Source organism: Sander lucioperca, chromosome 20 (genome assembly GCF_008315115.2).
Source record: "Sander lucioperca isolate FBNREF2018 chromosome 20, SLUC_FBN_1.2, whole genome shotgun sequence".
Lineage (NCBI taxonomy): Eukaryota > Metazoa > Chordata > Actinopteri > Perciformes > Percidae > Sander > Sander lucioperca.
This window is the reverse complement of record NC_050192.1, coordinates 169,703-241,480: the sequence shown is the minus strand read 5'-3', so window position 1 is coordinate 241,480 and position 71,778 is coordinate 169,703. Positions and strand designations below refer to the sequence as shown.

Below are 71,778 nucleotides of genomic sequence, written 5' to 3'. Positions count from 1 at the left end.
TGAGTATGGAGAGAGGGGGGGGGGGGGGGGGGACATGCAGCAAAGGGTAGCAGGTCGAATTCGAACCCGCGCCGCTGCAAAGGACTCAGCCTGCATGGGGCACACACTCTTACTGGGTGAGCTAGAGGCTGCCCCGAAACACTCTTATTTAACACTACAGAAACACTTTCAGAGTAGCCTGGCTCCGCCCTCCTACTTACTTCTGCTCAATTTTCATTTCCCTTCAGTACTCCGTCTGGGTTTGCGGTATAGTCTTGGGTTTTCTCCAGCCATCTCTTTACCGGTCCAATCAGCGAACAGAGGGAGTGGCTGAGAACGATGACGTTGAGGCCGAGCGCTAGAGTTGCGGCGGAGAAAGATGCGAGCGAAGCCATTCAGTCCGTTGTGGCAACGCTGCTGAATATCCAGAAGTTAAAGCCCGAGGAAGAATAATCTTTGCTGAGTTTTGTTGGTGGCCATGATGTTGTGGCCCTCCTCCCCACGGGGTTCGGGAAAAGTTAGATTTTCCAGCTCGCTCTGTTAGTGGTGAAGGAGTTGGCTTAGGCTAATGCTAGGTGCTAAGGCTAATAGACTTGACAGTCTCCCCTCTTGTTGCACATGCGCATGACATACGTCACGACCAAACGTTAGCGATTGGTTATGGCAGATCCAGAGTGGCTCTGGGCAGATCCAATAGTTTTAAACTTCAACAGAGTACCCGCCTTCAAGGAAGTTAACACTTGTTAATGGAGAGAGGCCAGACTCTCTGGACAAATGAAATGGACCAGAGTCTGGTAGGACCAGGCTACTTTCAGAGAGCATTTCACTTGTATGTGTGTGAGGTAATTGTGAATAATGTCCCAGATGGCCCCTCATTTAAAGAACACCATACGGACATGTTACCAAAGTTAAAAACTAGATGTCATTGGAGGGGGGGGGATCTGTTAAGGGAATGGTTTTGTGTAATAATTTTGGAGCAGATATCTGAAAACCTGGCCACATGAAACATAAATTATATGGATGGGCATATGCCACCAGATATAAAGGACTTATTTATTTATTTATGCATTCATTTATTTGCACTATAAATCGAGGCAACAGAAACACAAGAATAAAATTAAGTAAAAAAAAAAAAAAAGATTATTATTAAAACCCCTAGGTGCTTATAGAAGGAATCTCATCTAAGGAAGAGACGAAAGAAAAAGTATAATGAGCAATTACAAAAGGCCAAAAATCTACAAATTGAACACAAGTAAGCACTGAATAAAAAAAATAATAATAATGTTGGCTACATGAAACAACAAAGGTATAAAATAGATTACAAGAATATAGATAAAAATAGGATGTGTGGTCTTATGTGTGTATGTGTGACTAGTTCTGAGAGACAGGAAGGCCAAACACTATCAGATATGAACAGTTGAGATCAATACAGACAGTTATTGGGCTGAACTGAGCCTTTATAATAAGCTGTCTACAATGCTCCTGCTCATGTCAGAATGTTATTCATGTGTCTTTTCCAACAAATGATTCTAGATATATTATAGAAGTGGTTTAGTAGCAGCAGTGGAACGACAGATGGATGAACGGTACTATGGAAAGCAGTGTGCCTCCAGTTCCTTCATCTGTATTTGTCTTGACTGTCTGTACAACATGTTCTGGAGGTTTCTAAATCTGTTCTAAATGATCACTGAGGGCCCTTCATGACCCGCGGCCACTTCCAGGAAGCAGGTTTAATGACTTATCTGCTTGGCTTTAGTGAATAAAACCCAGAGCAACCCTCAAAATCTGGAACACGAATGGATCTGACCTGCATGTGTTCATCAGCAAAGCTACCCAGATAACTCAGTAAGCCTGCAACGTTTCACTGCTCTTTGCTCCTTTTGACCTGCTTGTCCCCCTCCGGCACACCTGTCTCACCTTTTAGATGTGCAACGTGTTTTTTTCTGGACTTAGTTTCTTGTAACAAAACACAAGCTGTTAGAGTAGCAGGAGATTTGCCTCAAAACCAATCTCAGTATCTCTCTAAGTATGCCTGAGTGACTGATGGCACTAACATTGGAATAATGACAAATGCCAAAGACTTTCCTAATGTCCCCTCTGTCTGCACAGATGGGCAGTGACACGTGTCCTCCATGTCAGTCAGGGTCCAGGGGACATGTATCACAGAGGCTGACTGATTCTTTGTCATCACTTACAGAAGGCCCCCAAAGCAACCCAAATGCATCTTACTGACATACACTGTACTTCTACTTCAGAGGAAATCATTCTACTTCTTCATTTACCTGACAGAGAATTGTTCCTGGTTCTGTTGCAGATTTAAATTTGCTCACAAAATACAACAATTGGTCAACGTTTCTGGGTCTCCTGCACCTGTGCTCTCCGAGTCTCTACAGCCGTCATCGCAGCCGGGGAATGACTGTAGCGGCACGTTCTACCTATATATAGTTTAGTTGTGACATCACACTCTACACACTCAGTTATTTTTTTAAGTGGGGAGTTTTGCTAAATGAAACACATCACATTCATTATTAATTTCATTTGCTTATGTTTTCAACCAATAGTGTATCCAAATAGAATACACATTTTCTATGGACTCTTAAGGCAAAAATGTGGATAGTCATCATGGAAACATTCATTGGTCATGTGTCAAGGGCTGGGAAGATTTTTTTTGTTCACTAAACTGTATAAAAATAAAGTGCAATACACTTACAATAAACTTGCCTCAAGATGGTTTCTGGTTCTTCCATTTCGAAACAAACTAACAAAGCTCAAGTGTTCTCAATGCAGGCAGCAGTGGCGGATCTAGAAAATGTTACATGGGGTGGCAAAGGGGTAGCGAGAGATCTTGGCAGGGTGGCAGGGGAAGAGCGTACATGGGAACACCCTAACTATTATTTCTAGTCATAGTTCCATTATCTTTATTGTTACTATAATTGCCACCGTTCATCACACCAACTGCTATAATAATTATGAATCATATTTCTCCATATCTGTATATCTGTATCAGTGTCTCTGTGTCCGACCGGCAGCATCAGATGCCCGCCCACCAAGATCCTGGTTCTGTCTGAGGTTTTTCCCTAAAAGGCCGTTTTTCCTCGCCACTGTCGCACCAAATGCTTGCTGACGGGGGAGTTGTTGGGTCTTTGTAAATTATAGAGTGTGGTCTAGACCTGCTCTATCTGTAAAGTGTCCTGAGATAACTCTTGTTATGATTTGATGCTATAAATAAAATGGAATTGAATTTTATTACGATTTGATACTATAAATACAATTGAATTTAGCTGAAATTGAATTAAATGGCTGATACAGACAAATAGAACAGAAAATAGAACAGAATGTGTCTTATTTAATCAGTAATTATGATCAAACAAAAGGTCAAACTAATGCTATGATAGATAAACTGTAAAACATCATTAGATAATCTATGGATATATGTAAATCTTTAATATCTAACCCTATAACATATACAACCGAATGGAAATAGCCAAAAACTGAAAACATGTCATGTCACTGAGTGACATGACATGTTTTCACCGTCTGGGGCCAACCAGCCCTCAGACTCGGCCTCCACCTCTCCTCCACTCACACGCTGAGCACCAGCTCCCCACAGGGCTGTGTGCTGAGCCCCCTCCTGTACTGTCTCTACACCCACGACTGCAGTCCGGCCCACAACAACAACCTCAATGTCAAGTTTACTGACTACACCACAGTGGTCGGACTCATCTCAAAGGGAGACGAGGCAGAGAGGAGGTCCTGAACCTGGCAGCCTGGTGTTCAGAGAACAACCTGGCTCTGAACACCAAGAAAACCAGGGAGATCACTGTCGACTTCAGGAAGCACAGCACCGACCTAGCCCCCGTTTACATCAACGGTGAGTGTGTGGAGAGGGTCCACACCTTCCGGTTTCTCGCCGTCCTTATCTCCTGGACAGCGGTCATCAAGAAGGCTCAACAGTGGCTACACTTCCTGAGGGTCCTCAGGAAGCACAACCTGGACTCCAACCTGCTGCTGACCTTCTACCACGCGTCCATCGAGAGCCTGCTGTCGTACTGTATCACAGTATGGTACGAACGGTTTGCGTTTAGGAAAAGAACAACAGGACAGTTGGGTTTAGGAATCCTGACATGCGGGACACGATCCCCAGTCTCCTGGGTGAAAGTCCTGTGTTGTTTGACCCATCCACCCCCCCAACCAACCTCCTTACACAAATTTTTGGCCTGTAATACTACTCACTACCGTTGTCGTTCTTAATGCTACATCATCTTCTCATTGACTTTACTTTGGCATTGTTTTCCGTGGTGGCCACACGGAAATTTCACACATTCCGTGCTACCACCACATAATGCGCTGTTAACAGTTCATGAACATTTCACGGAATTCTGTGAGACCAGGCTGTCTGCTTTCAAGGGATAGTTCAACGGATCTGTTTGCATAAGAAGTCTGGAATGATTCGTAACATTTTTATAATTGTACGAGTATATAACAAGTAACGATGCAGCACATAAAAAATGTATCGGAGTAAAATTATTAAACTCATCGAAAATATGTACTGAAGTAAAAGTGGAAGTAGGAGAAAAAAATAATACTCCAGTAGAGTACAGATACAGCCTTTTAAGTACTTAAGTACAGTAGTGAAGTAGTTCTACTTCGTTACTATACATCTCTGCTCTAGCCCAATGGATTGGGGGGGCACAAGTGGGGATAATCATATTTAGGGGGGGGCAGTTGCCTCCCCGGGCCCCCCCACTAGACCCGCCCCAGGGCTGATCCCTCTTGAGTCAGCTGAGACAGCTTACAAGCCATTTGTCTGTCTTGGATTGAATGTCACCAGACATTTCTCATTTTCACACTAACACCTCTTTATACATGAAGACGTCAGTTTAATCAACAGCAACAGCGAAGACATATTCAGAAATACAAAGCTAAGCCAGAGGGTTGCGTGTTGGGTCCCGACAGCTGTCCTGGTATGGGACACTTCACACTGATTTCCTCCTCTTGCCGAAGACATTGTTGATGAGTTTGGCCATGGACCTGGAGCCGCTGGGGCGTCTCCTGCGCTCCTTGGCCTTGCTGCCCAGGCTAGCGTTTTGTACCATCTTGGAGAATATGAGCGCCAGCTCCTGGTGGTGCTCGGCTGCTGACAGCTCGTAGAACTGGCACTGACACTGGGCAGCCAGACACTGAGCTTCTTCACGCTGCACCTCTCTCCTGTGGCACAGGTCCTGTTTGTTGCCCACCAGAAATATGAGTGAGTCTACGTTCCTGTAGGTCAGAAAGCAATCAGCTGATTCTTCACTGCTGCTGTTTCCATGCACATAATGGCCATTGTTATATTACAGTCAGGGTGCGATTTCCCCCTTTCTGGTCTACATATCCCAGCCTCTGCGAAATTATTTTTATCCCCGGTGAGGACAAAATGTACCCCCCCCCCTCAAAGTGATCAATGCTACTTCACCAATAGACCATATATTATATACCTAAAATATAAGTATTTCAAACTAAGTAAAGGGCTGCAACGTGAACAGTCTAGCCGCTACAGAGCTCCAGGACGCCGGCTACCAGCCGGCTGCTGTTGTGCATGATCAACCCCCCCCTGCTTTTTTCACAAATCGCACCCTGGTTCCAGTGATCTTAGTCCATACCTTAGCTCTCTGATCAGCTGCATGATGGCTTTGGCAGTGAGGAAGGAGGAGCGGTCACTGATATCATAGACCACAATGAAGCCATCAGCCCAACTGATCTGCTCCTTTACAGTAGACTTACCATCACAGGCCTGGAAAACAGACAGGTTAATGACATTACATAAACACATAAATGTTAAATGTTGTGGTCAGAATAACTTCCAATTCAAACAGTCATATTTTAGCAAGTTGCTCTCCTGTGGAACCAGCTCCCAGGTTGTTCTTGTTCTCTCCTCTCTGATAAAGCTTATAGTTAGGGCTGGCTCAGGTTTGCCTTGGACCCAGCTCTTATTTATGCTGCTATAGTTCTAGACCAGGGGTCTTCAACGTTTTTTAAGCCAAGGACCCCTTAACTGATAGAGAGATGGAGCAGAGACCCCCTACTACAGATACTGTATAAAATAAAGTTGTATATTAAACTGGGCCTACAATTAGGTGTAGGGTGGCCTAAAGCCTTTATACATATAGTACCTTTTATTGCATAGAATACTAAGCTTTTAAAATAGCATTATAATTGTTGGCATGTAAGCCTATCATCAGTGGGGATTTATATTTGATAATAACAGGTTGGCTTCAATCTTAAGACTTTTAAATTTGTTTTAAAACTTTCAAAAATTCACAATAATTTGGAGGCCCCCCAGCATTGACTCTGAGGACCCCCTAGGGCAGGGGTGGCGAACCTGTGGCTCTTGAGCCGTATGCGGCTCTTTGCCTGCTCCTGTGAGGCTCTTACTGTGTGGCTGGGGGCTGTGTCATTTGTTGATTGTTGTTTTTAACTTTTCTGAAACATACGGTATTTCAGATAAGTAAAAAAAAAAAACACATTTGAATGCATCTGCCAATACTGCCAATACATTTGCCAATTGTTTTAAAATGGAAAATAATGCAGCAGAGTTTTGAGGACAGATTCTGCAACCTGAGGAAAAACAGCGGCCACAGATCACCTTCCTCGTTAACCCTTTCACTGCTGAATCCGACTGTTTGAAAGCCCCTTTAGTGACAAATAAGTGAGAGAGTTGCTTCGAGTGGCCACAACCGAGTTCAAGCAAGACCTGAAAAGGATTGTGGATAACAAAGACTGTCAGGTTTCAGAGTCAATCTAAGTGAGGAAAAAAAACTATGAAAACTGCTATGTATTATGACATTAGATCTGGAAGACACTGTTGCTGTTGTAGTGTGGACGTGCATGTGTTGTGTGGCTTTTTGCTATGGTGCGTTTTTTTTTGTGGCTCTTTATACCTAACTGGTTGGCCACCCCTGCCCTAGGGGTCCCGGACCCCCTGTTGAAGATCCCTGTTCTAGACTAATGGGGGACTTCCTTAGACTCACCAAGCTCCTACACCCCCATGCCACCTCTTTTCTGTTAAAAGATGAAATAATAATCCTAGCATGTTGTTATTCTTGCTCCATCCATCTGTAAACTCACCTGAGAGCATGGCTCATAGAGCTGGAGATTGGTCTGTTTCCCATCCACAGACAGACGCTTCCTGTACATGCACTCTGTGGGAGGAGAGCAGCAGGAAAACCACAAATAAGTCATGATGACACCCATCATCTCTTTTTTTGTGCTGCGCCGGGTGCAAGATAAGGCTCGATATGTTTTTGTCAGTCTATCAGTCTGGCCTATCACAAACTATTTGGTACGTTTCCTACTCCAGTCACACACTTTGAAAAGTTGTGTTTAGTTTAGTTCAAGTTACGTTATGTATTGCTAGCAACCATCTAGTCGTCATTGCTGCAATGCTACTGTTACTACAATGCTACTACTACTAAAACAAATATATATAAAAACTCAGCAGGTATACAAACTGCCTGGGCAACCCTCTGCTAAGCTAGCTGTTAGCATCCCTGTAGTCACACAGAGACGTATCATAATGAAAATCACGATCTTTTCATTTGCTCGTAATTTTAAAAATAGCATGCGTGGAGACATGGGAGAATATATTGGAGGCACGTTCGCGAGTCTGCCCTCTCATTGGTTACCGCACTGCAAAAGTTGACTCTGAACTTTCACCACCGTCAGCGAAATTGGCTCCTACCACTGTTATCATAAGGAGTGAAATGAATCGCTCCACTCTGCCGTTATTTCAGCTGCCTGTGGAAAGCCAGCGTGACACGGTGCTGTCTGACTATCGGGAGCAGATTGAGGTTCAGTGTCTTGTCTAAGGACATCAATGTGGACAATGACATATGTCAGCTTTCTCAAAAGCAAACGTTGAACCGTTAAATGTGGACTTATGGTTGGAAACATATATGTAAAATACTGATATTTATTCCAGTTGGGGTGAATTGTTTTGTTAACTGGTTTTATAGTTGTTTCAATTGGTTGGTATTGTTTATGGATAGGACAATCACAAATTGTTATACTCATATGTAAATCTTGCTGTTATTTGTAGATCATGAAGGACACATTTGCCACTAATATTGAGACTAATGTCTCTCCATAAGCGTGCTCCTGTTCCGTTCACACCTCCCACAGTATCTTTGCTTCACTCTGTCAGAGTGCGGGGAGAGAACAAGCTCAGATGAAACTAGGTTATTCTCGGGGAAACAATGGCCTATTGAGCCACTATCAGAGACTAACGTGAGTCATTCTCCTCGCAGGCCTGCTAGCTTTTCATGGAGGTTGCAGAATGGTATCACACAGCATGGCTCTTCAGACCACATGCTGACCAACAACATCTTCAAAATGAACACTAAATGGATCAAATATTTAGCCCATGCTGTGATATTAGGCTGCATGCATTTGACAGAGGCTGCACCACCTGTAGTTAAACGCTTGGCAGTTGTCTTGACCTACAAAGTACATAACATAGAAGAGTGTATACAAGAAGATGAGATAAGGGGCCTTGGATAGAAAGTACTGCTAGACAAACAGTGTATAGAAACTATGAAAGCTGCCAAACGAAATCAGACATAATGCAGGTGATTGTGGCTTTCTACAGCCCAGGGAGAAACTGGCAAACATATGCAGATAGACATTTAATGCCAAGGTTTTCTACAGACTCCTTTTGGTTGGGAGAAAAAAACAATTTAAGATTCAGTACCCATCAGACTTAATAATATTAAAAAGTCAAATATAGTGCAATACATATGCACATGTACATATGGGACATTTGCAGTTGCAGGTAGACCTTGTGAGCCTGGCAATGAGTTAGAATGTGTGGAAAGGTTGAGGACATATTGGTGTGGAATAGTACAAATATGATGAACTGTGGCTCTGTGTACATGTGCTGCCAAACTCTGGTGAAACTCACAGAACTTCATTAAACATTCTAATGGAGGTCCCAAATATTACACATGTTCTCGGTTTGAATATTTAGTGTAAATGTATAATATTTCATGTAAACATCACAGTGCATGCTTCATTGAAAAGCCATGAGTCAGATGGATGCTTTTTCAGGTTAATAGGTGTAATGAAATTAGTAGTTACTAGTCCGAATTTCATTTACATGTTTCAATTCTTTTGAATCATGTATAATAAAGTCAGGTTTTATCAGTGAGTCCACCACAGAGACAGAGACAGATACTCACCTGAAGAGGAAGAGTACTCGCCAATAAAGCGCCTGGTGAGGAACCGGACGATCAGAGCTGCACACACACACACACACACACACACACACACACACACACACACACACACACACACACACAAACACACATCACACACATACACACACACACACACACACACACACACATCACACACACACACACACACATCACATACACACACACATACACACACACACACACACACACACACGCACACACACACACACACACACACACACACACACACACACACACACACACACATAGAAAGAAAGAGACACACACACACACACACAGACAAAGACAGAGAGAGAGACAGACACACACACATACAAACACCCACACACACACACATACACACACAGACACATACACACGGACAAAGACAGAGAGAGAGACACACACACACACACACACACACACACTCACACACTCACACACACACACACACACACACACACACACACACACACACAGAGAGAGAGAGAGTCAGAAACACAGAGTCAGACAGACAGTTGAACTGGTCAGAAGACAATTTGTTTTGTAGAAACCTGCCCCCCCCCCAGCTCTCCTACCTGACTTCCCGACCCCCCCACTGCCCAGCACAGCCATCTTGATCTCATTCATGTTCCGCGGTATAAACCACAGTAGTCTCCGGTAGCTACAGAAATATCCCTCACATATCATTGCTTTAAAGAGCTAAGGAGGGAAACAGCTGGGTCAAAGTAAGCACGGCTGATAGGCTGCCTGGAGCCAGCGGTGCAGGGGGCGTGTCTACCAGCCAGCCAGTGCACGTGTCTTTACAGCCACATACAATATATAATAATACTTCATTCACAAATCACTCTCTACAGGATGTTTGAAAATGCAGGTGAACTGGTGAAACAGTGGTAATGAAGGCAGACTTGACATTCACAGCTGCTTCTCTAATACAAGTAGATGAGACTGACTCTGTCTGAGGGGGCCCATATGGAGGATGAAGGAGTGCATTATCACTGCCATGTACACTGACTATTACACATCTTATCACAGAATGTAAATCAGCATGGGGACATGAATAACTCTGTCAAAGTAATGTGCTCTGTTCAATGTAAGAGATACGCTCACTGCTCCCAAAGACCATGTAGGGCCAACATCCCACTCAAGACTTCCACTGCGCTTGGTCTTTTTTTAGAAGAAGTTTCCTGAAATCCATGGCTCCATCACCTGCAGTTGGTCACATTTATGGCAGCTTCTGAAATATTGTTTTCTGTGACATTTTACTGAATGGGAGCACATAGGCAGTGCACAGAAATGAGTCTGTTTCTATCTAATATCCTCCCTGTTTCCCTTGACTCTGTCAGATTATAAATGGTAACAGCAAACGTGTTTTTCATGGAAGCGGATGATGTTTGATTTTAACGCTGGCCTCCTTCAGTGTGAATGGGAGCTGAAATAATTTAAAAAATGCAGTATTCAATGGCATTTAGTTACATTTAAAGGTAAAACGAACAGGTTTTTATAATCAGTCAGCTGTTGAGTTATGTAATGAGGACATAAATACCTAAATCAACATTGTACCTCTTAGTAGAAGACTGGCTGGCCTGCTCCATCCTAACAACTCAAAACCTTTTAGTCCATCAAAAGTCATCACATTTCAGTTAAAACGTTTTCTCTCTGAATTGTGTTTTTTAATTTAGGCTTATTCTTGTTTCAAATATCCTTTCAGATTATATTCAACATTTCAGTTCATCTCGCCAAAATCAGTTGTCATTCCAGTCAAACTGATTTCACATTAGATTTGATTTTTTTGATTTTTGATTTATTTGATTAGGACAATGCACATTAATCAACATTTCTGTAAATGCGTCAGTGTTAGCCAGTCGGCTAATTTTCAACTGTAGTCCTAGTTACCTTGAATGCATGTCTTTATGGTGGGAGGAAACCGGATCACCTGGAGGAAACCCACGCAAACACGGTGAGAACATGCAAACTCCACACAGATAGGCCCTGCCTGGACTGGGGATCCAACTCTGCAGTGCCAACTTGCTGTGAGGCAGAAGTGCTAACACTGAGCCACCGTGCTGCTGTGATGCCATATATGTCATCATTATCTGATGAAAAACACACTTTACCTGTTCTACTGACTTTAGCAGTTTAGATACCAGACACTCACCTGTCCTACTGTGATTACAGACGTGTGAACTAAACAGATTTTGTTTCTGGACTGGTGGGGGGTGTGCTGCTGCAGAATGTATCAAACTGACAATCACATTCATTCACTGATTTAGAACAATCTCTTGGAAGCAAATTATTTTGTGCATTATCTGTGCACTTTGAAGATCACATGGATCATAACACTTTAAAGCATGTAAGTTAATACTTAATGTGTTTGGTTGGTCTGTTTATAATTTTGAAATGGTTATATTTTTACATTATTTGCGTGTGATTTTCAGGAAAATGTATGGTCAATTATCGCTGCCAGAAATGTATTTTCATACACTCTCTTGCAACATTTTTTCATAATTTTTCAACATTATTGTTTGCGTTTCAGCAAATACAGCAATGCACACACACACACACACACACACACACACACACGCACCCACACACACACACACACCCACCCACACATGCACACACACACTCATGCATGCACACATGCGCGCACACACATGTGCACACACACACACACACACACACACACACACACACACGCACACATGCACACACACACACACACACACACACACACACACACACACACACACACACACACACACAGCAGCAGTGTTTCCTATTATTCCTACATTACACCTGCAGCCTATGGCCGACCCAGGACCCACTCTACTCAAGGGAGCACACCCTACTTTCATTTTCTTCCTACAAATTGAATTATACCATTCTTCTTTTTTTTTTTTTTTTTTACAGATTTGAAATAATGCAGTGGTCTATGCATCTGCCATCTTTTTACCTCTCTATTCTGTTGGTGTGGTGTTCCTGTCTGGGACCCTTTCATGGCCTTCCCTTTTGCTTTACTCTTTTGGTGAGCTTGCTAACCCTACCATTTAAATACATGTTTAAAACACTGAGTGAAAAGATGCAATTCATTTTGTAATTCATTTAGTTTGGTATCAATGAGTCAGTTATATTTGTTATTATATATAATATTTTATTTAACCAGGTAGGCCGTCGGCGACCTGGCCAAGACAAGCGTAGGCGTGCAAGACAACAAAAAGTTTCACATTCAATACAAGAATATAGAATACAATATGCTACATAAAGTACAGATTAAGTGGACACATAGTGAGGTGTAAGTAAGTCGATGGATATGAAATATACATGAACAGAGAGTCTATATCACTGCTGAGATGGTGTAAAGAGTCAATAAACAGTTAGTCTAGTGGTCTAGTTAGTGAGGTAGATCAGTTATAACACAATGGATATGAATAGACAGTCTAGATAAATGCTGAGGTGTAGTGAAGAGTCAATATACAGTTAGTGCAAGTTGCGGTCTATTAAGTGAGTTTAGGATTATATACGGATTATATACGGTGCAAAATACATTTGACATAGATCTGTGCATCTTACAGGGCTTAACATGAAATAGTGAAATACTGTGAAATATTTTGATTACGATTCAGTAGGCTTACTTTTGGCAGTGTACATACAGTATATACTATGTTATTACTAACGCTATTATTCAGCGACTGGGGAAGAGAGCCCACAAACAAAGCTTCTGCACTAGACCTGTAACCCCTTCTGCATTAGGAATTCAACTTATTGATGTAGGCCTACATGAAATATGACAGACAAGATCATACTGTTCTGGGACTCCAATGCACAGCCCCTATGCGTCCACAACATATCCAAGTGCTGCAGTTCAGTCTGGGTGTGCCATCTGGTGGTGAATATGTGGAAAGGCAACATGTCCTACCGCCCCGGCCCCCCCTTCTTCCTCCACTGTTCACTTGGTACTTTGGGATGTTCCTTCTGGAGGGCTGCCCACAGAGTATGCATCTCTACATGTGATCATGTCTTTTCTGTTATCAAGATTAAGAAAGAAGATCAAACACAAATGGGTTACTTTGAAGTGGTGTGAAATGAACATGTTCCTCTGAGTCAGTCACCCTAGTAATGTTGCATTCATGTTCTATAGGAAAAATGTGGTGCTAGAAATTACCGGGGATATTCTATGTCCCCCCCCAATATTTACAGTAGAAGAGGTAGATTTGATATGAAAGACAACCCACTAAAAAGAACCGTTCAGGTGGCTCAAACATGTTTATATCCTTCTTTGGGCTGCTGCGTTTCTCCAAAAGTTGAATGTGTCTCAACTTTATTACAGTATTGAAGGAAAAACAAAACAAAAAAAACGAATATTAGAATCCCAAAATTTAATATCGAACACCTTCCCAACAAATCAATATCTGGATAGTCGGATATTGGGATGCAGCCGTACTTCGTACCAATAAATATATGTTTGCCAACGATTTCATACACAGGAAAATAAGTGTTTGACGCTCAAAAGCTTTTGGGGGAGGAGGAGCCCAAATCTGCAGAATAGTGCTCTGTATTCCTACGCGCCGTTAAGGCAGCATTGTAACTTACTGTAAATAGAGCAGGTGATTTCCATAGAAAGAAAGCAGGAAGTTTTTCATAAAACATCAGCGTCCGTCCCGCTCTCTCGTTGTGTTTGCGCGTTAGTTTAGCGGTTGAAACGGTCTGAAATGGGTTTTAATGACTGACAGGGACCTGGACTGACAGAATTCTTCCTTCACAATGATTCTCTTCCGACTAGTTTTGGTGTTAATTTGTGTGTCGCTGTCGTCCGCGGTGAGGGTTTTATCACGGCCGCGTCTCAGCTGCTCTCGACAGGTAAGGTTAAGCTAGCTCGGCCCGGGGCCCGGGTATACTACCAATATTAGCCTATACAGGATTTAGCTTTCAATACATACAGAAAGTTATGTCTGTCTGAGTGCCTAACACAACACATACTTACTGTTAGCTTTCAGGTTATGGGATGTTAGTGTAATTGCGATGTAGTGTTTATTTTTGGCCAATATTCACTGAATTATGTCTGATTTATTATCCCTTGTGTTGTCTTCGGGTCACATTTGACTCGTTTTTCAAAATGTCTGTATCAGAAATATTGTTTTCTTTTTAACTACCTAATTTTATAGAGATAGGATAGGATCTCTACTTTCATTGACTGTTGGGTGTTTTATAAAAATAAAAAAATTAGCATTTGAAAAAAAACAGACTAGCCTAAACATTGACATTTACCCTTCTGTAATTATCCTTCCTTTAATATGAGTCTAAATAATTCATAATTTCTGTTTTTTTTTAAGTCAAGAATTAGGTATAATTTCCTATAAATGAGGTGTACTGACCATGAATTCCAAAAATGAGTGTAAAACTGATAATAAGTTGGTGTTGGTGGTGTTTATACATGGTAGTGAACAGAAACGTTAAACGTCAAAAAAAGAGCCAAAAACATTGAAAAAAGAGACAAAAGTGTCGATAAAATAGAGGAAAACGTGAGAAAAAGGGATGATTTTCAGGACGATGGAAGATGGCTAGGCCTAATCTACGTTACCTCCTCTTATGTTCTGTATGTTGTGTCATATCTAAATCATAAGTGTAATCATTATAACTGTCTTGATAGGTGAGGTCAATGTTGAATATGCTGTCATCCTGTTGGGTCAGGGTGTTTTTACACCTGTAGTTCATTTGCTTTGGTCCGAATCAGTTGGTGAGTTAGTAAACTTGGAGCGATTTGCCCTCGGTTGGTTTGGTTTGGTCACACACACACAGCCCCCCCCCCTCCACAAATTGCTTTTGAATCTGTGGGAAACACTGTAAGGGGTTCTGTTCTGTAAAGCAAATCAGTAAAGTTTATATTTGTAATATTGATCTCCTCTTTGTTCTTTTCCCCTGGCACAGGACTTGAGTTGTACAGCCACCGAAAGTGAGTGAATTTGAGTCTTCCCTATGGCTGCTATACTGTAATGTCTTTGTTAGTATTCTGGAACCGAACGTTCACGCATTTCTGGGTTTAATTCTGAAGGGTTGTAATACAGTTTTTGCCTATTGCTTTACACACTTTTTGCAGAATTTGACTCATTACGTCAGAACTCTAGACACAAGCCAATCAGACATAACACTGGAGATTAATAACTCATATCTATGACAACATGAAACACTGCAATCAAAACTTAACACAATTTCATTTTCTAAAAATGAAATTCTTGCAACAAAACCATACACACAAGCACCATTTGAATTACTCTTTCATATCACCAGCAACACACTGATGGGCTTTATAGAAAACACTGCAGTCTTTGGGTTTCTATTTTTATTGTCATTTTTCTCAGACTCAGTCTTCTGTAAAACTCAAAAGTAGAATTTCTGCAGTAATCAAACAAGAGTTTTTACAACAAACAACCATTCTTACAGAAATAAAGAAAAAATAGAATCACAAATCATCAAATTTAGCAACAAAACAAAAGTAAAAAAACCTATTACTGGATACTGTAAATTGCTATTGGGGAAAAAAAACATATACTTGTTTTGTGTGTGTGTGTGTGTGTGTGTGTGTGTGTTTGTGTGTGTGTGTGTGTGTGTGTGTGTGTGTGTGTGTGTGTGTGTGTGTGTGTGTGTGTGTGCGCGTGTGTGGTGGGGATCTGGCCACAAGACCTCGTCAACATCACAGGCGATGTCTCTTCCACGTCCGACTCCTCTCTCTCTCTCTCTCTCTCTCTCTCTTTGTCCTCCTCTTACTCTGACTCTCATTGCCTCCATGCTTGCAAAGTTCTCAGAATGGCTTACCTGAGGCCTGTTTGTAGTGCTAAGGCTCAAACCGATTGGTGTTCTGTTTTCTGTGCAAGTGTTTTCAGGTCTGTATATAAGTGCCAGATGAGTTTTGCATTTTGAACAGAGAGTTTTCCCAATGACGACAGGAGATTTCGTTTTTGAACAAAGTGTCTAATGTAAGAAAACGTGTGTAGTGTTTCGCAATAAGTGGGTTACAGAATTGCAAACAAAGTGCAAATTTGACAATGTGTTTAAGCTATGGTTACACTGTGTTTAAGGTATGCTACAAGAAGTTTAGGTATTGAGGCTTTGGTCTAAGCATTCGTTTTTAGTGTGTAAGCAATGGGCAAAAACTTTATACCTAACATTATACCTAACATTGAGTCAATATTGGGTATAAATATCTCTATCTTAAAATCTGAACATTGATATTCTACAAAGTTCCACCCCAATCTAACTCAGAGGGGACTACTTTCTGGCATTTCAACGAATGTAGATGATAGAATGTGATGTCGGGACCTTCATTGTGTGTGTGTGTGTGTGTGTGTGTGTGTGTGTGTGTGTGTGTGTGTGTGTGTGTGTGTGTGTGTGTGTGTGTGTGTGTGTGTGTGTGCATTGCTGTATCTGCTTACATACAAACATTAATGTTGAAAAATGATGTTCAAATAGAAAAAGAAATAAATTTCTGGCAGTGATAACTGATCATACAAATAATGAAAAAATACAACTGTCTAAAAGCATTCCAACTTACGTGTGTGTGTGTGTGTGTGTGTGTGTGTGTGCAGGGAACTGTATGGACCCGTCCTGGCTGAATGTGTATGAGTACACTCCCAGCAGTCCCGAGGGGCTGCAGGTGTCTGTGGACATCAGGGAGGACGAGACAGGCGACCTGCAGCCATTCCTGCTCGCTCGCTGGAAGATTAAGGATGAGGGTGAGTCACTGGTACTTAAAAACGATGAAGTAGACCAGTGTTTCTCAAATGGGGGTCCGTGTCCCCCTAGGGGTACTCTGGAGGACTGCAGGGGGTCCGTGTCCCCCTAGGGGTACTCTGTAGGACTGCAGGGGGAACGTGAGATTTTTTGCTAAATGTTTTTCAGTTCCAATGCTGTAGTTACTTCTACTGGCTTTTTTTTCTCCAAGTTTGTCACGTTTTTCAAAGTTTGTCCCTTATTTGAATTTCTCGTTGCCTTCCTTCTTTCTACTGTGTTTTTTTTCGAAGTTATTATTACTATTTTCGACCTATTCTTGCCTTACTTCCTTCTTTCTACCGTCTTTTTCCATCATCATTTAAATATTTTGCAGGTCCAAGGCTGTTGTTTAGTAAATCTATCGCTGACATCGCTGTATTCTTCCTCTTTATAGAGACTTTTTTTTCTACCAAAAATGATTCGCACTGGTTAGAGGGTACATGGCAACAACACAAAAAAGCTTGAGAACCACTGAAGTAGACCATGAAAATGGACAGGAAGTGACCTGTGCTGTGTTTGTCCTCAGGCAGTATCTGTTACCTGAACGCCACCGAGCTCCATGTTCTGGTAGTGTCCACCAACCAGAACCTGTGTGTCCGATATACTTTCACAGAGAAACTGCCAATGAGAAGTCCATCAGGGGAGCAGGTGGGCGGCTCACAATAGATAATAGTCACATTATCACACATCATGGCCGTTAGAATATTTGTATGTACATATATGTTAGTATTATTATATGTTTTTTCAGTGTTTCTATTAATGCTGGTATTATCACAGTTCAGAACCTTTTCATTGCTCAGTATTAGCATGTTGTTTCTATGGCAACAGCTGCCATCAGGATGAAGCCGTTTCTATGATACTCTATATATATAATAAAACTCTGAAAGGAAAGCTGAGATGCACACTGTTGTCTCTTAATACAGACCCATTCAATTCTCAAGCATACTTTCCCTGAGCTGGATCCATCTGGCTGATTTTAATGTAGAGGACATGTGCATCTGTATTATACCAGAAACTATAGATATGAGATCTGAAACACATACTCAATATGAATTGCAACAGATGAAGATGAGAGGAAAAGAACTGTTGCATATCTTTATGAAAGGCCAGCAACACTGTTGTCTGTGGTAACGGTTTGTAAATGGTGTTCAAAACAGTCATCGAGGTTGAATTTTTCCGACTGTTTTCAGTGGTCGTTCTCAGCTGACATGGTGGTGTTGGAGCCGGGTCAGATGTACCGGGTCTCTGTCTTCAACATCCCCAAACCAGAGCTGGGCCACAGCAACTATGACGTCAGCGCTGATGTCATCGTTCCCGGTGAGTCGAAGTCAAAACCAGCTGCTGGTTGTTGTTGTTGTTGTTGTTGTTGTTGATTTTGAGCAGATGTACCAGGAAGCGTTTCTATTTCTGCTCTGGCTACTCCTGTCACTGTTTGGTTGAACGTATGAGTGATTCTGGGATAGGAGAAAAAATAAACTCTCAGGGTTGGTTGCATCTCTTTAAACCAATCCCAATGGTCTTGGGCGGCGCTGAGCTCCGGACACAGCGACGGTGGCTCTGCTAAATAGTCTCGGGAAGGAACTTGTTTTGGTGGAACATTTGCACCCCGCAAAAGAAAACACCACATAAAATATTAAATGAAGTTAACTGTTGACACAATACAGTAACTTGAGCTATTTAAAGGTCCCATGGCATGACAATTTCACTTTATGAGGTTTTTTAACATTAATATGAGTTCCCCCAGCCTGCCTATGGTCCCCCCCCCCCCTATATAAAAGAGACTTCAGATACAGTATTAGGGGTCCACTAAGGTCTATATAAAAGAGACTTCAGAAACAGTATTAGGGGACCTCTAAGGTCTATATAAAAGAGACTTCAGATACAGTATTAGGGGTCCACTAAGGTCTATATAAAAGAGACTTCAGATACAGTATTAGGGGACCACTAAGGTCTATATAAAAGAGACTTCAGATACAGTATTAGGGGACCACTAAGGTCTATATAAAAGAGACTTCAGATACAGTATTAGGGGACCTCTAAGGTCTATATAAAAGAGACTTCAGATACAGTATTAGGGGACCTCTAAGGTCTATATAAAAGAGACTTCAGATACAGTATTAGGGGACCTCTAAGGCCTATATAAAAGAGACTTCAGATACAGTATTAGGGGACCACTAAGGTCTATATAAAAGAGACTTCAGATACAGTATTAGGGGTCCACTAAGGTCTATATAAAAGAGACTTCAGATACAGTATTAGGGGACCTCTAAGGTCTATATAAAAGAGACTTCAGATACAGTATTAGGGGACCACTAAGGCCTATATAAAAGCATCCAAAAAGCAGCATATCATAGGACCTTTAAATTAGCTGGATACATGGTTAAACCTCATTGGCTCTTACCAGTGTATCTCCGTGTCCCACCAATCAGTCCCAAAACGTCCCAGTTAGAGAGGAAATGCCCTAAACATATTCTTTGTAAATCTTTACAATCATTCCCTAAAAGAACCAAGCAGACCTGCCTTGTTGCACCATCCAAACTTTCTTCTAAACTTGACATTTTCAGTGTGTAACTTGCTAGCTCGAAGGTTTTTGTTGTTTCCTGAAGAGAACTGAGTTTGAGAACGGCAACACACACAGAGAGAGAGGAAGGAGAGCGACATTGTGCTGGATGTCAGGCTTTATCTTGGAAATGTACTTCCTCAGTTAAAACTATCTCATTCCAGGTTTCTTATTATTATTCTTATATTTCTGTGTAAGTAGAGCCTAAATAAAATGGTTGACTGGAATATACAGGGTTATGCACAGTATGTCTACTGAAATATGAAGTATCTGAAAGGTCACCATAGCAGCTTTAGGAAGCGTAGGCAGCATACAGATCTGACATCTGCAGCCAGATGAACAGTGTGAGATAATTCATACCACTCTTACGCAATATCCTGAACTTAAAACAACTATTTCTTAGGTGAAATTAACAGACTGGGGCGATTCTGTGCATCCGGTGTCATCGTCACTTTGCTGATGAAATTCTCTGGTTTTTGCAGATTGTCAAGATCCCAAAATGCAGAGGACCCATTATTGCATAGCGAGAGGTGAGTCCCTGCTATTCCAAAGTCCAGTAAGGGTGAGTGAGTCATATCAAGTCCACTAAGAATTTGTCTTGTTGCTGTACCGTAGGCAGTCAGTGGCGGCCCTCCATCGGCCTGGCTCAGATCACTGCAGCCAATGGCAGATCGGCGCTGGCCATCAGCTTCACTCCTGACCCACTGTGTGACCAGTACATGGTCATTGTTCGCTGCTCCACAATCCAACTTAGCCACTGGGCATACAAGGTAAGGTCACATCATGCTGGACATTCCGGTGCCCCTGTGTTTGAGTAGTACTGTGCATTAGGCTGTCTCGCATACTCTAGAAGATGAATGCATTTTCCTTTTTGCAGTGATTTGACCCAGAACATTACTGTATGTGCTCATTACAACATCCTGTCCTTGTACCTTAGCCTAGTTTTTACCCCAGTTTTCTTCTTTATGTCAGTTCAGGAAACGCTGTCCTGCAGTATTTTTCTACTGATTGTACAAATGGCTGCTTATTATATTTGCAAACCACTTGAATGTCTCCTCTCAGAGACATTAGATAAGATGTCAGCATCTCCCTCTGTCTTTCTTAGGACTCTACTCTATAGAGTAGATTCATTTGCTATGTAAGTCTAAGAATGAGGGATATTATTACCCACTGGGTAAACTTGCTACGCCCGTCTTCAAAACACAGAGCCAGCTGCTGTTTGTGGTGCTCTTGAATTGTATTGCGTTATACTGAGAGGTGTTTCTAATACCCTCAATGAAGCACATGGGGGGGGGGTTAATGGAGGGTTGTTGTATCACTGCATTTGTCTTAGATAGGTGTACATAATAAGGTGCACATATGTTGCAGGCATGTGATTTATAGCAACATGCCTCTAAAGATTGCCCCTTGACATAACTCTTTCTTAAACAGAAAAGTGTTCAACTGATAATGGTGTTCTTAAAGGTCCTATGGCATGAAAATTTCACTTTATGAGGTTTTTTAACATTATTGAGTTCCCCCAGCCTGCCTATGGTCCCCCAGTGGCTAGAAATGGTGATAGGTGTAAACCGAGCCCTGGGTATCCTGCTCTGCCTTTGAGAAAATGAAAGCTCAGATGGGCCGATCTGGAATCTTCCCTTTATGACGTCATAAGGGGAAAGGTTACCTCCCCCTTCCCCCTTTCTCTGCCTTTTCCCCGCCCAGAGAATTTGGCCCACCCATGAGAGAGAGACATCATGGCTTTCAAACAATCAAAGTGGGAGTTGGTCAAGGCCACACCCCCACCCTCCACCTTGCCCCCCCCCCCTCTCCTCCTCAATAGCATTTAAAGCTACAGACACAGAAATGGCACAACCTAAGAAAAGCTCATTGTGGGACTGGCTCTAGTGGCTGTAATTCTGCACCAAGGCTGAATTTTAGGAAAGAAACTTCAGATACAGTATTAGAGGACCATTAAGGCCTATATAAAAGAGACTTCAGATACAGTATTAGGGGACCACTAAGGTCTATATAAAAGAGACTTCAGATACAGTATTAGAGGACCATTAAGGCCTATATAAAAGAGACTTCAGATACAGTATTAGGGGACCACTAAGGCCTATATAAAAGAGACTTCAGATACAGTATTAGGGGACCACTAAGGTCTATATAAAAGAGACTTCAGATACAGTATTAGGGACCACTAAGGTCTATATAAAAGAGACTTCAGATACAGTATTAGGGGACCACTAAGGCCTATATAAAAGAGACTTCAGATACAGTATTAGGGGACCACTAAGGCCTATATAAAAGAGACTTCAGATACAGTATTAGGGGACCACTAAGGCCTATATAAAAGCATCCAAAAAGCAGCATGTCATGGGACCTTTAAAGCGTCTTCTTCCTGTTCAGTACTCTTATATGCTGTGCCTCAATGATAAAACTATACGCATGAAATATCTCTCTTCTCCAGGCTAATCAGACGACCCTGAATGTAACATTCAGCCTGGATGAATGGCCGAGATCTTGCTGTCAGTTTGACGCCGAGGTACATCTTTTCAATCTTCTTGTTTTCAGCTGGCAATAACTCTGCCTTCTCTGTGGTCACATTTGTTAACATGACTTTATTCTTCCCTGCAGATCAAACCTCTTTTCCCACAGTGTGGCCAGGACTGCACCCGTCGAAGGAAAACGCTGAATATTTGTGGTGGTATGTTGGCACATTTGGAATGTCAATGTCATGTGACTGGATGCTCTACCTGGTGATTATGGTCTAGCCTTACAAACCACAACTAAATAAGATAAGATAAGCCTTCATTGATCGCAGAAGGGAGTATTTGGTTTTTCAGCAACACAGGGAGAGAATAGGTACAGATAAATAAAGACTATGGCCCTCATTTATGAAACGTGCGTACGACCAAAAACAGGCGTAGGACGGGCGTACGCCGATTCCTACGCAAAGCAAGGGATTTATCAATTTGAATGTGAGCATAGGCTGCGATAAAATCTCACGTCTGGTCTGAACTCGTGTAAGTTTTCAAGTCAGTGTGGACTTGCGGTGCAGCATATAAAAAGTTTAACAGGAGAAGGAGAAGTCATCAGTTGATCACTTATCAGCAATGGCAGATCTGGCTCTTTTAAAAGACCTCTATTCGCCGGTACAACAGTGCACACGTACGCGCACGGGCCACGGTGGAGCGCTCCATTGGATTGATTAAGGGCAGATGGCTCATGGTCTTGCATCAGCGGGGGGACCCTACTATACACGGCAGAAAAATTCTGCAACATAGTTTTAGCCTGCGGGGTTCTGGAGCCAGATGACCCGATGCCCAGAGAGCAGTGTCCAGCACAGTCCCAACTGGGGCTATACGAAGGAGACAGGATATTATTCCTCGCTTTTAAAAGGTATAGTGTTATGTTTGGCAATGATAGCCTACTCAATACAGGAAACATGACGATGCACAACATTTTTATTTATTCTTCAGGTTTTCGTTTCTCTTTTAAAGTGTCGTTAATTATGGAGGAAATATTTATTCATAATTCAAATTGAAAGTCCAAAGAGAAATTGAAAGTCCAAAGAGAAAACGAAGCCAGATCAAATTAAAAATATTATTTTTTTAAATTTTCCATTGATCAAATTAAAAATATTATTATTTTTTTTAAATTTTCCATTTGGCTTTTCCATTTGGATTTAATATTTGGCTTTTGAATTTCAATTTAACATTGGCTTTTAATTTGGATTTAATATTTGGCTTTTCGATTTCAATTTAACATTGGATTTTTATTTGGATTTAATATTTGGCTTTTGAATTTACATTTAACATTGGCTTTTCATTTGGACTTGACACATGTCAATGTAAATGAGGAGGCGTGGCCCAAAGGCTGGTGGGGGGGTCTGAAACTAAAGGGGTGCAGAGGCCCCTTATGAATAGCAGGGGGAGCTGACTGCTGGGGAGCTCACTGTTGAGGAGCATCTATCTGCAGCTTGGCCACCAGGCTGGCTTATCCTCTTATTTCACATGATAGAAACTGATGATGTAGGCTAAACACAAATGACATTTCATGCAACAACAGTGAAGTTTTCATGTAGATACTATAATTGGGCCCGTGTTAGTGAGGACTAGATTAGGACTGGATTTAAAGTTGATTCTGGTTTCCAACTTCGCCCCAGGTGTGTCTGTTTAAAACACGGACGGAGACAACTTCTCTCTTCTGATGTTTTATTTAATTAAGCAACAGTACAAACATGGGTGTGGGTAGCTCTGCTACGTGTGTTTGTGTGTTGTCAGATCTCGAGGACACACACACACACAATCTCAACCGGGTAGTCATCGTCCGAACTGCGACCTCTCCTTTTTCTTTCTCTCACTTTTTTCTCCGGGTGGTGCGTCAGTGTGAGGTGCGTGTCCGCGCTATTCTCCGACACATACTCACAACAATCACTCCTGTTTGACGGCCTTTTGTACAGCCTGTGTACTTTTTCATTCATTTGATTTCCGATTTTTAAACAATATCCAAATTTGAAAAATGGGTCATTTTAAACCTTGTTAATATTGATGACAATGTGTTCAAACGGAGAACGTGTGTGAAATAGCAGATGGAAATTATAAAAAAGCAATCTATTCTATAATCTAGATCGGGAGTTTGCCGTAGCAGCAGCAGCAGCAAACAACTGGAAACTTTTTACAATTTTTGTCTGCTATTTCACCACTAAATTCACTATTGAGACTTTTTTATGCGAGCAATTAACTGTGTAGAGTTTGAATATGGGCTGTTTTACAAACATTGATGGCCAACTGCACATTTTCTCCGATGTTGTCAGAAGCTCCAGTCTGACGGGACAGCCAGCTGGTGGCGGCCGGGATCGCCTCTCTGCTGGCCGGCCAGTGATGCTCACAGACACTGCTGTCAGCTGGCTTGTTTTCCGTTTGAACACATTGTCATCAATATTAACAAGGTTTAAAATACCCATTTTTCAAATTTGGATATGGTTTCAAAATTGGAAATCAAATGAACGAAAAAGTAGCCTACACGGGCTGTACAAAAGGCCGTCAATCAGGAGTGATTGTTGTGAGTACATGTCGGAGAATAGCGCGGACACGCACCTCACACCGTGCGCACCACCCGGAGAAAAAAGTGAGAGAAAGAAAAAGGAGAGGTCGCAGTTCGGACGATGACTACCCGGTTGAGATTGTGTGTGTGTGTGTGTGTGTGTGTGTGTGTGTGTGTGTGTGTGTGTGTGTGTGTGTGTGTGTGTGTCCTCGAGATCTGACAACACACAAACACACGTATGTATCATGTAGATACTATAATTGGGCCCGTGTTAGTGAGGACTAGATTAGGACTGGATTTAAAGCTGATTCTGGTTTCCAACTTCGCCCCAGGTGTGTCTGTTTAAAACACGGACGGAGACAACTTCTCTCTTCTGATGTTTTATTTAATTAAGCAACAGTACAAACATGGGTGTGGGTAGCTCTGCTACGTGTGTTTGTGTGTTGTCAGATCTCGAGGACACACACACACACACACACACACACACACACACACACACACACACACACACACACACACACAATCTCAACCGGGTAGTCATCGTCCGAACTGCGACCTCTCCTTTTTCTTTCTCTCACTTTTTTCTCCGGGTGGTGCGCACGGTGTGAGGTGCGTGTCCGCGCTATTCTCCGACATGTACTCACAACAATCACTCCTGATTGACGGCCTTTTGTACAGCCCGTGTAGGCTACTTTTTCGTTCATTTGATTTCCAATTTTGAAACCATATCCAAATTTGAAAAATGGGTATTTTAAACCTTGTTAATATTGATGACAATGTGTTCAAACGGAAAACAAGCCAGCTGACAGCAGTGTCTGTGAGCATCACTGGCCGGCCAGCAGAGAGGCGATCCCGGCCGCCACCAGCTGGCTGTCCCGTCAGACTGGAGCTTCTGACAACATCGGAGAAAATGTGCAGTTGGCCATCAATGTTTGTAAAACAGCCCATATTCAAACTCTACACAGTTAATTGCTCGCATAAAAAAGTCTCAATAGTGAATTTAGTGGTGAAATAGCAGACAAAAATTGTAAAAAGTTTCCAGTTGTTTGCTGCTGCTGCTGCTACGGCAAACTCCCGATCTAGATTATAGAATAGATTGCTTTTTTATAATTTCCATCTGCTATTTCACACACGTTCTCCGTTTGAACACATTGTCATCAATATTAACAAGGTTTAAAATGACCCATTTTTCAAATTTGGATATTGTTTAAAAATCGGAAATCAAATGAATGAAAAAGTACACAGGCTGTACAAAAGGCCGTCAAACAGGAGTGATTGTTGTGAGTACGTGTCAGAGAATAGCGCGGACACGCACCTCACACTGACGCACCACCCGGAGAAAAAAGTGAGAGAAAGAAAAAGGAGAGGTCGCAGTTCGGACGATGACTACCCGGTTGAGATTGTGTGTGTGTGTGTCCTCGAGATCTGACAACACACAAACACACGTAGCAGAGCTACCCACACCCATGTTTGTACTGTTGCTTAATTAAATAAAACATCAGAAGAGAGAAGTTGTCTCCGTCCGTGTTTTAAACAGACACACCTGGGGCGAAGTTGGAAACCAGAATCAGCTTTAAATCCAGTCCTAATCTAGTCCTCACTAACACGGGCCCAATTATAGTATCTACATGAAAACTTCACTGTTGTTGCATGAAATGTGGTTTGTGTTTAGCCTACATCATCAGTTTCTATCATGTGAAATAAGAGGATAAGCCAGCCTGGTGGCCAAGCTGCAGATAGATGCTCCTCAACAGTGTGCTCCCCAGCAGTCAGCCCCCCCTGCTGGTCATAAGGGGCCTCTGCACCCCTTTAGTTTCAGACCCTCCCACCAGCCTTTGGGCCACGCCTCCTCATTTACATTGACATGTGTCAAGTCCAAATGAAAAGCCAATGTTAAATGTAAATTCAAAAGCCAAATATTAAATCCAAATGAAAATCCAATGTTAAATTGAAATGGAAAAGCCAAATGGAAAATTAAAAAAAAATAATATTTTTAATTTGATCAATGGAAAATTAAAAAAAATAATAATATTTTTAATTTGATCTGGCTTTGTTTTCTCTTTGGACTTTCAATTTCTCTTTGGACTTTCAATTTGAATTATGAATAAATATTTCCTCCATATGTTAATGGCCACAAGTGAACGATTTATTTCTGCCATTGACCGAGTTATTTCGGCTTGTTTTTCCAGCCCCTCTGCTGTCAGGAGACAGGGTTGGGGTGGTGGTCCAGCACGGGGGGGCGGAGGACACGCGCTCTCCCTCACAGCTGTTGCCTGGTTCTGACTCATGAAAAAAACACGAGTAAAATAAAAGACACTGCATAAACTCCACTAATGTGTGTTTATTTAAATATACGTAAACCATGTAGGCCTAAGAGATTACAATATAAGCCTGTATTACTATTAGGACTATAGCATATAGATATGTCACGGATGTATAAATTAAATAAACTTCAGCTGGAGTCTGATTTACCACGGCAACACTGTTGACAGCATCAGTGATCTCTTTCCATTCCGCATCCTTTCTACAGCCTTTAATACCAGTTTTCAGGCTGCCAAATAGTGAACGTGAGACATCAGGGTTTCAACCTCCACCTCTGAAAACTGTCTCTTCTCAGCCGGATTACGTCTCGACATGTCGTAAACTGGATGGGCGAGGTCTCAAAACCCAGAATATATAGGGGCGTGATATTTAAATTACGATCGTTTCCAGCCGATCAATGTACGACCATTCTTACGCTCTGATTGGTGTGATACGAACGTTTAATGAATCACACGTGAAGCCTGTCGTAAGAGGATTTCTGCGCTCATATCTGCGCTGGTTTCTACGTTAGGTTGATAAATGAGGGCCAATGGCATCACATTGTCAGTGTTGCTGTTCAAACAGTCTTCAAGTGGCGAAGCTCCAGACCAACCAGGAAGTGGCAGCCACACCTGCTTTGCATGGAAGCACAGTTCACTGCTGAAGCACAGTGATGGAGAGGAAGTGGGCTTTGAGAAAAGAGGCAATAAAGTATTGAATAACCGCCCGGTGCTCCCCCTACATCAAGACACCATGTTTTTAGATTCAGCCAGTACAGCTGCTATACAACTTATACCATCCAATGCAGCTACCTGTTCATGGAAGATCTTGGCATATGATCCATCTTTACTTTTCTGAAATATGTTTCCTCAATTCCTTCTTCTCTGCACCTCTTCCTTGTTACTTTGAATGTGAGGGACTAAGATGCAAGTGAGAGTCATGAGGAAACAATTAGGGGAATTCAAGTCAACCAACCGAACAAAACAAGTTAGCACAGTGTACAGCTGAGGCTGATGGGAATGTCATTATTTGTGTAATAGTCTGGCTCACAGGATGTAAATTCCATTAACTGCTATCTATTTTGCGAGGGCAGTGTTTTTCCCCCAATCCCAGAATAGATAAGTGGTGGGACCTCCAGCGCTGAAAATAAACACAAATGACTTTAATACTGGACAAATTCAAATGTTTACCTGATGATGGCACCAGATGCAAGTCAGGCGATCACCTCAGTCAGCTGGATTCATCATTGTGTTAACCAACTCAGTTGGCTTCAAACTTTATTTATAGGCCTACACCATATTAAAATAACATATATAAATGTTGTTAGTCATAAGATCTCTATGAGCCCCCAGTAATGAGCATGTATCAAGTTGGGGTTTTACAGGGATGATCATAGTATAATTGCTTGTATTATTATTCAAGGTCAGGTGTTTTTGTAGTTTGGGCATTGTGTGCACATGACACCAGTTTTCATCAAGATGTAAAATTTGGCGTTAGGTAGGCCTAATTTATATATTGGACTACATTTTGGGCTAATTGTGCTCCGTCATGGGCTAAACTTATACCAACGCACAGAGACTAAATGTAGCCATACTGTGCACGTCCGTGGATCTTGATGCTTGGTGGGATCTCAGTGGATACTAACTTTGACCTGCTAGTGGAGGAAAAGTCTGGGGATCAACAAAGTCATTGGGATTCAGCCCTGGGGACCATAGATGTATATAGATATACAGATTGTCCACCAGCCATGCCGACTGACTGACCGACTTTTCCATCCATAGAGCACCTCCGCTAGCATGACCAAAACAACACCTAACCAGTGAACTGTGTTCTGATTTCCAGTGAAGCCAACAGATGCCCTCGATGTTCCTGTAAACACATATGTCATCCTGGGAGTGGTGTTCATGTGTGCTGTGATGGCAGTTATTATTATTATGTACGTCCTCTGCCGGAAGCCAGGTTAGTCACATATAAAACACATTTTCATTTCTAAAAAAAAGGAATGTCATTTCATCCAAACACGTTGATTTGGTTGATTTGTGCCTTCAGTGTTATGGGTTTAAAACAACTCTGCTGATGGTATTTATGTGTGCTCTCATGCACTTTCAGGTAAGCCTGGTGTTACTGCACCACCTGTGGGCGGTGTGACAGCGTGCCAGCAGCAGCTTAAACAGCCTCCCAAAGTGCTGGTCATCTACTCCCAGGACCACCACCTCTACAGGGATGTGGTGCTGAAGCTCTGCGCCTTCCTCCGGGCCAAGTGTGGCACCAAGGTGCTGGTGGACCTGTTAGACTCCACCTCGGTCGGCATGATGGGCCGCCTACGCTGGCTTGAGTGGCAACGACAACAGCTTCAAAATCCTTCTGATAAAATCCTGGTGCTGTGCTCTCAGGGCGTCCAGGCAAAGTGGAGGGCCATGTGCGGCCAAGGGCGGGTGACGCTGAGGGAAGACCTTTTCTCCCCGACGGACGACATGCTCACTCCCTTTCTCAACCTCTTCCTACCTGACATGCACCAGGCAGGCATGCTGGGTAAGTATATGGTGGCTTACTTCGATGACATCAGCAGCAAAGAAGACGTGCCGTCGGTCTTTGACATCGCGGTCAAATACAAGCTGATGAAGCATTTCGAAGAGCTGTACTTCCGCATCCTGGACATGGAGAAGTATCAGCCGGGTCAGGTCAACCACATCCAGGGCATTGGTGGGGACGAATATTTCCAGTGTCCCTCAGGTAGAGCCCTGAGGAGTGCCATTGAGACCTTCCAGGCCTACCAGCTGGAACATCCTGACTGGTTTGAGCAGGAGTGTGTGGACGGTAACGAGGAGGTCCTGACCGAGGCGAACCTGCTCATTGAGCAGCTGCACATCCCTCCAGTCCTCCAGTGTCTTCCTCTCATCAGAGATGGGCTTCCTGTCTACGTCCGTGAGGTTGAAATCAAGGAAAATGGCGACAGTGTTCACGTCCTCACACCTGAAGTAAACCGGGAGCGCGAGCGGTCCTCATTGGCAGAGCTAACACCAGTAGTGAACCCTCAGCATCTGTCCACCCTTGATGAAGTGTTGAGCGATCACGTGTGTCCTCACAGCCCCAGGCCCCCGTCTGTCTACGTAGTGGAGCCTGTTTTGAGAAACATGCGTCCACCGACACAGAGCTGGTTCTCCCCCGAGGAAGAACCCTTTGGCCAAATCCCCACTGGGGATGAGGAAGAGGACTCCCTGCTACCTTTGAGCCAACCCTCCGCTCATTCGGACCAGAGAAGCTCGGCCCTGCACAACTCCATGGACTCAAAGCCTCCAGAATCCTCATGCGCCAGCATGCAGAGGGAATATCTCCCTCCATCCACAATGGCCCCCTCTCAACCAGTGGAGATGGAGGAGGACGAGGTTCTGGAGCCCAGTGGAAAGGGCCCAAGCAGTGGATCTGATCAGGGCTACATCTCCAAAATGTCCTCCCAGCATGAACTCCCTTTCAAAGAGGATCCGCTGGAGGCTCTGAGAAGACTGCAGGAGGAGCTGTTTCAGAACAATCTCGAATACTCTGACATATGAGAGTATCCTGCTGTCAGGATATAGTGTCAGTTTAAGCAAATATGACAAAAAAGTTATTTTTATAAAAGTGACCTACTGAACCTTTAAGGTTTTTCCTACACAATCCTGAGGCCCAATTAAATTTAGCCAAGGTCTAGTATTAAGGCTTTGTAAATGTCAGTTTATATTGTGCTTACATGGCAGTGTTTCCCCCAGAAAAGTTGTTTAGCCCGGTGGCAAGTGTCCCGGCCGGGGCCAGTCCCAGTCCCAGACCGATGGCAGCATTCATGTAGAGCCCAGTAGTTTCTGTGACAACAGAATCATGGACGGAACCGCAAAATTGAGAATTTAAAAAAGCTATAAGACTGATTCCACAGGGCCCTACATTAATTAAGTCAGCCAAAATATGACTGTCTAAGTTTCCAACGTTTAAGAACGTCGGGGGACCCTGCATGGCACACTTGACTTCATCAAGTCAGCTACTACTGACTGATACATAGAATGGGAGCAACAGCTAATGCTACTGGCTTCATCTGGCCCTGGGGAGTTGTTGCTCCATGTGGACAGAAATGAAGATGGCCAGCCCAGATGTATGACTGTTGAACATTGGTCCATGATATTAAATCTAGAAAGGAGGGGTGGAACAGTACACATATTTGTATTGATCCGAAAAGGTACGGGCGTCTCGGTTCGGTACATGAAGTTACACGGAGAATACACGGTATAAAAATATTTGAATATTTGAATGCATTCAAATTAATGAATGTAATGCAGAACTACTGTTAGATAGAGGTGTGAATCTTCACTGATCTCCCGATTCGATTACGATTATCAGGTCTTCGATTTGATATCTCGATGCATCACGATGCGTCAAATACATTTTTCTATTAAAGCCATATAGGATATTTAATTCATAGCTTTTCAAGCTTCAAAAACCAAACATTCTGCAGTGCTCTGATACTAAATAAATTGGATGCATAAAACTACAGCACTGACAACATGGCACTTCCTGAATGTGCAAAACATAACAGAAATGTTGTTAGGCCTACATTAAAATGTAAACAGAAATAATCGATTATGGCCCGGCTGATTATCGATGCAGCATTGTCCATGTCCACGACTCGATGCATCGATTATTTGATTAATTTCAACAGCTCTACTGTTAGATACAGGTTTCTTTAGGGACACCTAATCTGTATAGCAAGAATACTTTCTTTTATCTTTTTGTTTCTTTGTTATTATTCTATGTAATTTGCACTTTCATAAATAAGAGATGCTGTATTTAGCAAAAGAAAGCTCCACCAAACAGTAAAAGCATTCCAGGGAATGAGGTTTATTGCAAATAACATTTGTATCATTGTGTGTTTGTGTGAGGATACATTTCCTTTGATAATTAATAGAGATAATGTCTCTCACAGCACTTATCTTTGTTTCAGGGCCAATCATTGTCCTCTGTTATCAAGTAATCCATAATAAATATCAAGAAATCACTACTTTCCTCAGATTTATTTCAGGTTTCAACCACATAATACTCTTGTCTCACATCTACAGTACATAGATAGGATTATATCAGTACAGATATACAGCACACAACTTTACAGTACAGGTCGAGTCCTCTCTGTAAACAACAGCAATCTTCTTTCACCGTAAACATGTTCAAGAAAGCCCATATACAGAAATATAAGACAGCAGAGGGTTCAAATTGCACACATTGTGGTTTTCATTGGACGTAGGCTAAGGAAGAAAAACTGGAATATGTGTAGCATGATTGGCTGCTTCGAACATCCATGTCCATGAAAGCCTTTGGTAGATCCAGTGTAGCTATGCACTGTGCTTTTTACGCAGGTTAACTTTGGTAAAACCTGGACCCTATTTTCCTATGTTTTTGTGTCTAGGAACAACACCTTTCGAAATTGGTCCAATATTAAGCAAGACGGCTACAGTCGGCAGCGGTGAAACAAGCTATAATGTAACTGTATAGGACCAATGTTCAGTGTCAGTCAGCGTCCACTAAAAGTTTTTACTGCTGACAGACTCAGATTATTATTCTAAGTGTCTGACAACATTATGAAAGGATCCCTACAGAGATAGACCTTTTAAAGAGTAAGATCCTTTTAGTTTAACATGAAATAGCCCCGATAATCCCCATCACCAAACTACACCAGACTCCAGACACTTTAATCATCGTAAAACACACTTCATTCAAAGTGGACAGAAAGTAAATAAAACTACCAAAGTCCGTCTTGGTTCATCTTTCCACTGTTCCAACAATCACCACTCTGGTTTGGTTGAAATAAACCCTTAATTCACCCATTTACATGTGGAAATATGCTGGCTCTATACACGCTAAAAGTCCTGATTATTTACATGGAGTCTGGTGGAAATATGCTGGCTCTATACACGCTAAAAGTCCTGATTATTTACATGGAGTCTGGTGGAAATATGCTGGCTCTATACACGCTAAAAGTCCTGATTATTTACATGGAGTCTGGTGTAGTTTGGTGATGGTGATTTCGGGGCTGTTTCATGTTAAACTAAAAGGATCTTACTCTTTAACTAAAAGGTCTATCTCTGTAGGGATCCATCCCATAATGTTGTCAGACACCTAGAATAATAATCTGAGTCTGTCAGCAGCAACAACAGAACTTTTAGTGGACGCTAACTGCTGCTGAACATTAGTCCTGTAGGGTTACATTACAGCCTGGTTCACCACTGCTGGTTACAGCGTTCACACTTAATACTGGACCAGTTTGAATTTTTTTAGTCAACTAGACACCTGTGCATGAGAAAATAGAGTCCAGGTTGAAAAATACCAAAATGACCCTTTTAAAGGCCAACTGTACTTCGGTTTAAAGTGAATGGATGGTCCTGCTTGGGATTAAACTGTGTGGTTAAGCTTCGTGTGCAAATCCAAATAAAGATTGTTCCGAGAGCTTTTCCAACAGCGTAGGATACATATGCAAAGGTTGAGCAGATCACTGGCACAAGGAAATAATACAAAATAGTATCAAATATAACATTTGAAATACTTTGGCAATTTATGAGGAGCAATAAACAAACAGAAGCTGTTCTCAGCGCAACATGAGGAACTGAGAGAACCACTGAAGCAGTCCACATGTCATCACTGTGTGTGTAGTATGATATCTGTCCACAGAGAGGTCAAAGGTCAGCTCCGTAACAGAGCCTGTGGAACAACAATCCACAGAATGTTTGCTTGGAATTGTGAGAGTGAAGGTTCCTTCTGGACCAAGGGTCCGTCTCAGAAAGCAGGTTTAGTGAAAACTCTGAGTTTGTTAACCCTGAGATGAGGGAAACTCTGGGTTTTCCGTTTCAGAAAGAGAGGTAACTTAACCTCTGAGTCAGTTACTATGGTAACTGAGTCTGTGAACCTAACCTGGTCGGGAGCACGTTTTCTTCTCTCAGTCTCATTTCCTCAATCAGTCTGTATCAGGCGCATTTAGACCAGTTTGTTATCTGCATGAATAAAAAATCAAGGTTGGTTTATTAACTGTTAGGCAGACTATAAAAACATGGCATTTCTTTTTGTCGACAACGTTGATGAAGCTGTACTACTTGGCAGGGAGTTAAACATTTGTCGGGAGATGATATTAAGACCCCGACTATAGATGTATTTTCATTTCCAGACACTAGCCTTCCTATCTCAGTGGTAGGCCTATCGTTTTTCTTCCCAGTTTATCAGTTATGTAGCCTACATAACCTTATCATCCTCATATCACTAACGTCACCCATCGTCTACATGCTCTACATCCCAGCAGATTATTTTTGTCACATTACGTTTTTTTTCGTGTAACGGCAGTAAGAGCCATTAAAAAGGAGTTCCACAGTATTGCAGGTGCATGGTGTAAACCCTTTGAAATAAAAGATAATGAATTATAATTTTGTTAATGATGGTGCAGCCTCAGAATGGGATTAGTAGGCCTTTTATAGATACAGGTTCAATACCATTTCACCAGTAATATTATACTTATGATTAAATATGATATTAATACACTATATTGGAACTTACACATTTGCTCTAGCAGCAATTCTCTCTCTTTTACAGCAGCCGCTGTGTTGCTCTTTTTTAACTAGATACCTGTTCAAACTCGCTGTATGTGCGCATGAGTATTTCCGCCGACCAGTTTGTTTGTGGTTGTTGCCATGGTGAATCGTAGTATCATGGCTCCATTCATGCTGCCTTTTTATAGTGGTGGTGCACGATCTTAACTCTGAGTCAACCTACTCTGAGTTGATGGAACCAACTCAAATCAGCTGTTCTGGAACCAAAAACTCAGAGTTTCCATCTCAGAGTAAATCAACTCAGAGTTCAGGGTTAGACTCAGAGTTTGGTAAACCTCCTTCCTGAAACGGGCCCCTGGTGAATATTTATTTTTTTGACAAAAATAATCTCTAAAGAACCACTTACTCACTTTCAACCACGTCATGGTCTCCATCAGCAGATACATGTGACATGAGGATGGAACCTTCTCATTCATGGAAAAACAAGAACTGCTGTGTGTATGACATCATCATGGCATCACATGTCACAGCTGTGGAGACCCTGGACAAGACAGTGAATGAACCCCCCCACCCCGCATACAGTGTACAGTACAACCACCTGTTATAATGTGAACAAAGTTCTTGAGGAAGGCTGCGAGATTTGATTGAAAGCTCTGGAAAAAGCTAAGTTGACATTGCGATTCAGAGTCAAACTATTTCACTGTTCTCAATAATGATCATTCCTATCAATTATTAAGAATCAACAATCCAGCCGAGTTGACTGAACCTTTTTTTTCCCACAATGCTCCACTCAGGGCTGACCTTCAGGTGGCACGGTGACAGCTGTCTGGAGTTCATTAGAGACGCAGCTAGGCGTATGTTAGCAACATGGTTAGCAGTTTGAAAGTGAAAGATGAGTCAGTGGGACTTTATTAAGACAGAGACAAGACGGTGACAGCCTGACCTGTCTCAGCTGCATGTCAGTTTTAGATTTAGAAATATGGAAAAACAATATACAACAAATGCAGCAAGACTTTTTGGATTGTTTGATAGCAATTTGTTGTGTCAGGCTTTTTCCCTTTCTTTTATTGTGTTATATATCTTTTTTGTGCATGTTATAGGTTTACAAAGTGAAAAAGCCCAAAGTCCACCCCAAAGGGACTTACCATCTCCAACAGAAAACACTGTTCACAAACTGCTCCAAACAGCTCTGTTGTAGTCCAGCCTTTACTTCAGAGACAAACGTGGTCACTTTGGAACACACGTTATAATGCTCTCCTAGCTGCTAGCATGGTACTCCCTCATACTCTGCTTCTGACTGGCTAGTAGTCCTTACCTAGCTACTGTCAGGGCACGCCCACATACTCTGCTTCTGACTGGCTAGTAGTCCTTACCTAGGTACTGTCAGGGCACGCCCTCATACTCTGCTTCTGACTGGCTAGTAGTCCTTACCTAGGTACTGTCAGGGCACGCCCTCATACTCTGCTTCTGACTGGCTAGTAGTCCTTACCTAGGTACTGTCAGGGCACGCCCTCATACTCTACTTCTGACTGGCTAGTAGTCCTTACCTAGGTACTGTCAGGGCACGCCCTCATACTCTACTTCTGACTGGCTAGTAGTCCTTACCTAGGTACTGTCAGGGCACGCCCTCATACTCTACTTCTGACTGGCTAGTAGTCCTTACCTAGGTACTGTCAGGGCACGCCCTCATACTCTACTTCTGACTGGCTAGTAGTCCTTACCTAGGTACTGTCAGGACATGCCCTCATACTCTGCTTCTGACTGGCTAGTAGTCCTTACCTAGGTACTGTCAGGGCACGCCCTCATACTCTGCTTCTGACTGGCTAGTAGTCCTTACCTAGGTACTGTCAGGGCACGCCCTCATACTCTACTTCTGACTGGCTAGTAGTCCTTACCTAGGTACTGTCAGGACACGCCCTCATACTCTGCTTCTGACTGGCTAGTAGTCCTTACCCTAGGTACTGTCAGGACACGCCCTCATACTCTGCTTCTGACTGGCTAGTAGTCCTTACCTAGGTATTGTCAGGGCACGCCCTCATACTCTGCTCTGACTGGCTAGTAGTCCTTACCCTAGGTACTGTCAGGACACGCCCTCATACTCTGCTCTGACTGGCTAGTAGTCCTTACCTAGGTACTGTCAGGGCATGCCCTCATACTCTGCTTCTGACTGGCTAGTAGTCCTTACCTAGGTACTGTCAGGACACGCCCTCATACTCTGCTTCTGACTGGCTAGTAGTCCTTACCTAGCTACTGTCAGGGCACGCCCTCATACTCTGCTTCTGACTGGCTAGTAGTCCTTACCTAGCTACTGTCAGGGCACGCCCTCATACTCTGCTTCTGACTGGCTAGTAGTCCTTACCTAGCTACTGTCAGGGCACGCCCTCATACTCTGCTTCTGACTGGCTAGTAGTCCTTACCTAGCTACTGTCAGGGCACGCCCTCATACTCTGCTTCTGACTGGCTAGTAGTCCTTACCTAAGTACTGAGCATTTGCGACTCCCAACAAAGATGGAACAGAAGTGAGATGTCTCACTCTGTAGCTAAAACAGAGAGCTCAACACACAGGGTGAAAAGAGGAGCTGCAGCAATGTGCAGTACAACAAAAATATGGTGTTTTTTTTTTTTTATTAAACCATGTAAACCTATTCTGCTATAACATCTAAATACAATTATGATACATCTGAAAATGAGCATAATATGAGCACTTTAAAGGATGTTAGCAAAATGTACAATAATGGACCCATGTTTCTCTAATGGGAGCTATACAGTTCTGACCTTTACAATAGATCCAGGACATTTTAAACTGAGCTATTAATCCTTAATCTTAACTCTGGTACGGTCTTTTATGCTCCTCGCCAGTCTGAGCCTCAGCAGTCCTCCTCCAGTGCTCATAAAGGCACAACCTCTGACCTGCATGCACTCATACACAGATACACCGCAATGCACCAAGTTCATTCAGCTCTAAAATAATAGGCACTAAAATAAGTTCAGACCCCTCTGACCCATATTGCACAATGTCTTCACTATACATCTTCTTCATATACTCATCTAATATACTCTGACCAGCTATGTTTACTAGACACAACGTTACTGAAAAGCTTATGGAGGACAGTGGTCATGCCACGATATACTGTTCTTCAGACTGCTGTTAATTCTGCACTGAGTCTGGAATCACCTGTGTTGTTTCCCAGCAGCACCTGGATGCACATTTCAACTCATCACTATGTAAACGTCTACACACACTCTGAAAAAAGGAGGATTTGAAAAGCAACCTGTTGGATTCAGCATGTGTGGCGCTTTTTTTTTTTTTTAAACCCAATGCTTACTTGTAATAGCACAGTCCAACTTTTTTAGTCTGATTATTTGTTCTTACCCAAAGTCAGACGAATGTGTTGATGTTGATGTCATCTCTGTGCATCCAGATCTGGGACCTGTTCAGCTTAGCTTAGCATAAAGACTGGAGTTCCAACAGAGCTCTATCATGACAGCACAGAACCTTTGAGCTGCTGCATGCAGTGTGTGCACCAAAAACTCAACAAGTCCTCCGACTCATTGACTTCCAATACGACCCAAATGAACGTTTGACAATCCGTTTGTCAGTGCCTTCAACAACGCATAAGACCAGTACAAAAATCGGGGGGAAAAATATGACATTTTCTCTGACCTGCCACCTCCGTGGTAACGATTTGGATTAAGTACAAGCATTGACTGTTGGCAATCTCCAAGTCCCACACTTTGGACACCCACAACAGTTTAGTGGCGCAATAGCAATAGCATGCAGCTTTACTTCTGCCTCTCCTTCCTGAAGAGGACAATGAAAAGGTGGCATGTCAGAAACACAAACGTGGGACTAGCTCCCATTCCAACCTTAACCAAAAATATCTCAGTCACAGTTCCTAAATGTGTTGAACAAACAAGATACAACATGTAAATGATAAAGTATTGGATTTGTTGGGCCAGCTGTTTCTCAAAGTGTGACTATGACTACATGTCAATGCACCAAAGCTAGCATGTAGGTGGCTCACTGGCAAACGCTGTGTTAAGAAGCAACCTTCCCTAACAGTGTATGTGACGTACATGGCGATAGAGCACTTTGTTCCTCTTTCTGTAATCTGTGATCTTGGAGGTATAGGACATATAACAGACAATGATGATCATCTCTACAGACATGTAAGCACAATATGTTTTTTACCATCACTAGTTTCTTTCACCTTTTTACAGATTTTTCTTAAAGAAAAAAGGGATTCCATATGTTATGAAGTCCTAGGACTGATGTAAATATTTATAGCCCCTGACTTAAAGGTGCTCTATGCGATGTGACACTTTTTTTAGGCTACAACATTCACCTCACTATCCGCTAGCTGCCTGTCCCTTGAACACACTGTAAAAAACGTGGTCTCTGTAGACAGCCCAGGCTCCACAAACAGCAACAAACACAAACTGGCCAACCTGCACCACCAAACATAAACAGTGTTCCAGCCAATAACAGACAAGAAGGATTTGGGGGTGGGGGTTGGGGGGTTAGTGCGCGGAAGGGAGGGGGAGGGGACGGGATGAGGAGGAGGGAGAGGCGAGCTTGTTTGACAATACTTCGAACATCAACAAGAAGTAACATCACCCCATGTCGCTTAGAGCACCTTTAAGTCCCAGGTGAGGTGAAACAGGTGAGTCTGCTGAGCTGATTTGTAAACTGGGTATGAGATTTTAGCAAAGAAGAAACACTGTAGGCTCATGAATGAATAAATGGATGTTTCGTTGAGAAATTGAGAGCTGAGCCCAGAGAAAATGACAGCTGTCAGCAGCCAGTGATCTTTTCGGACTCATATCCCAGAATTGAGAGGAGAAGTAGTAAAAGAGTAGCACAAGCCAGTGGTCCAGAAACAGAAAGTGCTGCTGGCCAGCAGGGCTCCATTTGAAAAGGGCTGTAGAAAACCTGTTTGTCACGGCACTGTTGGATCTTTACACATGGCATTCACTTACACACGAGTCTGCTCTGCTCTCAGTAGCGGACGCAGCGTTTAGAAGCAGCACAGGTCCGCAGACAACACTGCCATCAATAGAAAAGACTGGTGCACAGACACTGGGGGAGTCAAACCAGAGGATTCTTCAAATTGCACTTTACGTCCCAACACGACACAAAAGTCCAGCTGCTGTCTCTCCGCGCTGCGTTCAAGCGCAGCGGTGAAACTCGCAGACTGAAAACATACAACTAAACAAGGGTCCAATGCACTACAGCGTGTTCTCCGTTTGTTGAAGGCTATTGCAGGTGTCGGGGGTTTGACTGTAGCACCTGTAGACTGGTCTGAAAAAGGGAGCGCTGTAATGCTGGTACAGAGTGATGCGTTCCAGACATTGTCCAGAAATTGGAAAATCCATTATCATGTTATATATAAAATGTCATCAGCCCCAAAAACCTCAGAAAGATTACTCAGCTCCAAGGTTTCAGACATGCAGTTATCATTCAACGCAGCAATATACCCTGTTAACAAAAGCTTCTTAGCCTTTAATAATACATCTATAGAATATTTTTTTGCATCACATGATATCCATCATAACCCCAATGTGGTTTTTGGTTAAACACGGGTTGGTCATGGCTGGATTACTGAAGTAGTTTGGTAATATGCACCACTAAATGGTCATGGGGCCCCTCAGGCAGCTCCTGTATTTATATCCAGTTATGGGGCCCTTATTTATAGATGGGGCCCTACATCAAAATGTAATATAGCTGCAATTACGTGCTCATTAGACGCCCACAGCTCATTCTTACCACGTGGCGCCGTGGCTGATGATCTGTGTCCAGGTATACAGTTGACAGTTTGCAGGATAACTTCGTACAAATGCAGATTTGCAAAGAGTTTCTGCATGCAGCATTTAAAACGGAGCTGACGTGCCGTTCAGATAACGGTGTTATTTTATACCAGGCTGAGAAAAAACAACTAGAAGAGCTGTGGAAGGGCCCTCTTTACAACTTAACAACAAATGTAAAATTTAAAAAAAAGTACAGTTGCATAACCGGCTGTTAATCGGTGAAGGAGTTGGCACTGGTGATGAATCCCAGGCAGCCCTTGATATAACCAAAGTACTAAGCAGCTGCCCTGGGGGCTCCACAGACACCAAAGGGCCCCCAATTAGGAAATTACAACAGCTCCTCTCTTTATAAGTAGCCCATTTAATCATGTGGTATGGGTGTATACTTTTATATTTTGCACATGACATAAAAACACATGATGTACAAAGGGTCAGTTCATCAAAATTAAAACAAATTTAAATCTCACTTACTTCTAGTGAAATCTAACGCTACAGATATGTTTTGGGGGGGGATTTGTCTCTTTTTGGATTCAAAAACAAATATATATATATATATATCCCTGTTACTGTGGAGGATCCAAAGAACACAGAGACAGTTTTTACAGGAACTGTTTCTAGTGTGTTCTGACAGTAACCACGGTAACAGGGACAGCTGTTTGTGGGAAGACAAATGTCATTTTCCAATGCTGTCCAACATTTGTACTCACAACCACAATTGTGCAAGGTTGGATTGGGGGGGTCTGGGGCCCCTCTATCTCTCACTACTAGAGGTAACTGAGAAATGTGTATTTTTCAATTTGGGTGAAGTAACCCTTTAAATGTTGCCTATCTTGATAATTCGTTTTCTACCTAGTCATATAATTGTATGTATCCAGAGCCTATCTGGAAGCAGGAACTGTATGGGTTTGTAATTTGGACCAAATTTGAATTTTACCATTCCCAGCTGTGTCTGGAACGCAACACGAATTCCCCACTTTCCCGCCACCACACAGGCAGGCGGCTCTCGGTTTTCAGCCCGGGACCGGGCTCTATGACTGGGTCACGGCCAGGGTGTTGACGTATCCGTGCGGACACATGTCGTTCTCGGACACGCAGTGGGAGAACTGGGCCGGGTTGTTGCCGCCGCCGGCCAGCCTCCGGACCCCCCGCACCGCCACACACTGCTCCACCAGCTCCAGCAACTTACACACCAAGAAGAAGATGTTTTTGAGCATGAACACTGACACCGGCATCCTGTAGACGTAGACCTGGAAACAGCGCACTACCAGCAGGGGTGCGTTGACCAGCAGGCCCGTGGAGAAGCGGGCCCACAGCCAACGGCAGCGAAGCTCCGCCGCCGTCAGCTCGTACAGCCAGACCACCGGCACGGCCAGCGCCACGAAGTACACCGAGATCACGGTGTACTTGAGGTACGCGGCGGGGATCTCGTTCCTCAGCAGCATCTCCACCAGCGTGAAGCTGTCCAGCAGGTCCAGGCAGGTGCTCATAAAGCAGCCGTGGGAGCGGTGCCGCGTCGCCCCGTTCAGATCCTCGATGATGGAGTTGATGAGGCAGAAGAGCAGCGGCGCGGACAGCAGCATGACGATCTTGAAGCCGGTCACTCCGCACGGAACCTTGAGCTCGATCAGGTCCAGGATGGACGTCTCCAGGATGAGCACCACCTTCGGAGTGCAGGCGATGACGTAAATGAGCCAGGCCAGGTAGGCGTAGGTGAACTCCCCGAGGTTGCAGCCGAACATGGAGCTCTTCTGGTGGAAGCCGCAGGCCCGCTCCCGCTTGCTCCGCGCGTTCTTCATGAAGAAGATCCCCCAGCCCGAGATCACCACCAGGTCCGTGGCGATCCACGAGCACCAGTACAGGTCGGTGAAGATGATGAGGTAGAAGTCCAGAACGCCGCCCTGGAAGACGAGCAGAAGGAAGCAGAGCGCCTTGTACAGCAGGCTCCTCTTGGATCGGTGCGCCAGCAGCGGAGCGCTCTGCATCAGCTCCCCCGATGTCATGATGCAGGCGGCGGCCGCGGCTGCGGAGACCAGGGGCTGGATGCTGCCGCTGTCCTCCGGAAGGATGCTGCCGCTGGTGGTCTGGGTGTCCCGCCTCCTGCTTAGCTGCCCGGCTTCCGGAGAAGAGGAGACGGGGGAGTGTGTGCAATAGCTCGCTTCGGATCGGAGATAATCTGCCTTCGGATTGTCTTTCCCAGTTTCTGAGAGCATTGTATTTGTGCGGTCGCCTCCCTTTCTCCCCTTTTTCTTACTTCCTGATGATTTTAAAGGTGGAGAAAAAGAGACATGCGCAAAGGAAGGCATGGAGTCTGATGGAATGGACTAGAGCTGATTTCATCCATCTGATTCTGTATATAGGGCTAACGGCTAATTTGTCATGTAGCTTATTTATTAATTCTCAATACAATAGCCTATTTAGTCTTAAAAAATAAATAATAAAGCTATTCAATTTCTAAAAAAAATATGATCAAATGATTTGTATCCACTTGTCAAATTGTAGCCTACATGTTTGAACTGTTTTTTAACTATAAGGTAGCATAATATACATGATAGAGAGAATATACAGAATGTGTATTATGTACTGATGTTGCTTTAAGTGGTATCAGGGGCCACATCACTCACTCAGGGGCCTTGGGACATACAGTACATGAATTCCTCCAACTACGTGTACAGTTATTGTATGCTAGAGTACTAACTGCTAGTCATGTGTAATCCCATTGGTTCAGGAATATGCAACGTTTAAGCACAAACTGAGATACCCATGGTCTTAAAAGTAGAGAGGACCCTCTTCAAGACCAGAGCTCAAAATCAGGTAGACCCACCTCAAGGTCCGTATTATGTCACCTGAAATACATTTTCAATTCAATTAGCTCAAACCAGTTTACTGTGACGCAGCAGAACAAGGTGAAAACGCAACACTGACATGTTATCACTTCATATAGCTGCCACAGTAAACAGCCTGGCAAAGAGTGGCCTGTTTACTCCTCCAGCAGACAGAGTAACATAAGCATTAATTTAGAGTAGTGTTTGTGTCCACCTGATGAATGCAAGTCCAATATTGGCTCTGTTTTGGTCTCCACCAGCTCCTGGGGGGAAATCTCTTCTCTTCAGCTGCTAAATGCTGCTCTGAGCAGATGACAGTGGAGTTGTACTGCTGTTTTGTTTTTTTTTAACGCTGGAATTCAAAACAGACACGACAACAGACAAAAAGATTTAGACTCGCACGCAGTACAGAGGTTGATAATAAACTTTTAATTTCAAGTTAAGATGGATGGCTGTGGAACATAGAAAACACACATTTCAGTATAAACATATGCATTCCAACGGAGTTTAACAGGTTGTCTCGGCAGCAAAGCATTACTCAGTGAAGCCAACAGAGAGCAGTGAATCTACACTTCGCACTGGTGTTGTGGTCAATTTAAAGCCTCAGTCTCAGCTCCAAGATTCTCTGCACTGCAAGTCTGCTGAGGAGTTACAGGGTGGACTCTATAGCCTGGATCTGAGGTACAACAGGTGTCCCTGATGCTGAGATTCAGGATGGGACAGGAGAAAAAAAAAAAATTAAAATAAAAGTTTAAATAAAGTTCTTTATTTTGTCTCTGACTGACGTAGCAGTCATACCGATATATGGAGCCAATTGGACCACATGTAGTTCTATCACAGAAAGTATCTGGAAAACCTGACGTAACATTTCACATTAATTGCACAATAAATTCATTCTTCATTTAAAAAGGCAGAATGTTTCCCAGACTACTTCAATAGGCGACAGGTGTGTCTGTGTGTGTCTCTGTGTGAGAGACAGGAAGGGGGGGGGGGGGGGTCACACAGGATGTTTTCCCCTAGCCCTGACCCAGGACCTGTCATACAACGTATAAGCATCCTCACTCACGACAACTGAGTCCCTGAGCAGGCAATAAAATGTGTTACTGAAGACTGCATGTGCTCCGTGCTGCCGCTGGTGGCTGGAAGATGTGGAAAGGGGGAGTACCATTGTGTTCAGTAGTATAGCTGTAATACAGCTTCCAGCCACCAGTGGCAGCACTGAGCAGCACTCTCTGGGATCAAATCAGTAGGTCCGATCATTTTCAGTTCAAACCCTGTTGTTGTAGATCAGCCTTTGTTAACCTTATTGAAATACAATAAACATTGATTGCGTAACACATTTTATGAGCTGCTCGGTCACTGAAAATGACAAAAGATGGCTACTGAGGATCAGGCCTAGTGGTCATCCTGCTTTTAAAATCAGCCACAAACCTTAGAGTTTCATTGTTTGGGCTTTGATGGACAGTCTGTGTCCCATTATGATCTGAATGCCTCATCAAAGACTTTTTGTAACCCTGAAGAAAACAAAGTGGCCACAGTGAATACTTTTTCAGTACAACATGAAAATGATTATGGTAAATGTATTTAAACATCAGCACAATATATTGGCTATCAGCAGCTTTAATAAAGGGGAAAAAAAAAAAAAATTGAAAAAGATGAAGTAAAATCTTACAACATGCCCATCACGATTACAGTATATGGTGCTGAGTAAGTCGGAGTGCATCCTCAGAGTCTCAGAAGTACGTATTAACACCTGGGTAGACGATAAACCAGTCAAACCCACACCCACAAAATAAACTTGACAATGTTTATTAGCATTATTTGAAGAAAGTTATAATTTTTGTAGTTAAATCTTATATCGAGTTCTTTTTATGATTTTACTGTTTTTCCTTTCAACATGAACCGCACAAGAAAGACCCACGAGGATAGAAGTCTAGAAAATGTTTAGCACGAGCGCACTGACTTGTACTAGAATTTTTTTTGTCTTTTGTTTTCCTTTTATAAGTTCATTTAGTAATGGCCTGCTTAAAGGCACTGCCACAATACAAGGGGAGTGCGGGTGGGGGAGGGAGCTACTGTCCATCACTCGCACAAGACAGTCCATTCTAGTGTGTAGTATACACGGGGGTGGGGAGGGGGGAGGGGGGGATTGGCGAGGGGGCTGCTATAGGTAAATCTCATAGAAATCGTCCAGCTCCTCGTGAAACAAGTCCCACTCATCCTCTGAGTCTGTCACCTCGTCGTCGGTTCCTGCGGCCAGCAGCATCAGCAGCATCTCACTCAGCTCAAACGTCACCATCTCCTCGTCCTCGTTGTCAAACGAGTCGCTGCTTTCCCTCTCGTCGAAGATGTCCCACAGCGGCGTTCGCCTTGAGCTCTGCGGGGGGGGGGGGGGCCCAGTGTTAGAAATAGAATAGATAGAATACACTTTGTTGTCCCAGAGGGGAAGTTTGTCTTGGGCGTAGTGCTACAATCTGTTGCTTCACAACACAAACATGACACAGAGAAACCATTCTACAATCAACATAAAGTCTACACAAAAACATAGACATCAGATCAGTGGAGCATCTTAGGACATAAAGGAAGGACACAATATGACTGTACAGACAATACGACATCTTAAACTGTGACTGTAATAATTAAAGTGCTGGTGTATTTATTGCACTTTGCTCTGTTGTGCTACGATTTACCATTTGAGTTCAGCAGCTCGATAGACGTAATGTAACAAAGTACAAATACTTCATTACTGTACTTAAGTCGAATTTTCACATATCTGTATTCTACTTCTTTATTTATATTTCTGGAAACTTTTTCTCTTACTCCACTACATTTCCCCTGAGCATTCGTTACTACTAAATCAGATCAGAATACATTTGTTACACCGGATAAAAAGCAGGTTTGGCGAATTATTGCTCCTATATTGCAAGTTAGCGCACGCTTCATTCCAGTTGGTGACCGAAAGCCTAAAAACCCCCAACCATAGGCCAAAACTAAAGAAGAAGAGGAGGACGCACAATAACCGATGGGGTCATGGGAGCACCTGGTGCAGGCTCTGCCGCCATGGTAACAGACGATGGACACCCCGACGACAGTGATGAACAGGGTGGTAATGAAGATAACGGTACACAACTTTGGCCATACAGTTCATAATCAAAGTTTTTTTTTTTTTACTTTTACTTCTAATAATGAAGTACATTTAATATCAGAAAATGACTTTTGATACTTGATGATAATTGAAAGGTTTCTGATAATTGTCACTTCCCATCTCAGTATTATCCTTCAGCATCTCATAAGGTTGACTCAAAGTAAACACTATACATGCATCATCATTTTGACAGCCAAAATAATACTGAATGACTTACTAGCTCATCATTTTGAAAATAGTATAATCTAGATGTAAGGATCTGTACATGTTGACCATGGTCATTTACATTTTGAATCACTAGTTCCTAATTTTGAGAGTCCTAACTTTTCAGTTTGTTTCCATCAGTTAGAAATTGGCTTTCATATCTACACCACCGCCGCCACCATAGAAAGAAAATGGATAGAAAGGCCATTCCCATTCAACTCACTGTCGCAGTATGGTCAGAGCGGCAGCCAATTTTATGTGTACCATATTGGTACACATAAAATTGGCTGCCAAAGTTCATATGGCAACATATGAACTTCCATATAAGCCGAGTTGCGGCAAGTCACAGAGAAACGAGCAGTGGAGTAGTAACGTTACGAGGCAGAGAGCCGGCCGCTAAATGAGTCACATTAAACAACTTCATGCTTTATCGCGTTACATTCTGCACAGGTGTATTTTCCATTGCATTTATTGTGATTTTGAACTGGATGGATTGCATCTTATCAGGGGTGTTCCCAAGACTGAGTCAACACTTAAAACAATTGACTCTACATTCTCCACACAGAGCCTCTGAAGCCAGGCAGGATGTATTGCAGGACGTGTCCGGTCACTGTGCATGTTATCACACTCTCTACTCTCCACACCCAGCAGAGGGTGCTACAGGCGATCAACTGATGTTACTGACGTTACCAGCTGAGTAAAAGCAGATCAGGGGCAGCTTTTCACAGTGGTTCCCTTTTTCTCAGAAAAGTATTGAAACTCACAATATGTACTCTGGTAATGAAAACTGTGGCTACCATACAATGGCAGCAATCTTCTGGATTTTAGATGACAGGATCATAGGAGGGAGTGTGAACGGTTACCCGATTCCTGCTGTTGGAGCCAGTCTGTCTTCGCTGAGGCTGAGCTTCCTCCAGCCGACCATCAGGAAAGGCGTGCTTGTAGAAGCAATTTGAGCCAAAAGGACATGTTCCACGGCCCTGGTCAAAGTATCGACACGGTTTCGTCCTGGAGAAGACGAGGAGGGAACCAGAGAATAACAAGAGCAAGTTAGAGTTAGAGCACCGAATCGCACCAGAGGCACCAAGCAGCACTGAGCGATGAGGAGTTGATGATTAGGAGGGTTTCTCAGTGGAGCTTTCAAAATGATCACCACATTCTGTGTGTTTCTGAGTTAAGGAGTCTGCACCGGATCACCTGCCCACTCCCCGCCATTACCACCCACTCCTGTGATGATTCTCATCACATCCACCCACAGCAGCTTTCTATTCTCAGTCTGTGTGCTCCATTCTGCAGAGACAACTAACAGGTTTTAATAGCTGATAACTTAGCTTTATTAAGCGAGCTTTAAGAGACCAAATTTAAAATGAGCCAGACTCAGATGCCTCATTAACTACCTTTAAAAAAAAGTGTGACAGATACTTAAAGAGGGGGGAAGACCTTATAGATTGTGTCCCTGTTTCTCTCATTCGTTGTGCATACAAACAAATAAGACTTGAGTGCAGCAGTGACAGTGTTTAGGTGTGTGCAGAGAGTGGTCCCTCAGCATAGGAAATGATGTGTGTACCCCATGCCATCCTTGTATTTCTGGATGAGTTTCTGCTTGTCCTCCTTATCCTCCACCCAGTACTCGCTCGGGATGACAAAGTTGGATGTGATTCGACACTCTGGACAAGACCTGCGAAGATAAAAAAAAACAGTGGTGGGAGGAGACATTGTAGCCGGGTGAAAGGTAAGTTGTGTGTGAAGTATTTCACTTGTCTTCGTCTGAGTAGACAAGCAGACGCTGTGTGTCCAGCACACATGGAAGAAATGAGCTTTAACTAAGTTAACCTCTAACTTTCTGCACTTTAGGCAATTGGCAAAATGGCTTTATTATTAGGAATGAAATATAAAAGAATTCAAAAAGTCCTTAATGGTTTTCATTATACCGCCTGTCCATCAAGGTTATTAGCGGAAGATTCATCAACAATTCACATAGTTGTGTTTTTTGTATTACATTGACCCAGGAGACAGACATTCACTGTGTAATGCTTCTCAGTTGCATGGACGTTCCGCTTCGGTCTGTAAAGAGCTGTAAATTAAATACCTGTTGCTTTTTATTGGTCACGTAGATCACACAGCGTTCATGTTCTACAAACTATAAGTCAAGAAAAAAATACTAACTTGATTAATAAACATTTAACAGTCTCCTGAGAAAATCTACCAGGGACACAGATTTAAAATCATTTACCATTCAGCCTTAGAGTGATGGAACCTACAGTGACTTTGCCATGTGCAAGTGACTCACTTGATGATTTTGCTCTCAAACTGCTTGGCACTCCTCCACTTGCGAATGCACTTTAGACAGTAGCAGTGGCAGCAGTTGGAGAGGATGCCAAAACGGCGCTCGCTTGGGTTGGCCTTCTCAAACACCACCTCCATACACACACCGCACATCATGTCCTTGCTGCGTTGGATGGCAAATGAAATCTCCATGTCTTTCTCATGGGCCTCGATGCATGCCTAGGACAGGGAATAGTTACACCAACACACCACAACCGTGTCTCCATTTCACCAGGGTTCCACTCAACTGTGGGCCTTAGGCTGCATTTACATCGCTACGTTTTGGTTTACTGTAGATCTTTTGCTTCGTTTCCCCCTCTCATTCCCCCTGCTCTGGCGTTTCCCCATCTCATTCCCCCTGCTCTGGCGTTTCCCCATCTCATTCCCCCTGCTCTGGCGTTTCCCCCTCTCATTCCCCCTGCTCTGGCGTTTCCCCATCTCATTCCCCCTGCTCTGGTGTTTCTCCCTCTCATTCCCCCTGCTCTGGTGTTTCCCCCTCTCATTCCCCCTGCTCTGGTGTTTCCCCCTCTCATTCCCCCTGCTCTGGTGTTTCCCCCTCTCATTCCCCCTGCTCTGGTGTTTCCCCCTCTCATTCCCCCTGCTCTGGTGTTTCCCCTCTCATTCCCCCTGCTCTGGCGTTTCCCCATCTCATTCCCCCTGCTCTGGTGTTTCTCCCTCTCATTCCCCCTGCTCTGGTGTTTCTCCCTCTCATTCCCCCTGCTCTGGTGTTTCCCCCTCTCATTCCCCCTGCTCTGGTGTTTCCCCCCTCTCATTCCCCCTGCTCTGGTGTTTCTCCCTCTCATTCCCCCTGCTCTGGCGTTTCCCCCTCTCATTCCCCCTGCTCTGGCGTTTCCCCCTCTCATTCCCCCTGCTCTGGCGTTTCCCCATCTCATTCCCCCTGCTCTGGTGTTTCCCCCTCTCATTCCCCCTGCTCTGGTGTTTCCGAGACCCTAAACCGGAGACATTTGGAAACACTTCTGACCCTTTTTGGTTTGGAATCTGTGGGGTTGTGTTGCAGTCTTAAAAAGGACAATTCCGGCGCAGAATGAACCTGGGTTAATAACACGTGTACCGAGTCGACCGTTCTCTTACAAATTCTCTTACAAAGTTCATAATGCTTTTTAACGGTCGCTTTCACTTTGAAAACTGTATTTTAAACAGTGAAAGCACATCAGCTTATTCCACGTAAAAGTGGGAGAGTGAATGTTGAGCCCAGCATGGTTAATGTTTTTGTAAGCGTTACCTTGGTGTGCTCCGAGCGCTGGGCGTTGTCAGTGGGGTGGAGCACCTGGAGGCCGCACATGTCACACACGTCGCCGTGGAGATAGGCACAGTTGATTCCATAGCGGCACTCTCCAACAGCTGCGTACGGACAGAGCTGCTTCCTCAACTCTTCTTTGTCCTGCGATGCCTCGCTGTCAAACTCCTCAATGAGAGGGACGGAGCTCTCCCCCTTCACTGGCTCAGCTGGGCATAGAAAGATTTGTGCAATTATTTTCAGCCACTTTAAAAGAGAAAACAAAAACTTGTCATGCTTACGAATGCCTTCTCTTGCAAATGAGGAGAATCTGATCTGAGGACACTTTCCCCTAACTGTTTTCCAGGAGTACTGGTCCGGTTCTTTGGCCTACATCAGAGTTTGAATGAAAGCGTTCACACAAGCCTAAATGAACCCAGCCAAATGGACAAATACACCAGAGGCTGTTTGTTGCACCAAAAGAGCACCCTAACCCCAAAAGGACAAACTGTCTTTTACGCCTGTGGCTGCCAAAAAAAAGTCCCCTTGGAGCAGGAACAATCTGGGTGGTTGTGTCTCGATGTCACACATGCGTAGTCAGTGTGGATCGTCACATTTATTAGAATGGGAGGTGAAGCTGTTCCATGACAGATGAGTGACCAGAGGGGAACCTTTAGGGACTAATAGGACTTCAGAGAAGGCCCAACATATCAGCATTTTAAATGGCATATTTAACATATTTCAATTAATGACAATTATCTCTTTTTATACCCATTTTAGCTAGATTTAATGTGAATCAGTGCTCTGTAGTACTGACGTAGTTTGGTCAGAACCTTCAAAAGTACAGAGTTCTAGAGCTGACCCAAATGATTCCAAGCATGTGTGTGTGTGTGTGTGTGTGTGTGTGTGTGTGTGTGTGTGTGTGTGTGTGTGTGTGTGTGTGTGTGTCTAGGTGTGGTGCTGTCCTGGGTGCTGAAATCGACATACTATAGACAGACAGCCTGCCTGGCTTGATCCTGGCGCCTGGCCTGAGCGATCATCTAACATTACGCCACCCAAACTGAAGGTTTGATCACCAAAAAATCATTTTTAAATTCTATGTTCTGTCATCTATTATTCTATTACTTCTCCTGATGTTTTAGGTTTCAGACATGGTTTTTTTAGGCAGGGTATCATATCAAAAGGTATCGTGACAACGCTCGCCAGGTACTTATGGGACGACAGCACATGTGACATTATGAAACACCATCCAGTCATAAAGGTTTGTAGAAGTGTGAACATAGGGTAATGTGCGAGTATGTTCTATCTTTGTGTAACCAATGCTGGCGACTCACCCCGTCCACAGTACGGCTGTCCCGGAACAAACTCCGCAGCATTGACCCAATCTTGTGCCCCTGAACCAGGTGTTGGCCCACTGGGTTCTGGGTCTGACGAGGCAGCCAGCGAGACAGAGGGCAGCGGCAGCGTCTGGGGGGGTGGCAACTCCTCGTTCTTTGCCGGTTTACAGTGTTCAAACCTGAGGGAGGCACACAGGACCGGGATTGTTACAGTTGAAAGGATCTACTGTCCCACGCCAGTAATGCAGAACACTTATAAGGAGTGTTGTAATGTAACTAAGTACAAATACTTCTACTGTAGAATTGTCACATACCTGTACTTTACGCTGTAATTTATATTTCTGGAAACTAAGGGGTGTCACGATTTTGACCCAAATTAAGTCACAATCTCGAACTTCAAATTAAAAAATGGAATCGTTTATGCTGCCGCGCCCCCATGTCACGTCCGGTCAGCTTGACAAGCACAAAAAACACACACATGTTGAAGTGCTGCGAGTCAAACTCCTCTAACTTAGCTCCAGCCAATCAAAAGTTAGCATGGCAACTGCAGATGTAGGAGACCCATCGACAGAACTTGAACCCCCTCCTCTTCCACTGAAGTCGCTGGTGTGGAAGTATTTTGGATTCACAGTGAGTTATGTTGACAACGTTCGATAGCAGTGACAGCACCGTTTGGCTTATTTATCAATGCCATTAGCATCGTGGCTAACACTATTGTTACTTTATTTTTTGACAAATGGTTTCGGCTGTGCTTTCTAACATGATGTCATTGTGCTAACCGAGCACCGTTAGCCTTTACAACAGAGCCGCTTCACTACACTTGTTAGATCATGTTTCACTACAGAGTTCTCTGTTGATTTGTGGTTGTCGCTGTGTGCTCAACAACCACATGCTTGTAGTGGCATTGACAATGCATAAGCCTGAGGAGTGTAGTAATAACGACATAGCAACCTGTGCTTTAAAAAAATAAATAATGTAAAAATCAAGAACCGAACCGTGACCTTGGAATCGAACATTTAAATCCGTCACAGTCACAGTGGCCAGTCATGTAATGGAGATCATTACATGTCATTTAGCTGACGCTTTTATCCAAAGCGACTTACAATTGATATATATGTCAGATGTTGCACGCCTCTGGAGCAACTAGGGGTTAAGTGTCTTGCTCAGGGACACGTTGGTTGATGTATCACAGTGGGAATCAAACTCAGATCTCCCACACCAAAGACATGTGTCATATCGACTGCGCCATCACCACCCAACCAGATCAGACTTGTCGGAGTGGTTTGAGGTGGTGTGAGAGTCCCGTACAGGAAACAGTACCATCTCTGCCTCTATCTCTGCCACAAGAAAGATTTAAGACACCAAACACAAGCTCTGAACTGCCCGGGAGTTTGTGGAACAGCTGACTGTTTCCTGCTACAACAAAGCACTCGCTGTGTCTCGCTCCTCTCCATTCTCTTTCTCTCTCCTGTGAAACAATGATGCTTTCAAGTGCGTTCAGAAACGTTATCTATAAACAATCTGACGGAAAACAGTGATTGTGAAATATAAAGTCTACGTGTGCTACATTTGGGGGTTAAAGAACACAACAGGACGTCACGTTGATGGGCCGTTTCATTGACACTCCCCCCGCCGCACAACCCTGTGGCAAATCGCCATGGTAGTCGGTGTTGCCGGTTTTATAACCGGGTCTGGGCATATACCGATAGCATTATTTGCCCCGAAGTAAGCAGCATCACCACAGCCCCCAGTAGGGAAGGGAATCCCACAGGGGAGGGCAGTCTCAGAGTCAGTAACTCACTGGCAGTATTAAAATAGTCAGCAATTGACTGATACTGAACATTATTTATGTTTAAAGCTATTATTTTGATCTATTCTTTATTCAAACGATCAGCAATTGACTGAGTGTTCCTTTCTAGAATTGGTCGTCAATGTAATATAATGTACGTATTAGGGATGAGCGAGTACAGCATTATCTGTATCTGTTAACCATATGAATTATCTGTATCTGTATCTGTACTCGGACTGGGCGGGGCCTAACCTGGAAGTGGGCGGGATTTAACCCGGAAGTGGGTCGGTTTGTCTTGAAATGGGCGTGGCTTTAACCGGTATGTTATTTTAAGCATGCAATTGATATGGGTTGATCAGAAATTGTTATATTTATTGCTGATTAGAAAACTATTTACATGACAGCATCAGCATTGAGCTTCAGATCAATGGTTTTGATCACGATAACAAACAAACTAAATACAGAACAAGAACAATGAATACATGCGGTTGCAATTATGAAGTACAATGTAATGAACAAGAGTTTTCATACTCAACATAACTTTCTTTTTTTAACTTTTAATTTTTTTATGATCAGTGTGATTTTTTTTTTTTTTTTTTTATTTCCACACCAGGTATGTATGTGTGTGTGTGTGTGTGTGTGTGTGTGTGTGTGTGTGTGTGTGTGTGAGTGAGAGAGAGACAGAGAGAGAGAGAGAGAGAGAGAGAGAGAGAGAGAGAGAGAGGGGGGCGGGGGGGACTGTGTTCTACGGATCAAATAGTCCGACGCTGTTTTTCAGATCTGTTTAGAGCCAGCTGACGGTTTAAAAAAGAAAAAAAATCTCCGACAGGCAGAGACGCAACGCGAGTCGCATTCTACCAAACCCCACGTTTACCAGAACTCTACTGGTTAATAAGGAAGTACTACAAACCGAAGTAAAAAACAAACCTGAAGCTGAAAAAACCCTAAATGTTAACGGAAAAGACCGGCGAACCTGAGAGAGAGAGAGAGAGACAGAGAGAAAGATGTTCTGTGTGTGTGTGAGTGAGCAGAGCGGGACACAACAACGCAATACATCTGTGTGTGTGTGTAGGGGAGGGGTGCTGTGACGACTAGCCTATCACAGAACGCAGACACAGTCAACTACCCAATGAGGATTTTTATTCAATCCGAGCACAGATATTGACTCGTATTACTTGTATAATACTCGTACTCGGCAAAAGTGCTTTATCCGTACCGGATACTCGTTTCAGCCGAGTATCCGGCTCAACTCTAGTACGTATAATAAAAAAAAGGTAAATAGCAGACTTCTAAATACCTTTGCATGTTCATGCAAAATCCACTTAGAAAAAGGTTTTCATTTTCATTCCAGCTGAAAGATTTACTATATTGGCCGCCCTTAATAGTGACCGGTAAATTTTTCCCCTCTAAAATAGGTATTGGTCTCAAATCCCATATCGGTTGGGCTCTTAAACTATAAATCAAAAAAGATAACTTTAAGATGCTAAACATGTGCATATGTGGGATTGTAAGACTACTGACCTGACTGAACCATCTACTTACAAGGGTGCATGAAACTAACTTCTACCATCAGTAAAATATTCCTGCTCCTTTGCATGAGCCAACTGTGGTCTGATACAAGGTGAGGTGGATTTACTGTTGGGACCAGTAGAGTGGTTTAGTTAGGTTAGGTTATTGTTGGTCTCGCATCCACAACACTGCGGAGGAGGGTCTGGCTAGTCCACACAGTATTCCTGGATGGGAGAAAAACGTGCTCTGGTTTATTGGCATTTCTTTAAACCAATCATCATGGGCGGTGCTATGCGCCGGACGGAGCCACGGTGCCTCGGGAAGGAACTTGTTTTGGTGGAACATGTGTACGTTCAAGTAGTTTTAGTCGTGTAACAGAAAACTGAGATTGGACAGATAGTCTAGCTAGCTGTCTGGATTTACCCTGCAGAGATCTGAGGAGCAGTTAACCATAGTCCTCACAAATCCACCAGAGGTTAGAACACCAACACAAAGAAAGAGGAAGGGGATGGACATCTGTCAGAAAATGAGGGACATCCGGTGGAATTTCTGGCAGCACCTGAACAATCGATATCGTCGTTGATATAGACTAGGTTATTGTAAACATGTCCTACAGACTTTATAGTCTTAAGGGACTAAAAAGAGTTGCTACACCTGCTAACTGACCTCACCTCACCTAGGAAAAGCACCCAGGTCCGCTTTGTTTACAAATTCCGGTGACATTAATTTAGTGCGTTCCTTTTGACATTGCACCAACACAAATGTCGACAGACACGGCTTCTTGAATGTAATGGCTGATTACAAGTCAAACCTATGCATTTGAAAATGTTCTGCCTCTCTGAACTCTTCTGTGTTTCTGTAAAAAAATGTATTCAAATTGTATTCAAATTGTCAGTCCTTAGCGTAAAAGTAGTCAAACAGTACGCACCTGTATGTTTGTGCAGTGACACTGACGTTTGCAGACACAGAGGCAAAAAACACCTCCAAGAAACTAAATGAACCTAGGGGTTAATAACGTATGTGTACCGAGTCGAACGCTCTCTGGGATATGTTGTTTTCATGCTAATCCAATGTGTCTGTAGCTTGAAACTAGCTACCGCAAACCGGGGGTTAGCTGCTAACGCTAGCTTTCGGGGCAGATGGTAAATCTATTTCTATACCACTAACAAGGCTCAAAATATCACCACACTTCAAAGGTAGCATAATGAGGGTCCCTACATGTAAACCAAAGTATTGAGAACTTTGTAAGTGTTCCAAGTACAAGTGAACCACGCACCACACTACCGTTGAAGTGTGGTGATATTTTGAGCCTTGTTAGTGGTGTGGAAATAGTGATTTACCCTGTGCCCCGAATGCTAGCGTTAGCAGCTAACCCCCGGTTTGCGGTAGCTAGTTTCAAGCTACAGACACATTGGATTAGCATGAAAACATATCCCAGAGAGCGTTCGACTCGGTACATATATGTTATTAACCCCTAGGTTCATTTTGCGCCGGAATTGTCCTTTAAGAAGGTAACTTTTCTGTCGCCTCAGACTTAGCCAGCGTTGTGTGGACATAGTCCTACTATTTGACAACTAGTACTGGGAGCAGTGAGTGAGTGTGGGTCGGGCTGAGCAATATATGGATATCATATTGATATTGTTATGAGACTAGTCTTCGATTTTGGATATTGTTATTTGACACAAGTGTTGTCTTTTCCTGGTTTTGAAGGCTACATTGCAGCAAAGTGCCTTTACCCACTTAGTCATTGTATCCACATTATTGGTGATTATTTATCTAAAATCTCGTTATGTAAATATTTTGTGATAGCACCAATAGTCAACCCTACCATATCGGCGCAATATCGACATTGATGCATTTGGACAAAAATACTGCGATACCTAATTTTCTCCATATCGCCCAGCCTTAAGCGTGGGAACCAACAGCTATTACATACCACAAACATCTAGTAAAAGGACAGGCTGCATTTTGGTCTCAAGTCTGCCATGTTGCATGTGAGGACACAACTAATGTGATTCTGTTTGGAGTAAAGTGCCAGCATTAACAGGGTGGGGGATGTGAGGGATTAGGGGTCCAGTAGGGTTATGGATGGTCCAAGATCTCTATTGCACAGAAGCCTGATCCAGCTGATCCTCTATCTAAAAGCAGTTCATCTGTCATTCTGAAATATAACCTCTGTGATCCGATGAAAAATGTAAGTGCGTGTGTGATTCTGGAGGACGTTTTGAGTTTACATTAAATCAGGGAAGAGGGAAAAAAAATGTGCTGGAAACAATTATTGAATTTACTGTACTCTTATTTCCATCACACAGTGTAGATTGGTTTTTGTTTAGGACGTTTCTCATGTGGCGTTTGCCACACACAGGAGTTAAAGAGTGCTCGAACGCAACTCATCCCCTGCTGACATAAATACACCACAAGCATGGTCATGTAATGAGATAGCGTAGAGGTACGAATCAAAATCACAATTATGATACGACCAATGGTGAAGCACCAACAATCGCAGATCCTCGGCTGTCCACATGGAACTGTCGAAATATGGCTTTAGTATAGAAAACAAGTCAACTCCATAGCTATCCCACGGCATGGCTAACAGGCCATGACAGCCTGTGCACACACAGCCATACAAAAGGAACACCTGGCCAATGTCTTCTCCAGCCTTCTCTATGATGGGGAGCTACCGCCAGAACATACGGTTAACCAGTCTGTTCCCAGAGAGCCAGTGGAGCGCTGGGCGAGTGGGGGGGGGGGCTGCTGAAGCTACGCATAAATAAATGCTGCAGCAGAATGAACCTGATGAACCCAGCAACAGCACAGGGAAAGAGAGCAGGAGGAAAGACAGAGAGTGTTATGCAATTGCAATGCAGGCTGCAGAGCACTGTCTGGCCCTGGGGGCTGCAGGAGAGAGAGAGAGAGGGGGGGGAATGAGACAGAGCCCATCACAATGGATAGCTCCCAGGGAATTCAACCATAATAAACCCCCACAGTGAGAGCCTTTCTCTGGACTCCTAATACAAGGGTGCACAGCCCCACGGGAGCACCGATATAATGAGGACGCCCTCCTCAAGGATGGAGGAATGTGACTTCTCAACATAACGACAACAATAGCAGCTCAGTGCTATACACAGCCAACCGAAAGGCTTTCTACAGGCAATAAGCACACTATTCACGGAAAATCATCAAGTAACTAATGCGCCCCTGCTGCTGTTGGGCTGGTCGGTAACTATGGGGATGCTCCTGAAGCCAGACATGGAGCAGACAGTGTCTGCTGATGTCTGGCTATACGTTCAGCTTGGCAACAGACTAATCTGCTTCTCAAAAGGACCGTACCGAGCCCATTTACTACAAATAAATACTGCTCACCATATTCACAGCATGATGCGGGTTTTTAGACTTTTTTGGAAGCAAACAGCGTGACACTGATTTCAGTCCAGTATGAAAATCAGCTGGCATAGAAGGGAAAGTTAGAAACTGACTGACTGTGGACCATCTTTAACTAGTAATAGGTTAATTAAATTGAACATACTGTCCTTTTGAAAACCTGAGCTCTTTGATAAGAATTGTTAGAAAAATGTCACGTTTTCTTCCATATTGTGTATGGAGATTTTCTGAAATGTGAAAAATGAATGTGGGAAATCACGTTATTTCCAAAGTGTATTTAAAGAATCTGCAGCCAACCTGATGTGTATGAAAGGATTTTTTTATTTATTTCAATGGGATATACTAAACTTATGGACACCTTAATTTTCATAAAAATACAACACGCCTTGAAAATAGTCCGCAATAAGTCATGTGGAGCTGAAACGAGCAACGGTCAATTATCAATTAGCCAATCAATAATAATTTACGATAATGAATAGGCATTTCATTGGCAAAAAACTCCACTGGTTCCAACCTCTCAAATGGGATTAGTTGCTGTTTTTTTTCTAAGTCTTCTATGATAGTATATGGACTACATACGAGTTTTGGACCGTTAGTGGGAAAACAACACGACATCGGAATATTCTAACTCGGTACCTAGGAAATTGTGATGGGCATTACATTTTATAAACAGATCAATTAGTGATGACAACATTTCAATAATAAAGTAAGTTGCAGCCAATCTGTATAGTCACTTTAAGATAAAATCACGTCCATTGGTAATATTCAAACGCAGACCGGATTGATGTATATCTCATAGACAGGATTTTGATAAAAACACAACAGGACCTTTGCCCACAAGAATATTCCCAAATGTAATCAGCCAAGAGAACTGTTGTCTTTTTCATCTAAATAAAGGCCTGTGGTGAGAAAACCAGGAGGAGAGCTCAACGCTGGCCGCCATGTTGAACACACACTAGCTCCACAACCACTCAAGACTAGGGCTGCACAATATATCAGTTCCTTATCGCCGTCGCCATATCAACTGGCACAATAAACACATCGCGATAGGGTGCAACATATCGCGAAACACAGAGATTTTTTTGCGTTAGCTGAAAGCAAATATCTTTAGAAAACCGCACTTTGAAATGAAACGCTCTTTTCTTTAGTGCTGCCTTTTACAGTATATTCAATTCAATGTTCAATGTGTTCAATAAAAGAAAAGTTGGTAATGATTTCCTTTCATTTGTTTAAAACTCAAGCAGTGTGTTGTATTTCAGCGGATTACTGAAAGCAGCAGAGCTGAGTTCACTTTAGCATTGGTTTATTTATCGCAAGCAACGGTTCTCACAATATTGCATATTTTCCTCAAATGGTGCAGCCCTACTCAAGACAAAACTTCAAACGCATATTTTATAATATACAATTTCATCCTGCAGAGCAATGCAGAAATGCTAGTGATTCTAGTTCCATGAACTGACACGGGAGACACACACACACAAACACACGAGGACGCAGCCGTCTCAGGTATCCCATCCACTCAAGGAGCAGGCTGCAGCAAAGTGCTGGGCTGTCATCTGGCTGAGAGCAAGGCCACTTTTAGAAAGGAAGGTATAACGCAGCTCAACTGACAACTGGGAGCCTTTCTTTAGGCCGTGGCAGCTGGCTCTGAACATGCCAGTTGAGCGCAAACATGAACCAAGCCTGTCGGAGCCAAGTTTCTCCTATATGTTTTGGTTATGGTTGCTTTTGTATTATTCATTGATTATTATATTATGCACTGATCGTGCAGGTGGTGGGCCTGTTCACCGGGGATTGGGCGGAAGTGATAACAGCACATTCGTTTGCTTCACATGTTCACCTGGCTTTGACAGTGAGGGGGTGAGCCTGGGAACACTGTTTCTGTTGACCAGACTCTAGCACGTATTCGCATCACAAAGTCATTTTACATTTTGGTAACTGTAGTAGTTTTACTTAACGCGTGGAGGATTTAATGATTGAAGTGGATCTTCAGCACGTCACAGTGTGTTTTCATCTCTCCGTGTTTATAGTCCCTTGTGGCAGCACCTTTTTCTTTTTTTTTTGGACTGCTTACAGCCGCAACAAAGCCTTTTTTAAGTTACATCCACATTTGACTGATTTTGTCGTATTTATATTTAGCTAGAACTTAAGATGTCAGTTGTGTCTTTACCTGCAACGGTCCCCAAACACACAGTTTCCCTTCTGGAAGAACTTGCAAATCATGGCTGCAGGTTTGCTGCTGGTCAGATCGTGTGAATATCGACAGTTGTCTCCTTCTTTGCAAAGACCGTGCATGAAATATCTGAAAATACAAAATAAGGTGTCTAGTTAATAGACGATTTCTAGAATTTTAAATCGTTTTTTCAAATCCGTATGTTAAAACTTAACTAAACAGATCCAAGCAAGTCAACTGTGTGTCAATGTCGTCTTTCACTTTCATATTGGTAACGCAATCAAGCTAGTCGTAGCACGGTCACAACAAACAATTAGACTCATAACGTCAGCTAAAGTCTGGATGTGACACCCAGCCGGTGCTGTGACTATTATGTATGTTCATTTAAACTCATTACCAGCCAAACTCGCTGGTTTTAACGTAACGTTAACGTTAGTCAAAGAGTACCGACCACCAACAGCTAGCTAACGTTAGTCAACATCAACGTTGACGGATTTCACGTTATCACTCTATTGTGTATTGACAGTTGTTTTGCGTAACGTTAGTCCAACATTATAGTCTGGTATTAATGCTAACGTTAGCCGGGTTAATCGTTGAAAATGTAGCTAGCAAGCTGGCCGCTAACTCACCACACTAGTCTGCTATGTGACCACAACACAGTGAACACAACAACCCACTAGTCTAGTAGCTACAGCTAGCTAACATTAGCCAATAGCTGAAGCGAACCTCAGAAGACGCTGCTGTCAGTCGCTCGCCAGCCACCGTATCACCGCTATTTTGGTGTCAAACGATAGATAATATAACTATCTTCGATATTTTTGTAGTCCTTTATCTTGTCTTACCTGCAGGTTACGTGTTTGGTCCAACCTCCTGTTACTGGGGTAGCCGCCGTAGACGCTGCTGCTGCCTCCGCCATTGCTGTTTATGTTGAGAAGCTACAGCCGGATGTTCCGGACGGCTACGATTCAGCTCGGCTTCTTTCGCATATGTACGGTTCAAGTCGGAGTCTGCCGAACACCTCGTACTGGGTACTGTCCACTAGGGGGCACCACAGTCACACACTCAAGTTGAATTATATAACATCAAAACAAGCGTTTTTTAGTTTGTTTAAAATCATTATTGACTTCTAAATTGTGTAGCATTGTATTGTATATTGATATATGCCTTCGACTGAAAATACTGTTAGTTTTGGGGTATTACCCAATATTCTTTGGTTAAATGATCAACATTTCATACAAGAAAACTGAGGACCGTTTTGCCATCCGATTGTCTGTGGAGCTGGCTTTTAGAAGATAAACACCTTTCATTGTTTTATCATGTTTTTTTATTCTGAACAATTTCCCCTAAAAAGGCCAAAACCAACAATGGATTTTTAGGACTACCAAGTGTTCTCTGTATACATTACAAGTATATACAGTACCATTCAAAAGTTTGGAATCTGCTGCCACGAAAGCTTGATTGTCAGTCAGATGTCTGAGAGGACTCGTCTATAAGTCTGAATGCTCTGTGATGCTTTTAGATTGTAGAAGGTCCTAGAGATTATAACAATGTACACAGAGAACAAAAAACAGGCTGACAAATGGAAGGGCAGAAAGAGACAAAGATCCCTCTGAGCATCAGTTGAATAAGAAGAGAAGAAATCAGCAGTCATTGGTCAAAGAAACTGGTAGCTTAGCATCACAATGTGGGCAGATTTACAATAGGAACAGCTTCCTGTTTCAGTGTCAAGGTCACAATAATGCGGCCTGTAACAGGCTGGAGTTTAGCAAAGCTCTTCTTCAAACATCACAATAGAAACATAGAAACAGAAGGTTAGTCTAGGGCACGTGTCAAACTCAAGGCCCGTGGGCCAAATCCAGCCCCTCACAAATTTTGATCTGACCCGCATATCAATTTAGGTTCACTATCAGTTTCCACACAAACAGTTTCCATATTCAGGCTGGGAAACAGGTTGTCTACACTGTAAAAAGTGCTTCGTTGTATCAACTTAAAATAAGGAGTGAACTAGTTGCGCAAATTATTTTGAGTTTTAACAACTCTTTCTGGATTGTGCTGCCAACGTAACGGTGATAGTTGAGGGCACAAAAATAATTTGTCCCTCCGACTAATTCCAAAGTTTTTATAATAACTAACATCAACCGGCAACTTACAATCACAATAGTCAGAACAACGCAATGTTTCAGGTCCCTTAGACAAAATTTGGTTTCTTGTTGACACAACATGAAATAGCATGTATTGCTCACAATTTAAAAAAAAAAAAAAACATTTTTTACAGTGTACATGTCTGGCCCTTGATGTGATTCTCACTTTCCAATGTGGCCCTTAAGCTACGTTCACACCGCAAGTCTTAATGCTTAGATCAAATTTTTTGTTTGGCTGTTCACATGACCTTTTAAAATGTGGCCTATATCAGATTCCAGTGGGAACTGTTTGCGGTTTCGAACTGACCCGCATGCGCAAAAGAACAGTAAAAATGACATCAGATGCTGTTGCACTAAAGTTAGGGAGGTTATGGAGGAAGTCAGCATTTTCGCTTTTATTTCAAAATGTTTGTGTGATGGCAGCTGTAACATTAATGAGCAGGTGCTGAGGAGGAGAAGAATGAAGAGAAAGAGAGACAAAATTGGCTATTTTTTCAAAAACGGAGCGGTTACGGTATGATCCTTCTAGTTTTGATTGAATTGAAGTATCTCCCCATACACTAATGAGGTCTAAGGCTGTTTTATGCTTCTGTGTCGAATCAACGGCGTACACCCGCAGACCCCTCTGCGTCTACGCCGGACCCTCTGCCGTAGCCTGACGTCACCTCTCGAAAAATGTAACTACACGTCGCGGCGACGCACGTCGCTCGGCCATGGCTTGGTAGCGCTACATTTCCCCCCGACTCATTTCCTGGTTCTCCTTTTCCAAAAACAACGTGAAATCAAGGAGAGAGTTAACTTTTCCTGCTCCAGATTTCCCACCGTGGCCAGAAAGAACAGAGGAGACACTTTGTTTCTCTCACTATGACTCTAGAGTTGCTACTCGCTCTGAAGCTAATCGCTGTCACTCTCTCACTTCTCCCATGCTCTACCACACACTCCCTACACACACACATATGCCGGCTCGACGCACACACCAGCACACAAGTATAAACATCAGACCACTTACGTAGGCTACGGCCAAAGCTCTGCGTGGAGCCTCAGCAGAACCATAAAACGGCCTTAAGACGATGGCATATTCAGTGAGCTGGAAAATAACAGCCTGATCAGGAGTCAATGCTCTGGTCCTTTCAAGGGCGTACGTTTGGGTTCAACATTGGGGGGGGGTTGAGATTGTGTATTAAAAAAAGCCACAAAAACGTCAAAAGGCGACAAATATCGGAAAAAGGAACAGGAACAAAAACTTGAATGAAAGCCCAGTCTTGATTACAAGGGCGGGTTGTTGTTGAGGACTACAGACAGCTGTGGTTAGCTGAGCATTATGGGTACCTTCTTACTATGCCTTGTTCCTGCCAATATACCAGCAGACACCACTTGGTCTAGTTCCCTGTGACATTGTGTTATCAGTCACTTCCCCTTTCCTTACTTCCTCCTACATTCAGTTAATGGGGCTGTATAAAAAGGGTCAGCTATTTTGCTCTTTACCACCCAAGGATTTCTGGGTAATTTTTGCTGAGGTGCAATTTAAGACAAATACAGCCACATAGACTCTTGTATATTTAGTGTGATATACTTGTTGTTTGTGGTTGGAAATACCAGTCTTGTATAACTTGAAAGCAATACTTGAGTTAATGTAAATATAGTACAAGTATCTTCCCAGAAAATGACTTTGGTAGTAGTTAAAGTCACGTTGTAGAATATTACTTGAGTAAAAGTCTCTGATATTTACTGAACTTAAGGATCAAAAGCAATTTTCTAATATTAAATGTACTTAATTATTAGAAGTAAAAGTAAATAAAAACTTTGATTTTGAACTTTATTGTAGCTTCCTTAAAGGAACACGCCGACTTATTGGGACTTTGTCTTATTCCCCGTATCCCCCAGAGTTAGATAAGTCCATACATACCCTTCTCATCTCCGTGCGTGTTGTAACTCTGTCTGACGCACCTACCACTAGCCTAGCTTAGCACAGATCCTGGAGGTAGCCAGCTCCATCTAGCCTACTGCTCCCAATAAGTGACAAAATAACACCAACATTTTCCTATTTACATGTTGGGATTTGTATAGGAACAGCGTGTATAAATTACAACGTGACATGAGACACAGCCATCTTCTAACCGTATACATACTGGGAACTATATTCTCAGAAGGCGAAGCACTGCTACCTCTGCGGCTTGGGCGGAGTGATTTGCTCGCAGAACTCCAGGTGAGCTCTCCTCACCACGGGCTTCTCAGGTGCTGGGAGCAAATCACTCCGCCGATGGAGCCGCTTACCTCCAGGATCTGTGCTAAGCTAGGCTAGCGGTGGGGGCGTCAGACTAGGCCTGTAGCGACGCGTCGATGACGTCGATGCATCGACGTCAAAATTACGTCGACGTTGTATTTTTGCGTCGACGCTTCGCCACACACACATGTGGGAGACCAAAACATTGCAGGATGGAGGACGAAACAGCAACCTCCTCACAGAATTCCCAACAAAGCCCTGCAAAAAGCCCCATGAAAAGAAAAAGTCCTAAAAAAACAGCTTGCCCTTAATCATCGAAGGTATGGGAATACTTCAAATATAGTCCTAACGTTAAATATAAGTACTAACGTTGGCTAAATTAATTTCATGTTTGTGTAGTGTGTTGTGTAGCCTGCGCACTTAGGTGGTGCTAGCTAACTATCTTAGCTCTCCGTGCAGTTTGTTCATGCTAGGTTAGTAGCTAACGTTAACATTAGCTAGCTACTGGCGCCTAGACAGCTGTGTTTAGCTAACGTTAGTTATCATCTAATGTTGGCTTGAATGGTAGCTAGCTTACAGCTGCAGAACACAGCTATCTATAGTAGCTAACGTTAGCTAACGTGAACGTTAGCTACTAACCTAGCACGAACAAACTGCACAGAGAGCTAAGATGCGTTGGTTAGCCTAGCACCACCAAAGTGCACAGCTGCATTAGCATGTAAACCTACAGAATAGCAGTTAAGAGAGTCAGTTTGATTATGCATCAGGTTTTATGTTGGGACTGTTATGTTGTGTTAAACACTCTCAGGAATGTCTGTACTGTGCACTGCACAGTGTTTTTCTTTTTTGCACTACAACTTGATTTTTTTGAACAAGAGAGTTATGTTGGTACTGTAAAAGAGTAAACAGGCTGGCCTTTCATTTTGTATAACAGTAAAATAATTATTTTATTTTGTGTAAAGCAGAAGATTTTTTGCTGTGCAAAATTGTTTAATAAAATATATTAAGAATTTTTTGGTATTTATTTGAGATACATTATGGTTTTTATTAATCGAGCAACAGAAAAATAATCGTTATATTAATCGTCCAATTAGTCGTTAGATTAGTCGACTAATCGATAAAATAATCGCCCGATTAATCGTTTAATAAAAAATCGTTTACCCCCAGCTCTACGTCAGAAAGTGTTACAACACGCACGGAGATGAGAAGGGTATATATGGACTTATCTAACTCTGGGGGATACGGGGAATAAGACAAAGTCCCAATAAGTCGGCGTGTTCCTTTAAGCTGCCAACACATGATAAGCGATTTGCTCTCTGCGCACCGCTAGGTAGGGCACAGAGCAAAGCACAGAGAGCAAAGCGCGGCGCAGATATACGTCATCGAAGGCGGCAAGGAAGCTATTTCCCATTGCTAGGTAACGACAGCTGTTATCTCATTGGTTGCGCTTTCGAAAGGTCAGCGGCAACTAGGTCAAAGTTGAAATAATTCGAACTTTGAGCACAGCGCAAAGCAGCAAATCTGAGCGGTGCGCGGCACCAGAGCTAGCGCAGCGCCTAGTTGGGCGTCACCGTCCCCGTAGAAAATCAACGGAACGGCCAGTGCAAAGTGGTTTTGTGTGATAAACTCTTTCTCTCCAACGTGCGAAAACATTTTCTTGCAAGTAACGAGTAACTTAGATGCTTATAGGGGAACTGTAGTGGAGTAAAATGGAAAGTTTCCAGAAATATCAATAACAAAGTAAAGAACGGATACGTGAAAAGTACAGTGACGAAGTATTTGTACTTTGTTACATGACAGCACTGGGGAAATACAGCCTTGTGTCACTGTAATGGAGGGTTTTTATGGCGATGCTCATGCACTGCGTGTTGTCATTATGGACATCAGATGATCCGAGTCAGCTTGTGTGGAGAAAACTCTGGGTTCTTTGCTCAGACATTCTAGTGGAGTGTGCAGACTCAGGGCTGAACCCATTATGATCCGATGAACCCACATGGAACCACATGGAACCACATGGACATGTTGGCTGGGAGGGAAAGGCCCCTTCGTTCCAACCGTGAGAAGGAGTGCATTAGTTGAGCCGATGTCTCACTGCATCTGTGTTTCATAATGTTGAAAACAACATTTCTCAAGTTAGTTAATGAAGTAACATTGGAAATCCCCACACTGTCCTGTGATTGCATAAAGACAGAGAGTACTGTTGTTTTCTGAGTACTGAACATTTTCTCAACTATATATATATATATATAGTCTAATCTGACTGATATGAATAATAGAACCACTTTAAATTTAACAGCTGCACACACTCCTAAACCTCCAATTTGATTCAACACTTCTCTAAAACTGTTTTAACACACACTGCACATTAGAGCCTTCATAAAGATAAGATTTATTACAGACAGAGGTGGAGGAAGTATCATCAGCTTTCTTTTACTTCAGCAAAAGTAGTGATACCACAGTGTAGAAATGGTAGGAACAGTCCTGCATTCAAATGTTTAAAGTGCTTATTATGCAGGATGGCCCATTTCAGAAAAAGAAAAATACTAATTTCATGGGATTGTAATTACTGATGCATTCACGTTGCATCACTATGAGTGTCATTATTTAGTGGCCAGCTGCAGCTGATAAAGATGGGGCTCCTCCTTAGTTGATTTATATGTTGTATTATTAATCTGAATTGGCAAAGTAACTATAACTAATGTTGTCAAATAAATGTATTAGACCAGGGGTGTCCAACTCAACTTTACTAAGGGGCCACACTGGAAAATAAGGATCACATCAAGGAGTGTGGCCTTGACCAACTGCCATGCTTCGCTTGTTTGCAAGCCATGATGTCTCTCTCTTTCTCATGGGTGGGCCAAATTCTCTGGGCGGGCAAAGCAGAGAAAGGGGAGGTAACCTTTCCTCTTTATGACGTCATAAAGAGGAGAGTCCAGATCGGCCCATCTGAGCTTTCATTTCCTCAAAGGCAGAGCAGGATACCCAGGGCTCGGTTTACACCTATCACCATTTCTAGCCACTGGAGGACCATAGGCAGGCTGGGGGAACTCATATTAATGTTTAAAAAAAACCTCATAAAGTGACATTTCCATGCCATGGGACCTTTAAGAGAAAATCAAATATCTTTGACTGTATTATTGCATGTCTCATATCAGAAGGCTCACCAGCACTTCTTTTTCCTGAGGACTCTAAAGAAAAACCAGCTCTCTTCAGACATCCTTGTGATCTTCTACCGCTGCACTAGGGTTGGTTTTGGCGGCCTGTTTTGATTTTAGTTTTAGTCTAGTCTTTGTGTCAAGCTGTCATTTTAGTTTTTATTAGTTTTAGTCATGTTCATACTCTTTTTAGTCTAGTCAAGGTTCAGTCGATAAAAGCTTATTTTAGTCAGAATTATCCATGACTATTTTAGTCTAGTTTTAGTCGACGAAAAATTGTATTTTAGTCTCTTTTTAGTAATGCAATTCTATTTAACTCAGTCAATATAGTATCTGTATAAGTACCTAGTAGTATAGACAAAACCAACATTTTCTTTAGCCAAACCCATTTCAAATAAGGTTATCTTATTATATTATTGTTACCTTATAGACTCAAGAATACATCCATTCCAGACACGGAAGACGCTCTGATTTCAATTTACAACAGATTTATTTTACCAACCAAACATGTTCTATGTAATGAAAGTTTTTCCAAATGTCGTTTCTTCTTTTTCTCCCAAACACGAACTCCGGCTGGCCGGCCACGGTCCCAGCTTTCTCTGTGTCAGACTTCATTTAGTTTGTTGTCGTGTACGCTAACTCACCGCAGCTGCATCTTCTAAATAATGCTGCGACAGGGCTGGAGGAAGTAACGTTGCCTGCGTCTGCGCAGTGCGATCTGATGCAGCCCCTGGAGTGAGACACAGGGAACAGAAATACTGCAAAATAATAATAACGTGACTAAACGAGATAAAATAACATTGTAACATTTCGTCTTGTCTCGTTTTGGTCAACGAAAATGAAGAGACATTTTAGCATAGTTAATATTTTGTAAACCACATTTAGTCTCGGTTTTATTCAACAATATTGCATTATACATTTAATTATAGTCATCGTCACATGACCAGCATTTACGTTGCGCCTTGTCTCGTTTTCGTCATGTGATAAAGGTTCGTTGACGACGATATTTAGTCATAATTTTCGTTGCGAAAGCAACAGTACGCTGCACCATCGAGAGCAACACAGTCTGGTACGGGAACTGCTCTGTCTCTGACCTGGATGGCGTTGCAGAAGGTGGTGAAATAGACAGTAAAAGAAATGGACACAGCGACGCCATAGACTTCGACAGAGACCAGTGAAGTCTATTAGAAGTCACTTTTCCGGTGATGGCTGAGCGTTACTGAGCAGCCTCCAACTGAGCTTGAAGACGTAGATGTGACGTGAGCAACCTGTCTGAAAGTTGGAAGTCCGAAGTATTTCCAATCAAAACGTTGCTGAAATATTTTGTTCCGATGCTTTCCGTGGACTCTCTATGGGCTTCTCCCTTGACTGTATGCCTCCACGTCTCCTGACTATACGGTAATTTCTCTAGTGTACGACAGAAAGACAAAAACAATGGACAAATAGAGTCTTTAAATGCTTCAGATGTAAAGTTTGACAAATTTGACCCATTTTCAGAAAATTTTTATATCTGAAATTTTGGGTTTCTTTAAACCTAATTGTCAAAAAAAAAAATAACGTGGATGGTTTCATACAATGCTCTTCAGAAGTAAAATAAATGATCAGTTCACTACTTTCATTGCATGTGGGTGTTTATTCAAATTTATAGCATTTCAAAAAAATTTTTTAAATAATAATAAAAAGTGACAAAAATGTCATAAAATGTTTCAAAAACATGGGAAAACAACAACAAAACTGTCACAAAAAGTGCAGAAAGAATCGACTGAAACATCAGAAAAAAGTGACAAAATTGTCTGCAAAAGCTTCAAAAATGTTGTGAAAAGCGACAAAAGCTTAAAAAATATTGCGACCCAGAAAAACAAAAAGTTGCGTGGTCGACGGGAAGACATTACAAGGGTTAAAGCACTTCTGGTTAGATGCTAACTACATTATGTTGCTATGTACTTAAGACATGCGCAATGAGAATAAAGTTGAATCAAAATCAAAATATAGTCTTCTCAATTACAGTTTGGTCGACATAAAGCCCTAAGAAAGTCAGCAACAAAAAAGCCAGTATGCATCATATGAAAACTGATATGCGGGCCGGATCAAAGTCTGCAAGGGGCCGGATTTGGCCTGCGGGCCTTGAGTTTGACACATGTTTAGTAGAGTATCAAGTCCATTACAGTTTTTTCCAATGCTAACACACTCAAATGACATGCATAGCACAATTATTTAAACTGACACACAGAGAGCAAAACCTCTTCTCAAGTCTCCAAAAGTCTTAACACGTTTTCTGCTTTACACACATTTTGCAATTCAACATGGCCCTTTTTAAATGCACTGAACACGGTTCTCTGCATAAGACACAACAATCTGACATGAAGTCACATGTTTGCCATTTCATAACACTGCCATTGAAAATACCACTACATGAGCTCATTGGCCAATATATGCGCCACCTGGCCAAACACCTCAATGGTTCATTGTTACCACTTCAATCAGGAAGTAAGCACTATGAAAAGACCACAGATGAGCACCTTTTTTTTTTGTCTTGCCTCTTTTTTTTCTATGTATTTTTTCTGAAAATTTTTTCTGCAATTTTCTTTTTCAGTTTACTGTTTTTTGTGAGCATTTTTTTGTTCCGTCCAGTGTAAATATATCTGCTGACTTGTTTGGTGAAAAATAAAAAATAAAAATGTTGTGTGTGTGTGTGTGTGTGTCTGCAAATATTTCTGTACATGTGAACAATCTGAAGAATGAAGAATGCTACAATTTGAACTATTTTAGTATTATGGCAAAGCATACTAAAGATGAGAGTGCTTTTCATCATGCCCAACAGTGTGTAGTTGGTTAGACAAAAATCTGGTAATATAAATGAAGTGTGTGCCATTTGGTGCAAAAGTTTGATTTTGATAATGCTATATGTACTTTTGGTTGCAGTGCCTCATTTAGCAGGATATATGTATATTATTTCATGTATATTCTGTATGTGTGCTGTGTGTCTGAGATTTTGCTGCTGCAACACTGGAATTTCCCATTTTTTTGGGAACAATAAAAATCTATCTATCTATCTATCTATCTATCTATCTATCTATCTATCTATCTATCTATCTATCTATCTATCTATATGATGCATTTTGCAGTTTGGGTGTGTGGTTCTGTGAATTGTGTGAAGTATTTTGATAAAAACCAGCCTATTTTGCAAAATTGTGTTTTAGCAATTGGAAAAAAACTGTATTGGCTTCCAAAAAGTACTGGAGTAGAAGTATAAAGTTGCACAAAATGGAAAAACTCAAGTACAGTACTTGAGTAAATGTACTTAGTTACTTTCCACCACTGCTGCTGACAGAACTGTTGGATTAAACTGCATTAGTGTGAGCTGGCTGTCCCTAATACCATTTTCTGCTCCCATTCCTAGTGGGAATTTGCACAGGTGAACTTGTAACCACCCCCCCCGCAGTGTGACAGTATGTTGCTGGGATCCCAGGAGTCAATAGAGCGTAAACAGCCGTCGGCCCATACAGCGCAGGACTACTGAGTGAAAGCAGAGCAAACAGAGCTTTGTCTCCATCTTTCCACCGGCGCTGTGTGAACGTGTGCAAGCATTCATGTGATCACAGCGGGTGTTTTGGTGCGCGACACCACAACACCGTCCCTGATATTGTTCAGACTCTCATCACCTGAGGTTGGTCTCCACGGAGACGGCATATCAATGATGTCAGTGCACAACGACCTCGCAGGTAAACATCTGCGCGGCGTCTTCAGTGGAGAATGTGAACACTGGAGTCAATCAGGGAATCAATTGGCTAATGTGTTTGAGTGCTGCCTCTGTGGAGATCTGAGCGAGCTCAGGAGTGGTTTATTTACAGGGGGGGACAGAAGAGAGAGAGAGACAGAGAAACAGTTTGTTTTACAGGTATTCAGCTGGGCTCATGACACACGGATCAAAGTCTCCAGGAAGCTAGCCCATACGCAAACGTACCATGTTACCACCGACACAGGTTTGCTTCACTCCTTCACTACTGTAACGGTACAGATGCATTTGTCTGACACGACGTCTGAAGTGTGGTACATACATCCATGGTTGATGATTGGCTTGACCGGCAGCTGATTGGACGAACGTGT

At 42.8% G+C, this 71,778-nt stretch overlaps 4 protein-coding genes and 1 long non-coding RNA gene across 6 annotated transcripts; 2 read left to right on the top strand and 3 right to left on the bottom strand.

Moving 5' to 3' along the window:
* Positions 1-4,832: 4,832 nt before the first annotated feature.
* On the bottom strand, positions 4,833-9,939 carry rergla (RERG/RAS-like a). The gene is made up of 5 exons (XM_031288233.2): positions 9,791-9,939; positions 9,195-9,251; positions 7,087-7,160; positions 5,622-5,752; positions 4,833-5,241 (listed from the first exon to the last, which is right to left on the bottom strand). The coding sequence occupies exons 1-5, from the start codon at positions 9,900-9,902 to the stop codon at positions 4,956-4,958; spliced, it is 660 nt and encodes a 219-aa protein (XP_031144093.1). The 5' UTR covers positions 9,903-9,939; the 3' UTR covers positions 4,833-4,955.
* Positions 9,940-13,805: 3,866 nt separating this feature from the next.
* On the top strand, positions 13,806-30,750 carry il17ra1a (interleukin 17 receptor A1a). Its single transcript, XM_031288247.2, has 11 exons — positions 13,806-14,072; positions 15,141-15,165; positions 16,796-16,942; positions 17,506-17,627; positions 18,170-18,296; positions 20,022-20,069; positions 20,155-20,309; positions 21,992-22,066; positions 22,159-22,228; positions 28,714-28,830; positions 28,981-30,750. Exons 1-11 carry the CDS (start codon positions 13,977-13,979, stop codon positions 30,420-30,422), a joined length of 2,424 nt encoding a protein of 807 aa, XP_031144107.1. The 5' UTR covers positions 13,806-13,976; the 3' UTR covers positions 30,423-30,750.
* A 10,088-nt stretch (positions 30,751-40,838) lies between these two features.
* On the bottom strand, positions 40,839-42,564 carry tmem121b (transmembrane protein 121B). The gene has a single exon (XM_031288227.2). The coding sequence runs from the start codon at positions 42,530-42,532 to the stop codon at positions 41,258-41,260; it is 1,275 nt and encodes a 424-aa protein (XP_031144087.2). The 5' UTR covers positions 42,533-42,564; the 3' UTR covers positions 40,839-41,257.
* Positions 42,565-43,460: 896 nt separating this feature from the next.
* mkrn1 (makorin, ring finger protein, 1) lies at positions 43,461-61,162 on the bottom strand. 2 transcript variants are annotated; one of them, XM_031288253.2, is made up of 8 exons: positions 60,994-61,162; positions 60,149-60,280; positions 51,297-51,478; positions 49,969-50,192; positions 48,691-48,905; positions 47,968-48,078; positions 47,264-47,408; positions 43,461-45,428 (listed from the first exon to the last, which is right to left on the bottom strand). In XM_031288253.2, the coding sequence occupies exons 1-8, from the start codon at positions 61,065-61,067 to the stop codon at positions 45,216-45,218; spliced, it is 1,296 nt and encodes a 431-aa protein (XP_031144113.1). In that variant the 5' UTR covers positions 61,068-61,162; the 3' UTR covers positions 43,461-45,215. The 2 variants fall into 2 exon arrangements, with proteins under 2 accessions (XP_031144113.1, XP_035852037.1); XM_035996144.1 differs by lacking the exon at positions 60,994-61,162 and adding an exon at positions 60,781-60,804.
* On the top strand, positions 53,821-65,892 carry LOC118493998. Its single transcript, XR_004896058.1, has 3 exons — positions 53,821-53,830; positions 56,675-56,678; positions 65,804-65,892. It is a non-coding gene; the product is annotated as an uncharacterized LOC118493998 (long non-coding RNA).
* The last annotated feature ends 5,886 nt before the right edge of the window (positions 65,893-71,778 follow it).

Coding starts and splice junctions, on each gene's coding strand:
- rergla (XM_031288233.2), bottom strand. CDS start 9,902: ATGATATGTGAGGGATATTTCTGTAGCTACCGGAGACTACTGTGGTTT. Junction 9,252..9,790: donor TGGGGGGGTCGGGAAGTCAG/GTAGGAGAGCTG, acceptor GTGTGTGTGCAG/CTCTGATCGTCCGGTTCCTC. Junction 5,242..5,621: donor CAGCTGATCAGAGAGCTAAG/GTATGGACTAAG, acceptor TCTGACCTACAG/GAACGTAGACTCACTCATAT.
- il17ra1a (XM_031288247.2), top strand. CDS start 13,977: ATGATTCTCTTCCGACTAGTTTTGGTGTTAATTTGTGTGTCGCTGTCG. Junction 14,073..15,140: donor GTCTCAGCTGCTCTCGACAG/GTAAGGTTAAGC, acceptor CCCCTGGCACAG/GACTTGAGTTGTACAGCCAC. Junction 17,628..18,169: donor GAAGTCCATCAGGGGAGCAG/GTGGGCGGCTCA, acceptor GACTGTTTTCAG/TGGTCGTTCTCAGCTGACAT.
- tmem121b (XM_031288227.2), bottom strand. CDS start 42,532: ATGCCTTCCTTTGCGCATGTCTCTTTTTCTCCACCTTTAAAATCATCA.
- mkrn1 (XM_031288253.2), bottom strand. CDS start 61,067: ATGGCGGAGGCAGCAGCAGCGTCTACGGCGGCTACCCCAGTAACAGGA. Junction 50,193..51,296: donor ACAGCCGTACTGTGGACGGG/GTGAGTCGCCAG, acceptor TTCTATGCCCAG/CTGAGCCAGTGAAGGGGGAG. Junction 45,429..47,263: donor GCTCCAACAGCAGGAATCGG/GTAACCGTTCAC, acceptor CCCCCCCCGCAG/AGCTCAAGGCGAACGCCGCT.